The following is a 72089-nucleotide window of genomic DNA, read 5'->3' as shown; positions in this document are numbered from 1 at the left end:
GGAAAATTGTGGGACATGAAATTTAGTAGGGATTATTAGAACTTTGGGAGGCAACGTCGGTTTTGGCGCTGACTTATTTTGATTGAATTTTAGGGAAGGCTGTTGCTATGGCAACTGGATCCGAATAAGTTATTTTTTAACAGTTAGTTGTGTTTAACTAGCTGGATTAGAAAATTTTACACAGCTGATTCCTCACGTAAGGGGATGACAGGCTATGGAATTTGAGATTGTTTCCTATTACCGAACCTTAAGTGAAGCTACTATATTCCTAGGTACAGAAATTTCCCTTTTTTCCTGATTAATGATTAATAGCTTCTTTATTTTCCTGAAGGTTTGTCCAATAAAGGGCAATACCTGAATTAGTGATTTTAGGCCAGAAAGAGCTCAGAATGTTGGGGCTGTCTTTAGAGATTTCGAGGTTTATGATGGCTTGTACGAGAACGCATGTTCAGAACATCTTTTAGAGAAAATCTTTGTTATTCTTAGATGGAACTCTTCTGGACTGAAGCAAGCAGAATTTAAGGCATTAAGTAGGCGGTGACCGCTAGTTCTAAGAGATGAACCCATTTTTACAGGCAACTGAACAATTAAAGAACTCAATTTTATTAATTAATGAACCTTTAATTGAACTAGAGAAATTTCTATTTTTTTCTTGGTTTCCTGAATAAAATTTGGTCTAATTGGAAAAGCCTAATTTCTATAAAATTCCCTGAATCTTGGTTATTATCATTAAGTTAATTTTGTTGAGCTAATTACCCTAGACAATTAGCAAACATATTTTATTTATATTATGTAAGCGTCTCTTGAGATTAAGTCTCAGTTTTTAATATGTAGAGGAAGAAGAAGGGCCATTACAAAATTTTGGGTTCCGTCCGGAATATTAGGCTTTTCTTTTAAAACAGTATTTGCGTTTAAGAACAGGAAACATTCTATAGGAGCTCAGTTCTATAGAATTAGAGTCTTTGAAGGAAGCTCTGGGCACTGAAGGGGCCGAACATTTGAGCGCTAAATCTCTATTAGATTTCATTAGGAAATTGAGAGACTCTCAAAATGCACGGAGAAGTGAAGAAGTTAGTTGTTCGTGTAGACAGGATTTCGGCGAAGTAAAATTACAGCAATCTCAATTTTCTGGATTTCCGTAGCAATATCTGTTTGAGTTTTTATTGAGTTTAGTAGACTTTGTAGCGCATAAGCAAGTTTTGTTAGACACTATACTGGAAAGGGTCGTGCCAAAGGTCTTGGAGAAAGAAAGCAAGTAATAGTTCCAGTTCAAAAAAACATTCACAAATTTTGCGGAGTCAAAAGATAGCTTTGTAACGGAATATTTTATTTTTAATTATAAAGAGGAGATTGAATCACAATTAGTGAGCAGGATACAGAAGCCAAGTGAACTTCTAGCTCGTTACGTTAGGGAGACTCCTTTAGCCTAGCCGGCATAATCCTGGGACATAAAACTCAACTCAAAAACTCATTAGGGAGATGTCGCTACTGTATAAGAGATTGCATGATCCCCACGAGAAGCAGAACAGGTGAAAAAATCATGGGCAAGGTACACCCGAAGTACAAAGTCTATTGGCACGAGAAACAGTTTCCTGGATTGAAACAGATGGAAGCATATACTTTTAAAATTCAGTAATACTTACTAGAGGAACTTAATTACCTGAAATGTCATGAAGTAGAGCACAGAACGACAGACTTAGCCGTAGTTGCTAAAGAGGAGAAGGTTTTAGATAGAGCACGAGCAGGAGCTCTTAACCAAGCACTCTTTAGAAGACAAGATAAAAATGCAGACGGGAATAGCAAGGAAAAGCGGCCGATTAAATGCTATTTTTGTAAATCCGATGGCCATAAAAATCTTTCTGCGAAGAATATAAGAATTGGTAGAAAAACAAGGGAATAGAGAGCGTTGCAGCAACTACGTTTGTTAGAAAGTTAGCGAGAAGTTAGGTAAATGATTAATAAGTATTTACCATATTTTACCATGTTTTTACCAGCGACTAACTACTAATTATATATGTATTAATAAAACCAAAGAAAGTAATATGAATATTAAAATACTTTATAATATATGTAGATGTATACAAACACTAGCAATGAGCCTGAAAGTGCTCATTGCATATACCGCGGCCACCGGAAGTGGGTCTAAATGGGCTTCCAAGATGGGACGAAAATGATCAAGAGTTCCACCACTATCAAAATTCGAGGTCGTTAATTTTACATCGCGTAACCTTTTGTGCGTCTCTTTCGACGTTTTGTACGTCACTGGAAGACGGTCAAAATGGGCCTCGAAGGTGGGACGAAAATGACCCACTGCTCCGCCACTACCCAATTTCGAGGTCCTAACTTTTGCATCGACTAGTGAATTTCGTGCCGTTTCGTGTCCTTATTTCCAAGTTTTGTGCGTCACCGGAAGTGGGTCAAAATGGGCTTCCAAGATGGGACGAAAATGATCAAGAGTTTCGCCACTATCGAATTTCGAGGTCGTTAATTTCACATTGCGTACCCTTTTTTGCACCTATTTCGACGTTTTGTACGTCACTGGAAGACGGTCAAAATGGGCCTCGAAGGTGGGATAAAAATGACCCACTGCTCCGCCACTACCGAATTTCGTGGTCCTTCCTTTCACATCGACTAGTGAATGTTTCGTGCCGTTTTGTGCCCTTATTTCCACGTTTTGCGCGTCACCAGAAGTATCAAAATGGGCCTCCAAAGTGTGACAAAAATGACCCACTGTTCCGACACTATCGAATTTCTAGATCGTTACTTTCGCATCGTTTAGTGCCTTTTTTGAAAGCTTTCTGCGCCTATTTCTCGTCTTGTGCATCACCCGAGGTGAGTTAAACGGGCCTTTAAAGTGGGAGTTAAATGGCTCATTGTTCCGCCACTATCGAATTTCGGGGTTGGTTCTTTCGCATCTTTTAGTGCCTGTTTTGTACGTTTTGTGCGTCGCCGGAAGTAGGTCAAAATGGACCTATGAATATAATGAAATAAGTTAATGTTGTTCCGCTACAAACGAATTTGGAGAACGTTTCCTTCACATCGTTTAATGTGTATTTTGTGCCGTTCTGTTAGCCTACTTCCACGTTTTGAGCATCATCAGAAATGCGTCAAAATGGTCCATCAAGCTGTGAGGAAATACAGCCATTGTTCCGCCACTATCGAATTTGGAGGTCGTTTCTTTCGCATCGTATAGTGCCTGCTTTGTACCGTTTTGTGCTCCTGTTTCCACTTTAGTGCGACAACGAAAATGGGTCAAATGGTCTACAAGTATAGCGGAATAACTTAATGCTGTTCCGTCACCATCGAATGTCGAGGTCGTTTCCTTCACATTTTTATGCATGATTTGTGTCGCTTTGTGCATCAGTGCAAGTGGGTCAAAATGGACCTTGAAAGTGGAATGAATATGTCTTTTTCTGCCATATTTGCAGGTCGTCTTTGACCCACTTTCGTTGGCGCACAAAACGTGAAAATATTCGCAGAAATTGTAAATACATGCACTAAACAATGCGAAAAAAGCGACCTCGAAATTCGATCTTGGTGGGAGAGTGGGTCATTTTTCTTCCCACATTCAATGCCCATTTTGACACACTACCATTGATTTACAAAACGTGGACATAGGCTTACAAACGGGTAGAAAACACGCACAAGACGATGTGAAGGAAATGACCTCGAAATCGTTCCTGACGGAACAGCCTTAACTTGTTCCGCCATATTTGTAGGATAACATTGAGCCATTTCCGGTGACGCAGAAAACGAGGAAATAGGCGCACAAAGCGACACAAAAATGTAAATTTAGCTTAATTACATGGAAATTTTAAGTTTGTAAGCTTAATTATATGGAAAATGTTATACATTTTTCCTTCACGTTGGTCTACTTTACGTTGATTTGGGACTTCCAAATTTTATTCTTTTTTCCACTGAAAAGTATCTATAATTCAACAAGGAAATAATTATGTATTACAATTATATTAATTATCTATATAATTGAATTCATTGTAATTTCGTTCATAAAAATCACTTTACCATTTCGTACTAGCTGTTATGCCCGTTCTTCGCACGGATCAGATAAAATATCAATGTAAACAAACTGAACAACGGGAGAACAATTAAGAAACATTTCTAAAATTGGACATATTTTGTGTATCCAACAACGTACATGTGTTTTCATTGGGAAGACCGATGGGGGCTGAATTTGAACGTAAACACTATCGGCAGTGTCACTATACATCTGAGCAACCCCGATAAATATGGATTCGACACAAATATTGGTCATTTACTGCTACTTTTACATGTCCTGGTGAACGCTCCCTCAGACCCCCTTGGTTCGAGTTGTGAAAAAAAACCTCTGGCCCCCAACCAATACCGCGAAAACTATGAATGTGACACTAACAACTGCTATTTTCTACTACTTTTTACATATCCCGGTAAAAGCCCCTATGATCATCTGGTTCCAATTTTGAAAAAAACAACTCTGGTCCGCAGCCGATGGGGGCTTTATTTGGAAGTCAACGCCTGTGGAAGTATCACCATTCATCTCAGCGACAGCGAAAACTATGGATTTGGCACTAATATCGGTAATTTTCCATTATTTTTACATGTCTCACAATCCCCACCCCCGGTGACTCCCGGCCCGCATACAATGGTGGCTAAATTTGAAAAAAAAATCGCTAATGAAAGTATCACCATTGATCCCAGCGACCGCGAAAACTACGGATTTGACATCGGTCATTGTGGATTATTTTTACTTGTCTCGTGATCCCCTTTATAATGCTTCCGTTCCTTAGCTGATGGGGGCTAAATGTAAAAGTAAACGCGGTTTTAAGTTTCACCATTGAGCCCAGCGACCCCGAAAACTATGGATTTGACATTAATATTGGTCATTTTCGATTATTTTTACATGTCTCAGAATTCCCCCCTCTGGTGACCCAAGGCCCGCATACAACGGTGGATGATTTTGACTCATTGTTAATGGTAGTGTCACCATTGATATCAGCAACCGCGAAAACTATGGATTTGACACTAATATCGGTCATTTTGGATTACTTTTACGTTTCGGTATCCCCCCACCGTTGACTCACGGCCCGCAGCTGAATAGGGAGAATTTGGAAGTTAATGCTATCGGAGTTTCACCATTGATCTCAGCGACCGCGAAAACTATGAAATCGACACTGATATAGGTCATTTTCTAGTACTTTTACATGTCCCGGTAGACGTCCCCCTGAGACCCTCTGGTTCGAATTTTGTCAAAAACGCTTTGCCTTGGTGTGGGACCTGGACCAAGGTATCTTTGATCAAAATTTGGTAACTCTCGGCCGTCAACTTGTCTGGTCCCCAGGCCGGTCCCAGTAAACGACCCACTGAGATCCCCTACTTCGAAATTAGAATAAAAGCTCTTCGTCTTGATCTGGGGCCCTAGACCAAGCTACCCGTGACCAAATTTTGAAAAGTTTCGGTCCAGTCGTCTGGTCCCTTTTGACGGGGATACTTTTTCATTCGGACCTATTTCGGCACTTTCGACTCGAACCCTATTGACGCGGGGCCATTTTGACTCCGGCCCTTTTGACCAGGGCTTCTTTGACGTGGGCTTTCTTGGCACCGAGTACGGGTTCTTTTGACCAGGAACCATTTTAATTTGGACCCTTTTGACTCAGGTCCTTTGGTCGCCGAGCCCTTTTAACACGAGCCCTTTAGACGCGGGGCCGTTTTTGACTCGGGCAGTTTTGTGGTGGGGCACTTTTGACTCGGGCATTTCGGTCCTCGCCCTTTTGTCCGTGCTCTTCTGACATAGAATATTCAGCAGCTGAAATGCGTGGGGGCATGGGGAAGGTATGAGTAAATAGATGATCAACGATACAGAGCGCAGTAAAATTTGTTACGCAACTGGTCATATCTCTCTCCTTCTCGTGATTTGCACTCCTCCTGATCTCAGGCTTTTGAGCCGTGGAATTGTATTTACCGGGCCTTTTGTCGCTGGGCCTTTTTGACAGGGACCTTTTTGACGCAGGGCTTCTTTGATTCGGCCTCTTTTAACGCGGGGCCTTTCTGACTCGGGGCTTTTTGTCGCGGGGCCCTTTGAGTAGGGACATTTTGACACGGAACCGTCTTAAGCCGTGCCCTTTTGAGGTGTCATTTTTTACCCGGGCATTTTTGAGATAGGGCCTTTTTGTCGCGTCGAACTTCTGGCACTTTTGACATTGGGTCTCTTTTGACTCGAACCCTTTTGTCGCCGGTCCCTTTTTACTCAGGCATTTCTGTCTTCGCCCTTTTGTCCGTGCCCTTCAGACAGAGCTCTCTCTCTCTCTCTATATATATATATATATATATATTTACCAGCTAAAATGTGGGGGCAGGGATGAGTAAATAGATGATGAACGATCAGGCACGGAATTGTATTTACCGGGCCGTTATGACGCGGGGCTCTTTTGACTCGGCTCCTCTTAACGATGGGCCTTTTAACTTGGGTCTTTTTTACGCAGGGCCGTTTTGGTGCGGAGTTTTCTTTGACCTGGGCTTTTTTGACATAGGACCCTTTCGACTCTAGCACTTTTGTCGTGGGGCCTTTTTGACCGGGTCCGTCTTGACTCGGGCCTTTCCATTCTCGCCCTTTTGTCGGGTCATTCTGATATTTAACCACATAACACAGAAGCTGAAATGTGTGGGACAGGTGGCGGGTATGAGTAAATCGATTATTCAGGGGGCAGCAAAATTAGTTACGCCACTGGTCATATCTCTTTCTTTCTTTCTCCTGATTTCCACTCTTGATTTCAGGATTTTTAGCCGTGGAATTGTATTTACCGGACCCTTTTGACGCGGGACCGTTTTGACCAGTGCCCTTTCAAGGCGGGGTCCTTTTTGACCTAGGCTTTTTGACATAGGGCCCTTTTCACTCGTCCTCTTTACTGGTGAGGACCATTTGACCTGTGCTTTTTTGAGGCGGGGTCCTCTTTGACTCGGGTTTTTGACATATGTCCCTTTTGACTCGGGCTCTCTTCCCTCGACGATCTTTTGACCCGGCCCCTTTTGACGAGGGAAACCTTTTGACGAGTTTCGACTCGGCACTTTTGTTGCGGGCCACTTTTGAGCTTGCTCTTTTGACGCGGGATCTTTCTGACGGGTCATTTTGACTTTGGCCTTTCTATCCTCGCCCTCTTGTCGGGCCCTTTTGATATGGAATCATATATATATATATATATATATATATATATATATATATATATATATATATATATATATATATGCACAGGGTTTTCATAAAGTCTGGACGGATTTAATTTGCATAAAAATGCTCATAATGAAATCAAATAAAGTGCAAACGGTAGCGGAAGGATTAAATTTTTAGTTGGCAACACTGTTAGATAAGCGGCAACTCTGAACACGTTGAGAAAGGGAGAGGGAGGGCAAGGGTCAGTTTCTTATGTTCTGTGGTACGCAATGTGTTCTGTGGTACGCAGAGCTAAAATCACCAATTCTGGTGTGTCGAAAGTTCACCAAAGAGTTCAAAAAGCCGGCACCAACTGAGAGTGCAATCCGAAAGTGGCATGCTAAGTTCTTGGAGACAGGAAGCGTCCTGGACCGTCCTCGAAGTGGGAGGCCGCCAACATTTCAGCGCCACCTACGCGAATGTGTGGACATAAATGGCGCCCAGTTGGAGGTGTGGCGGTGAATGAACTGAGCTGGTGCAGATTACAGGTAAAAATTTAATAATTCCGATACCGTTTGCACTTTATTTGATTTCAATATGAGCATTTTTATGTAAATTATAAGCGAATTAAATCCGTACATACTTTATGAAAACCCTGTACATATATATATATATATATATATATATATATATATATATATATATATATATATATATATATATATAACGCAGCAGCTGAAATACGTGGGACAGGGGCGGGATGAGTAAATCGATGATCCAGGGCGCAGCAAAATTACTTACGCCACTTTTCATATCTCCTTCCTTCTCTCTACATTATATCTGGAGATGAATGTTCTGACTAATAGGCTACAGTGGCGATTTTAAAAAGTAAGAGGATATGCTATCAATGATAAATCTTATGACTTTTAATATATATAGGGCAATAAATCGAAAAACTCTATATCGGTCTTTTACCTCCCCCCTTCCCGTTGGAAAAAATCCTGCAGGCGTTAGTGATTATCATGTTGCTTAATTACTTTATTATATTGTACTATACATGGAATAGATACTTCTGTTTTTTTATTTAAAAATAAGAACCTTATTTACATTTATTGCGGCCCTTGCTTGACGACAGCGAAACATATTCACGTTCAACTTAATCAGTTTCCATTCTCAAATTAGAACAGTGAGGCGAATCAAGTAATTCACTAACTCATTTAGGACTTAGAAAAGTGTCCTGGGAAAATATCACAGTAAATTCCTGAAGAGTGAAAAGCGCTAGTAGCAGTTGTTAGCAGTTATTAACTTCACATATATAACAATAAATTGAAAAACTGAAAATACGAATCTTTTCAGAGATGACAGTTCGCTGATGCTTCAAATCTATGCCTTTACTCCCTATACTACGTTATTTCCCTAGTCAAAATAAAAACTCTTAAAAAATTAATCACAATTTCTTATGCAACCATCCCTTCCTCGGAGTACTGCGCTGTCACATACCCGTCACGGCGATGTAAAGGCACTTTTGGCGACGAGGATACACATTGTCTCAAAAAGGTTGAGCGCATTCTTTATTGGTGTTTTGAGGCCAAAATTTCTAAGTTCAGCTTCGGGTATCTTCGGAAAAAAGTAAACCAGGTTCGAACCTTCAAGCCAGCCTTTGCAATCGGGAAAAAGTTTGCAGATGTGTTTTTCTTCTGTTAAATGTAATAAGACTTGTTACTAAGTGTAGAAAAAAAAGCAACATTGATTGAAATACTTAATGATACAATATTTCGAAACCTTGTATTAATGTCAGCACATTCTTGTTTGCCATTTAGCTCTCCATACGTAATTAAACATTTAGATACGTTAAAGAATGCTCAAAGTTAATAAGCGTAACTTTGTTATGATATTATATATAGTTCCCCTTTTGTAAAAGAATGCTCAATGTTAAGACATAGAACGTAATTATCGCCTCAAAAACAGCGTTTGTAGTGGATACGAATGTCATAATTTTCTTGAGAACAGTTACACATGTTTCGCTAGAAGCATGTTTCTGTAAATCCTTGTGTTAGCTCACTGGTAAGCTGTCGGATATGAGTTCGATTCTCATCTCGGTCAACGGTTCTTTTTTAAATTATATTTTCCGCAATGCATGAAAAATTGTATAAAATAATTACATTAAAATACCTGTTATATATATATATATATATATATATATATATATATATATATATATATATATATATATATATATATATATATAACATAATCATTGCAGAACATAGTAATTATTATGTTTAAAATATAACATCTGAGATAGGTAGGTGTTCACAGCAGGTCGGTATTATATATGAGAATGTTATATACAAGTTAGGAAAATCGTTCAAAAGCAATAAATAAATTATGTAGTGTATTTATTTGCAGCTATTTGTCATATAGAGGATACTTCTCAATATTCATATTACAGCATATCATTTATGTTCTTGAAAAATTATTCGATGCATAAAGAGAGGGTATAAACAGAGAATCCAAAGTCGGAACGCTCGCAAGAAATTCATGAACCCCAAAGGTCACGTGAGCAGACTGGAATTGTCCTTATGAAGCATGCCACAGCAGAAAGTCTTTACATAGATTTTCAATTCAATTCCCATTGGCGTAACTAGGATATTTTCCTAAGGGGGGCATGGTCCATTAGTTCTGAAAAATTGGAAGAATCTTTTAGAAGACCTTGTTATGATGTTATATATAGTCTCCCTTACCCCTCACTCATTATCAACTCCAAGCTATTTAGTTCTAACACGACACTGTCATGTAACATTTCAGTGAAAATTTATTTTTTTGAAATTTACTTAAAATTGTATATTCTCTATATTCTGATGCTACTAAATAACTACCTAAAATCTACTCTAATTATGAAAACTCATAATGTTCTATTACTGTTTTACTCGACCAATTCTGAGCGAAAATACATTATTCGTAAACGTTAACTGTCATGCTCTCAGTTTACTCTTACACAAGGGTAAAAGTGGGTCTGAAAAGATAGGGGGACGGTTGACGTCACGCCGTCTTCCGTGCCTATCTTTGCCCATTGCATTTTTTAGGAATTGGAGGGGCACCGTAGATAGTTTTGGAAGTGGGAGAAGGGTGTCCTCCTGTATTCCCCTTTACTTTTACTCCTGCTCTTACATCTTTTAGAAACACAAATAAATATACAAGAAGTGACATAATTTAAAGTTATAACTTTCCAAAAATCAGTCATGGGCTATTCATTGTCGTTTACTAATGTTGCAGTTTAATTACATAAATCTCTGCAAACAAAGAAATGCAATAAATTTTTATACACAAAACATTTTTAACTAAAAAAACAGAAACAATGGTATACAAAACAGTGGTAGAAATATAGTTGGCTAACTCCCGAAAAACTTAAATATTTAAAAAAAAATACAATTAGAGTGAAGCAGATCAACAATACGAGAGGAGAAGACATGTAGACGGACTTGAGGGACCCGTTTTCCTATAAAAGATGTTTCCCATTATTTTTCAAATAAATATTAAATTACACACCTTACAATTTTCGGGAGGACGTATGATAAGTGGCTCTGATGGACAAGCAGATGTGATTGTAAAAATTAAAACAACAAACATTTAATGAAACAAAGATTCAACCAGCAGAATTGATTGATAATAATGTTGATCACAATATTTTAAGAGAGAGAGAAAATATATCAACACTTATAATATTCCTGAATTACATTATGAGCTTTTAAGCGTATTGTTGTAGTTACATCGTTAGCGTCAACCGTTGGGAAATATCATTACAGCCAGGGGACACCCACAAAGAGGTCCACCGGACGCGAACCCTCAAAAATATATATATATATATATTTAATGATTGTGTTTTGTCTGTACCAGGGAGCACTCATGGAAAGTCCATCCAATTTGGATCGCATGAAATCTTAGTGACTTGACATAGATGTGCACTTCCTTAATAAAACTATACTTGACTTAACAGTGAAATTATTAGTGGTTTATTTCCGACGAACAAAGAAAAACTTAAATATTTATATTGGCTAATCAGTAAGCGCAAGAATTTCTCTAGATTAGGGAAATTTCCCTCAAACTACGAACACTGCTTGTTATTGCTGCGATACCCATGTAACTTTTACAGCATGAAACTAAAATATCAGGTTATCAGGAACATATTTTTTCTTTAGCATAGCACAAATACACTCCCTTTTCGAAAGTGAAATATAAAAATTGTTCATGTGGTGCACAACTTACGCTACTTGGAAATTATTTATGGTTTGCTCGGACGCAGAATAACGTCATGTCTCTGTCTTGCAATATTGTACCCCTCCCAACTTTCGACACTCTGAACATAAATTTCTGGGTGCGCACCTGATTACAGTTTATACCTTAAGAATGTAACTACAAACTTCAGTTCATAAATAATACTAATACTAAGAAGAAGGAGGAAAAGCAACAAACGATATTGAATAGTGACTTTTGAATGGGTATTATATTCGTAATTGCTTCAGGTTAGCAGTTCAAGAGTTCGGCTTCTTTTTTTCTTTCCTTTCTGTTGTTTTAGTGTACCTTAATAATTTGCTCTGAGAATCGTAACTGTTCAAACATTACTACAGTATGCTATAAATAAAATAATAACAATAAGACTGATTTATTACACATATATAAACAAGAAAAAATTACTACGTCAATAAGTGAATTACTTGAAAGAATACAAAAATAATTTACATTAATGAAGCTATCAAATAAAAAAAGTCACATACAGTTCAAGTCGAGAGGTCACTATACTGCCCACTATCACATTAGTCCAGGTATTTTATTACATTCAGGCACAAGACCATAGACCCATATTAAAAAAAAAAAGTCGATAGGCGGACGAATATAGACACTATTAAACATGTCGAATGCAAGCATAATTAAAATTGTTATGCGTAAATTGAGGTAAATTAATAACATTATTTTCATCCAGTATAAAAATTCTGGGGAGGGCCAGCTTTGCTCCTAGGGGGCACCGGCACCCCCTGGACCCTTTCTAGTTCCTCCTATGTCAATTCCTGATATATGCTTTTGCAATGTGGAAGTGGTGATGCCTTGAGTCGCTCTCTCTCGCTCGCTCGCTCACTCTCTATTTATACAGAATATAAAAGTGGATGTATATGTGTGTTTCAATATAATTCTGATATATCTAGAGCAATTTTAACTATATTTCTTACAGTCTGGAAAAGAGTACTGTCGGTATACATATCAAAAATGCTAGAAACGGGTCGAAATTAGTATCGAATCCATAGTTTCATGGTCGCTTAGATGAATAGTTCTACTTTCAATTCAAGTCCAATTAAGGTCCCATTAGCACCCAAGATGGTTACGTAGCGACATAAAAATATCGACGTCAACCGATATTAGAATCGAATCGTAAGTTTTCAGCGCCGCTAACAGTGCCGCATTTCCCATTAGTCCACATTAGTCCACATTTCACATTAGTCCCATTCCCTAGAGGGCAACATATTTGCAGCGTGCGAAGTTTAAAACTTGAATAATATCTTAATTTTTTCCTTATGAAAAAAGTTAAAAATCAAGAGCAAATATACTATTTCATGAACAATCCTCTTTTACTATTGTAATATGTTTAATATTAGCGTTAGAAATCGAAAAATAATTCAGAACATGTCTCACATTTGTTATTTTTTGTTACGTAGTAGTAGCTGTAGCATCTAGTGAGTGGTATTTAATTGTAATAAATTCACTAATTAAGCATATTCGAATTAGGTTTTATTTTTAAGTTAGGGATGAAGGGGCGGAGAAATATGTAGTTATTGGGGACGACGAGAGCAAAAGTGCGTATGTTTAGCCGTGAATTAGAGATCATCTTTTGTTGTAGTTATGTAGACCTTGAATTCTTTTGCTGTTTTATTTCGGTAATCCCAGGGAGAATATTGGGATGAGACTGTGCTTTTGACAATTTGTTTTTGGCAATACACGGGAGAGTATTGGGTTATATTAGTTAGCCGGACATGGTGTTGATTTTGAATAATCGGACAAAGTGTTGGAAAATAGAAACAACAAATGAAGGATGTTACTATGTAGAAATAAATAAGGTGTAATCGTGTTGATGTAGAAATGGAGCCATATAAGTGGCTGAAGTCTTTTTTATGTTAAGGAAAGTTAGAGCCAGTGTGGCAATTGATATTTTAGGGTTTATGAGCCAAGCGTGGCTGTTATAATAAGGTCGAAGAGTCGAGAGTGGACACTGTTATAGTAGGTTGATGAGCCAAGAGTGGCTTTTGATATTTTAGTAGCTTATGGTAACGCCAAGTGGAATCATAGTTATTGTTATAGTTTTTGGGATTCAGAAAGGCTCCTGTTTAATTGAGTGTATTGGTGTAAGTCATTTAAAGGTTGACAGTGAAAAGAAAATCGTATAATTCATTTGTAAACTCTAGTAGATTTGAGAAGTTAATTAAGGTAATACTTTGCTTCACTGAAGGTACCAAAAATAAACAAACCTAAAAATTATAATAGATATCCTTAGGGGGGAGTAGAAGTCCGAATTTTTGCGAAAAATTTAGTATCTCACAAGTCGTTGAACTAAGAGCTGAAATTCAGCATAAAAACTCTTTATTAAAAATAAACAGCATATGTCCTGACAATTTTTTTATTTTTTTATGAGCGGGGGGAAGGGCATTTTCTATATATTGGAAATTGGTAGTGGGTTGATTTGTAAAAATAATCGAAATAGTTTGATATTAGTTGAGAAAGAAATTGAGTAATGAAAACTACAGTTCTTCGAATTTTATACCCACTGCTTTCTATTTATAATTGCAGAAGCTAGTGTTTAATATATAAAGCGTTCAGAACATAAGGCAATCATGCCATAAAGTTGAGAGAAAATGGCCATAAAATTGGTATTCTGAACTTAATTACATGGGCATTTTCAATTAGTACGGCATGCTTAATTATATAGAAAATTAGTTTTTCTTTCTTTTTTACGTTCGTCTACTTTTCCTTGATTTGAGACTTTTAAATGTCATCCTATTTTCTACTGAAATGTGTATGTAAGGCAACAAAGAAATAATTATATATGATAAATTTAAATTCATTTTAATTCGGAAGATGAGAAACACTTTACCATTGTATATCTTAAAGGTCAGATCCACCAATATTGTAATAGAGAGGTGCAATGAGCCATTGACGGTAGAAATTCAAACTCCGATAAGTGATAATTTCATAGTCTTGTTTTATTACAAGTGTAACCTCTTTAGTCAATGGAGAGAAGGACGTGGATCATGGGTCAGAGTTGATGACGATGGGTTTTGGTCGGTCGGTGTTGGTCGCAATGGTTCAGAGTAGTTCATAGTTGGTGGTAGGTCAGAGTGGATCACGATGGATGATGGGTCAGAGTGGGTCAATGGGTCATTTGGGTGTTGGGTGATAGTAGGTCATGGTGGGTCGTGGATCAAATTTTCATTGACCCACACCATCTCTGGTTAAAATTGTACTAAAGAGAGGAGGCACCGAAGATGTATGTTGGCTATTATGCTCAAATTTTGCACATAGATAGTACCCCACCAGAAAGCAATAAATCTGAAATGGTTCACGGTACCACCTCCTAGAACTCGAGATGTAGGGGTTTGTCTGATTGACTAAATTAAGACCTCAATGATTTATCCTTCAACAAGCAAGCTTTTTGTGATCGTTTCCGTGGGGAAGTCAGAAGAACACGTGCCTAGTAATCGTAATATTGATAGTTCGCGTCCACCCCGGGGTATTTGTTTAGTGTTTTTTTGACTCACTTAAGTATAAACAAATCACAGATATAGGCAATTTAACATATTTTGGGAGAGTAATTTTGTGGTTCGTTGGCATTTCATCGCGTCTCTGCCAATGGTAGTAAAGTTTTCAAAATGAAACTGGTGCCACAGCTGATCGTCACTGCGGGACCACCAATTTTTGGCTAGAGGTCAATAGTTGACCATCTGTAGTCCACCGACGCTTACAGCTTAGAGTAATGAACGATGTCTTTGCCTTGTAGACTTCATGACTACCGAGTTATTATTATTATTATTATTATTATTATTATTATTTGTAGTAATAGTAGTATAATTGATAATGGAATAATTATATTGTCTATGTATTGTCTCGGCAGGACTACACACAGGATTTGGCTCGTTTTGGTTCGACTCGACTCTAATCCGAGTCGAGTTGGAGGAAATTTTTCGCGCCGAGTCCTAGAGTAGACCTCAAAGATGTCTGTTTCGAGTCGAATCGAGTTTCAAAGAAAAGTCGCTCGTGCCCATTCCAACTAATGAGAGCTAATCGGAGTTAAGCGAAATCGAAAGTCACACTATTTCTCTAAGCGACCCCGAAAACTATGAATTCGACACTAATATCGATCATTTTCTATCATTCTTTTATATGCATCCCCCTCCCATTCACCATAGGTAACCCAACAGCACTCTTTTTCAGACTATAAGAAATGTGGTTAAAATTACTCTAGGCCAGTGGTTCTCAATCTAATTCCTATCACGATCCCCTTTTATCACATCCTCTTGCCAGCGACCATTTTATAATTTGTGTTTTATAATAAGCTTGTATGGGATTTTAACATACCTATTTCTATAATAGTAGAATCAATTTCTTGTTTATAGTTAACAGAGCCGTGGCATGGAAAATCAGCGCCCGGGGCGAGAGTATATGACGATGTCTCCGTACATATGAGTGAGATCGACAGACTAACTGCGAAGCGCCACCATGGCTGGCGCGAAACTCAATACAATTTTCAAAAGTAAACCCTGCATTTCCTTGATTTTGAGCACATTTTATTACTTTTTCCTTCTATTTTATACATGTGCACATGCACCTTCCCAACATGAGTAACACACTTCCTCCGAAATTTGTGCCCCCTTTTTTCGGCGCCCGGCACTGACAGTGGATTCAGTAACTGTAATATCTATATTCCCAACGACGAAGGTGTTGGTTTAAGATGGATGTTAAACTCCTTCATTGAAGAGGTCATTAACGTATCTGATCTAAGCCCACAACTTCTTGAACAAATAATCGAATGATCATGCGACAAGTCTTTGCAACTGGTTTTCTGTAACGAAGACTTGGACAAGTTCTGCCTGATGAGGAGAAAAGAATATCCTGGTCTGGTATCTGCTGCTTTAAAAGTAATAATTCCATTTGCTATTTCGTACCTGTGCGAAAGTGTGTGTGAGTGTTTTATTTCATGGTAAACATTAAAACAAAGACAAGAAATCGCTTATCAGTTGAAAATGACTTGATAATGTTCGTCACAAAGATTTAACCGGGCATTCCTGTACTAGTGAAATTACACCATGCTTAGGTATCTCATTAGGTTTCAATTTTAATTGTATTTCAATGTGCAGGTTTTGTTCCTTGTGTATTTCTCTAGCATTTCTATATACAATTCTCATTAGTTTCATATCATACCCCTTTCATTTAAATTCATTTTTAAACAACCCTGCACCCTTTGAAAATGCTCAGTAGACTTATTTTTTATTGTGCTTTACAGTAGGCCTATGTATAAAAATAAAAGTATGCCTATCAGAACAAAATTCAAAATAATATTTAAAAATAATTTCCGGTATTAGATTCTAACTATATTTATCTCTTCCGCTTATCTTCGCGACTCCCTAGGGGCCGCGACTCCCAGGTTGAGAAACCCTGCTCTAGGCATACATGAGTTATGTTGGAACATACATACATACACTTTTATATGTATAACAGATAAGAGAGGGTTGAGAGAGAGCGATTGAGGTATTACCGCTCTCAATCTCTTCACTTTACTTTTGCGATTCGTAAATTTCTTACGTGACAGTTTGGGGCTAGCTAGTTTTTTGTCTTGAACCACGAACCGATTTTCGATATGCTCTACCTAAATGCTGTAATGCGAATATTGAGAAGTTACCTGCGTATGAAAATAGCTGCAAATAAATACATTACATAACTTATTTATTGCTATTACACGATTTTCTTAATTTGTATTTAATATTCACATATAACATACCGACGTTCTGTCAATACCTCAGATGTTATATTTTAAAGATCAGTATTAATTATGTCGTGAAATGATATGAATATATATATATATATATATATATATATATATATATATATATATATATATATATATATATATATTCAACTGATATATAGATACAACTGATGAATTGTAATGTAACTATTTTACATAATTTTCATGCATTGAGAAAAGTAGAATATCATAAAAGGATCTCACCTGAACGGGTATCGAACTCACGATTTAAACGCTCGGGGTGTACCACTGAGCTAACATTACCGCTTTTCGGAATCTGCTTCTTGAAATATAACTGAGCTCATACGTAAATGCTCTTTTCCGTATGGAAATCACAATGACGAAACAAGAGTGTGAATACATACTTTCGAAATATTGTATCATTAAGTATTTCAATCAATGTTCTTTTTTTCTACACTTAATACCATTTCAACATGTCTTATTATATTTAACAGAAGAAAAAACATATCTCTACATTTTTTCTCGATTCCTAAGGTTGGCTTGGAGGTTCGAACGAGCAGCTTTAGTTTACTGTTTACCGAAGATACCCGAAGTTGGACTTCGAAAGTGTTCGTCTCAAAACAACTATCATCATATCGCTCAATCTGTTTGGTATATGGTATATGTTTTTATACGTATAAAGTCAGTATAACAATTTATTCTTTAAACAGCTTTTCGTATGTATTAATATTCCTTTATAAAACTGTTTTTAATATTATTATTACGGCGCACCATTTTCAGATTCCTTTTGCGAGTCGTTGACCAAGTCGTTCCCCACAATAGGCGTGTCGTGCAAGTAACCAATGACACGTCAGGTACTAGCTTTTACCTATTGCTTCCTGCTAATAGCTCAGAACATTGGTAACTATGGATAGACGTACAGCAGTAATTGCTTTATGGGAGTTGGAAGGCTATTCTGCAACTGCAGCTAGCAGGCGAGTAGGTGTCCCGGCCTCTACAGGAAGGCGATGGATTCCGAAATATGGTTCTACAGGTCAGACTGGTAATTTATGATCTCCTGGTCGTCCGCATGTGTCAACCGAAGCCGAAGATGCGAGATTAGTACGAAGCCCGGTTAGACCCACTAAGGACGTCTAGACAGCTAAGGGAAGTTTCTCTCTTTCCTCGTAGTATGCATACAGCTCTGCGAAGGCTTCGTCATGCTGGGTTACGTGGCTGTGTTGCTGCCGTGAAGGAAAAACTCTCAGACGACCACAAAATTTACTGTCTCGCGTTTGCACAGGCGAATGTGGGTCGCAATTGGGAAAATGTAGTTTTCTCAGATGAATCCATATTCACAACATCAAATGAGGGACGCCGTTTTGTGTATCGTCCGAGAGGCACTCGATATGACCCTGGATATGTGGCTGCTTGCAATCGCAGTGGCCATGTATCTATTTCATGTTGGGGATGGATTTCCAATCGCGGAGCAGGACAGCTTCACAGAATTGAAGGACATCTGGACAGTGCACAGTACTTAGACATTATGAGTAATATCATGGTGCCATCTGTACGAGTATTTCAGCCTGATGGTGTAATTCAGTTCCAGCAAGACCAGTCGCCAATACATACTTCCCGTGTGGTTCAGGAATGGTTCGCAGCAGCCTGAGATTGATCTAATTGACTGGCCGCCTCGTGGAGTGGACCTCAATCCCATAGAAAATATGTGGGCAGAAGTGAAGCGTATTCTAAGGGACAGTTGGCCTGAGGCAGATCCACCAAGAACTCAGGATGACCTGTGGCATCTTGTTTCCGGAGCATGGCTGGAGGTAGGGGAAGGAGATAGATTTGTCAACCATTTAATAGATTCCATGCCCAGAAGAATGGAGCGTGTAATAAATTCAGAAGGGTCTTGGACACAATATTAATGTCCCCGCCTTAACTCCCGAAAACAGCCCTTTTCAGGGCTACCTAAACGCTTCTGAAAATATTTCTAGAAGTAAACCACTCCTTGTATCCGATTTCAGTGCAATTCTACTAACAAAAAAACAATAAATCGCTGCAGGCTTTGAACTCAAGACCTCTTCATTACGAAGCCCGTACTCTACCAGTGAGCTAACATGAACACGCAACCCAAACACGATTTTCAATTTCTGGTATTGGATGACAATGGTGCTCATATACTTTGCAAATGGTGTATTCAACTTGGGATATTCCGCAACACACACACACACACACATAAACAAAGCGAGAAAGAGAGAGAGAGAGAGAGATATGAATATACAAAAGCATATTCAACGTATTCGAATGAGACTCTAAGTAACGACATTCCGTTCTAAAGAGAATTTGTGTTTCTTCCCGTGACGTTAAGGGGATCGGGAAAAATTATGTGTCTTCAAGCAGGATCCGACTTTGGATACTCTGTTTACACACTGTCTATATCCGTAGGAATATACTGTATTTCACGAATGTAAAAACATGCTGTAATGAGAATATTGAGAAGTTACATCTGTATGACAAATAGCTGCAAATAAATACACTACATAATTTATTTATTGCTATTGAACGATTTTCCTAACTTCTATTTAACATTCTCATATATAATACCGACCTACTGTGAACACCTACCTATCTCAGATGTTATATTTTAAACACAATAATTACTATGTTCTGCAATGATTATGTTATATATATACAACTGAGGTATTTTAATGTAATTATTTTATATAATTTTTCATGCATTGCGGAAAATACAATTTCATAAAAAAAATCACTGACACAGATGGGAATCCAATTCGTAACCTTAAGATTTGAAATCCGACACCTTACCAGTGGGCTAACACAAGGATTTACGGAAACATGCTTCTAGCGAAACATGTATAACGTTTCTCAAGATAATTATGACATTCATATCCAGTCCAAACGCTTTTTTTGTTCTATTTTGACTTTTATTTAGGACTCAGGCGATAATTATGTTCTATGTCTTAACTTTGAGCATTCTTTTACATATGGAAAGATTCTTTAACGTATCTAAATGTTCCATTACGTATGGAGAGGTAAATGACAAACAAGAATGTGCTGACATTAATACAAGGTTTCGAAATATTGTATCATTAAGTATTTCAATCAATGTTGCTTTTTTTCTACACTTGGTAACAAGTCTTATTATATTTAAAAGAAGAAAAACACATCTGCAAACTTTTTCCCGATTGCAAAGGCTGGCTTGGAGGTTCGAACCTGGTTTACTTTTTTCCAAAGATACCCGAAGCTGGACTTAGAAAATTTTTTCCTCAAAACACCAATAAAGAATGCGCTCAACCTTTTTGAGACAAGGTGTACGTACTAAATTTGTAATTTAAAACCTCAGTTTTAGCGTACTGATTATGTTACGTTGACCTTTAAATTTTACATGCAAAGCAATAACAGGATTTTTCCGTTATTCTTTTACATTTAGAGTAATGACGGGATTTTCCCGATGGTTAGGGCGGGAGTTTCCCAATGTAACAAATTTACTGATCGGACTTCTTTAAGCTTATGTGACCTCTTCCAGCATAACCCCGTTGTTGCATAATAACACCAAGACGAAACAAACTTATTTCTGTCAATATGTAATATAAATACATAAAGCAAAATATCTAAACCCAAAAAATTTGGTTTAAACCAAAAAAGCCTAGTTTAAACTTCTCCCAAAAACGGGTTTTTGGCATTTTCAAAAACAACCATGGTTCTTGCCAACCCTGCTTACTTTTGTATATAGGAGGTTAAAAAAATCTTATTATATACATTGGTTAATCCTTTGTAATTCATAATGTAAATACGTTGAGAAGTAAAATTGTGTGAAATATCTTTTCGAAATTCAAGGTTTATTTTCGATGTTTTTTATTACTATTGGCATCAAACACTAATTAAATGACTGTTTGTGTTATAGAGAAGCAAAACAAAATCTGCTTTATCAATTTAAAGCAGAATTTGAAAAAAGCCCAAAATTTCCCAAGCAAAAAAGTGAAGCAGAAAACCCGTTTTTTAGAAAAAAAAAGAAAGCCGGATTTTTTCCGAGCCCTTGCATCTCTACACACACACCATAATAAAGATATAGCATGAGAAAAAAGACGCGAAAAATTTTTTGTCACGTGTTTTACTGTCAATTGCTACAGTACACAATAGAACATTAGAGACTACGCACATTCTATGGCATCAGGAGACTCTCCAAGAGTCCACAAGATGACAAGCCATCATGACACGTGTTCCTGCTCTGTACTATGCGCTGCTGAAGTCGTCTGCTGTAAATTTTACTGGGCGCAGCCATGTTGGTTACAAACAATCTGTTGCTTAGGTGGTTGTTAAGGCAGTTTCAAGGGCGTTGTATGTGGCAGCTGCGAGTCTTGTGAAAGACGAACTTAAATTATGAAAATAGGCTACATGTTCACGAATAGCAGTGAATATATTTACTTTATACGTATAGGAAGGCTATAGTTATCATAATATGAAATAAAATTACTCTACATTTTAATTTCTTCAATCGCCAATAACTTGCTGGACAACAAGTGAGTGAGAATCCCAAGCATGTACATGAGCGTCCCTTAATAACAATTTTAAATTGAGTTAAATTAAGATTATTGAAAATTGTTATGCTATATACTTCTGTCATATTGTTTGTTTAACTTCAGTGAAAATGTTTAATATGGAAGAAACTTGTTTATAAAATTAGTGATCAGATATTCGGAACAAAGGAGTACAGCGCTAGAATAACCAATGCATTTTAAAGCATACAATTACGAATGCATAATCTCAGAGACTTAACATCTTCGTGGAAATAATTTCCTAATTTATTCTCCATTCTTTTGTTAGCGGGTGTCCATTCTTTGCTTGGCATTGGTAAAGTTGAAATGCGTCACCAGAAATAATTAAATAATTTAAAAGGTATAACTCTCAAACTATCCTATATAATGTCCTAATATTATCTGAATTATTTTCTTTGCGTCTACCACAAACGACGTAAAGATTTGTAACATGTCAGCATATACATGTAAGTAGTAGAAAATGGATCGATCTTGGCCATACTTGGCCAACTCAGGAGTCCCTGGGAAATCGAGCACCTTGAACCGTCAACCCACGGTCTTTTACGACCTCCATTTTAGGGGTGTATTTGTTCCCTTTAATGAGCACTTTTTAGGGGGTGTACTCCTTCTCTTTTACGACCTCCATTTTAGGGGTGAACTCGTTCCCTTTATGAGCAATTTTTCCAAACCCTATTTCAACATAGCAGAGAATACATAATATTCATTCCCTTTTACATCCCTTATTTTACCATAGCAGAGAATACATGGAGACTACGAACACATAGCAGAGCAGATAATACATAAGACTCGTTCTCTTTTACGAGCATATTATGAACACACAGCAGAGCAGAGAATACATAGCAGTGGTGTATTCATTCCAACCCTTATTTTAATATAGCAGAAATTACGAACACATAGCAGAGCAGATCACCCCTATGGCTCATTTTTCAACCCTTATTTTACCATTACGAAATATAGCGAAGATTAAACATAGTCCGTTTTAGGGGTGTACTCGTTCTCTTTTATGAGCATATTTTCCAACCAATATTACGAACACATAGCAAAGGTGTATTCGTTTCAACCCCAGACAATGAATACCTATGTAACATAGCAAACGGGGTGTGAACACACAACTGTATTCGTTTCCACCCTATTTAAACGTAACAGAAATAGCAAAGACTACGAACATAGCAGGAGTGTACTCGTTCCAACCCCTATAGCAAAGATTCTTTTAAGGAGTGAACTTGTTCTAACCTTTATTTGAACATGGCAGAGATTATTTTCTTTTGCAAGGAGACAATATTTAAAGATTGCAAAGGAATGCAAACTTCCGTGTTTTTATCATCAGTTACATAATAACTTCCGCCATATGTGGATAATTCTCATTACGTCATTCATCCGGATTTCAAAAGCATTGTGCTAGTTTGTTTTTCTTTAACAGACAATACTGATTTAATAGTATGTGTTGATCGCTCGCGGTATAACTTGTCATTCAACGATAGGATTTAAAAAAGGGGGAAACCCCGACCGTGACTCGATGATATCATCTCTATTGTGCAATATTACGCAATGCAATCACAAAGGTATATGTTGATCGCTCGCGAACTGTCTTGTCATTCAAACCTAACCGTGACTCGGTGACATCATCCCTATTGCGCAATATTGCGCAATGCAATTACAAAGGTATAAAAGACTGACCGAGAAGTTCTTTTTTAATTAGTTCCTTGTTGGTGTTTAAAGTGTAAAGTTCTTATCATTGAAGCTCTGATTTTTTTGTGTGTGTGTCTATATCAGTGTGGTTTTGTTTTTTAGTTGTCTATAGGTAAGACATTTTATAACAATAATATCATATTATAAAAACTCACTTCTGAACTATTATAGTAACGTTGCGTTATTTAAAAAAATGGCAACTAAAAAGGTTAAACCAAATACTATCAATTTACCAACTGATATTCTATTTAATAATAATTTAAAAAAAACATTTTAAAATGTAATAGTGTTTTAAATGAGGATAGTGGATGCTTTTTAAATAATAAAAGAAAAGACTGTTTAGATATATTAAAACAGGAACAACATAATACATCTTTTAAAGTAAATTTTTCTTTGGCTACAACTTTTGTAAAACCAGTAGATTTAGAAACATGTAGATTCTTTGTAAATAGTGGTAAGGAAATTATTTTACCGAGTACAGATGTGAATGTTATAATTGAAAAACTATTTAACAAAATTTTAGTTGAACAAGAAAACAGAGCAATTAAGAAATGAGGGTGATCTCTATGCTCTCAACCTAACCATCTCTTAGAAATTAAAATCAGTAAATATGATCCACTGTCAGTATCATCTTATATAAAATTGCCTCCATGGATTTTATCTAAAAATGTTTTAAATATTCAAAATTACGATAATAGATGTTTTATGTATTGCATTCTAGCTCCATTGCATCCTGTAAAAGATCATCCACATCGTGTAAATAATTACATACAATATATTAATACTTTATTACAATTATTTGAAAAAACGAATATAAAATTCCCCGTTGAAGTAACACACATAAGCAAATTTGAACATATGTATAATTCCGTATTTACTATGGAACAAATTTCTATTAATATATATGGTGTTAATTATGATAATGAAACAATTTTTCCGTTACGTATAAGCGAAAACACATGTTTAGGTAAAGATATTGATTTATTGTATTTAAACTCTCATTATTGTTTAATTACAAATTTAAGTGGTTTAGTTAGATATCAATTAGGTACTCATCAAGCATTTATTTGTAGACGATGTTTAGTATCTTTTTATAACAGATCAAAATTAGATCAACATGAGAAATTATGTAAAGAACACACTCCAACCAAAATTAACATGCCGAAACAAGGAGATGTTTTAAAATTTCGTAAACTAAAATTGTTATTACAAAATGATGTCATAATAGTTGCAAATTTCGGAAGTTTATTAAAACCTATAAATAAACAAATTATGTCCAATACAAAACAAATTCAGGAACATATACCATGCAGTTTTAGTTATATTGTGTGTTGCAGTAACAAATATATAAAATCAGATCTAGTTATTTATCGCGGTGAAAATGTATCGATTAATTTTATGTCTGCTATGGAGAAGGAATTAAAAAAATAAATATATTAGATCAACAAAAACCAATAATATCATTAAATAGTTCTCAGTTACAGGAGTATAATCTATCCGCTGAATGCTCTGTTTGTGATAGTAAATATATGAATAACAATAGAAAAGTTAAACACCATAACCATTTAACTGGGAAATATATTGCCACGGTGTGCAATAATTGTAATTTGCAAATTAAACGTCAGAGTAATTTTATCCCTGTATTTTCCCATAATTTATCTGCCTATGATGCACATTTATTCGTGAAAGAACTAGGTTGCACACCTGGCAATATATCTGTAATTGGTGAGAGCACTGAGAAGTACATTACATTCTCCAAACATTTTAATTTTAATGGTAGACCTATTGAGTTACGTTTTGTACTTATATAAATTTCTTCCGTACAGTCTCGAAAATTTGGTGTCAAAATTAAAACCTGAACAATTCGTATATACAAAGCAATATTTTTCCGATGATAAATTTTCTTTAATTCTCCGTAAGGGAATTTATTTTTATGAATACATAACAAATTTAGATACATTTAAAGAAACTGAATTACCTGGAAGAGAGGCGTTTAATAGCAAATTGAATGGAACACAAATTTCCGAGACCGACTATCAATTTGTAAAACTGATTTGCCGTGTGTTTAAGTGTCAAAATTTAGGGGACTCCCAAGATCTATATTTAAAATGTGATGTACTTCTCACAGCAGATGTATTGGAAAATTTTCGAAAGACGTGTTTCAATGCGTTTAGTATTGACCCAATTAATTGTTTTACTGCACCTGGTTTGGCATGGCAAGCCATGTTATATAAAACAAAAGTTGAACTTGAACTTTTATCAGATATCAATATGTATATGTTTGTAGAAAAATCGATTCGTGGAGGCATCACACAAGCTGTATTAAAGTATGCCAAAGCTAATAATCCCTACGTACATGATTTTGATGCGGAAAAAGAAAAATCTTATTTACTTTATATTGACATGAACAATCTGTACGGACTATCAATGATTGATTATTTACCATATGGTGGTTTTCGGTGGGAGGACAAAATTGACAATTGGCAAGACAAGAATAAAATTATCAATTGGCCCACGGATAGTGAATTTTTTTTTCTAGAAGTGGACTTAGAGTATCCAAATTATTTACACAAATACCATTCTGATTTTCCGTGTGCTCCCACTAATGAAGTTCCACCGAATGGTAAATACTCAAAATTACTATTAACACTTAAGTCGAAATCGAATTATATCTTGCATTATAGAGTATTACAATTTTATCTAAAACAAGATTTAATATTGGTAAAAGTACATAAAATATTATGGTTTCGTCAATCTAAATGGCTTGCATCTTGTATAGAAGAAAACACTCAGCGTCGTGCAAATGCTACAATTCAATTTGAAAAAGATTTCTGTAAGTTATTAAATAATTCTGTATACGGAAAGACAATGGAGAATGTACGAAAACGCATTGATATAAAATTAATTAATAATGAAAAAGTGTAAAAAATTAGTAGCGCAAGATCAGTTTCAAAACTGGGTAAAATTAGGAGACAATCTTGCATTATTCCATATGCAAAAAAATCTGTAACTCTAAATAAACCGATCTATGTAGGAGCTACAGTTTTAGAATTATCATAATTAGCAATGTATGAATTCCATTATAATATAATGAAACCTCGATATGGAGATAAGATTAGTATTACTTACATGGATACTGACTCTTTCATTTACTATATTAAAACCGACGATATAAAAGACATGAACGAGTATTTTGATACTTCTAATTAGCGGAAAATCATGCTTTATATAACCAAAAATAAACACGTTTTGGGTAAAATGAAAGATGAATTAAGTGGAGTTCCTATCATTGAATATGTTGGTTTACGAGCAAAAAATTATGCAATAACAACTGATGAAAATAAAGAATTGAAAAAATGTAAAGGGATCAAGAAAAATGTAGTTAAAGAACAAATTACGTTTGACGATTATAAATCATGTCTATTTCAAAACGAAACGATTCATAAAACACAATTTGAAATTAAAAGTAAATATCACAATTTAACAAGAAATCAGGTAACAAAATTAGCGTTAGATCCGTATGGTGACAAAAGAAAAATTTTAAATTGTAATATACATACAATTATCCTTGGGGGTATCATAATAAAGATTTAACATGTGAGATTTGTGTATTGTAAATATATTTTAGTTTTTGTATATATATTAGTGTAATAGTATTGATAAACAAAAATATGTCAATCAGTTCGAGAACAAATAGTTGCAGAACTACATAAAGGTGCAAGACGAAACTATCCTCGAATACCCGTTATAACGAAAGGAATTCATGATTTATGGCAAGCTGATTTAGTTGTAATGAATACTGGAAAATTGAAAGGTCTAGCAAACATTATTTGAAATTTCAAATATTTATTAACTGTGATAGACACATTCTCTAAATATGCTTGGGCTATTCCTGTGAAAAATAAAACTGGGAAAGAAATTACACAAGCATTTATAACAGTACTGAGAAAAGCAAACAAAAGCTCCAAATTTTTACAAACTGACAGGGGTCGAGAATTTTATAAATCAGAGTTTTAGAAGGCGATGAACCAAAATAACATTAAACATTATTCCACGTACAGTGATGTGAAAGAAAGTATTATTGAAAGATTTAATAGAACATTACGTAATTTAATGTGGAGACAATTTACACTGTAGCGAAATTATAAATGGGTTGGCATTCTGCCGGAATTACTAAATAAATATAATAATACTATTCATTCCACTATTAAAATGAAACCTACCGACGCTATTAAAAAAGAAAATGAAAAACATCTATCGACAAATATCTATTGCAAAAAGTTGTCTGTGATAAAAAGAAAAAGTAAATTTAAGGTAGGTGAATATGTAAGAATTAGAAAACTTAAGCGTCCTGGTTTTGATAGAGATTTTACACGCAATTGGAGTACAGAAATTATTCGAATTGCTAAAGTTTTCTTCACTAATCCTCCAACATATCACTTAGTAGAGTCAAATAATAAGCCTATTGAAGGTAGATTTTACGGACATGAATTACAATTAACGAAATTTCCAAAAACATTTAATTGAAAAAGTTTTGCGAAAAAAAATAATAAAGCCTATATGAAATGGTTAGGTCTGCCAAAAAGTAAAAATTCTTGGATTGATTTAAAGCATACTATATTGTAAAAAAAAAAAAGAAAAGTCAAGAATTTATAGGTGAAGCATATCGTCACAAGTATTTCTTATAGATTTTATAATTTCAAAAGGTGAATTTTATATTTTAAATTCTAGCAACACTGAAAATTTTCGTTGCTTAGTTAAATTGTCATCATCATCATCATCATCACGAGGTCTATCAGTATCACTAGTAGAAAGTATATTAAATCAAATTTGTTCTTCAACAAACGCTGTGTTTTTATGTAAAGGAGAAAATAAAGCAAAATATTTAAAAACGTTATTTAAAATAAATGTGACATATCTGTAATATGGAGTGGAAAATTCCGTTTACATGTATGGTAGCAGGTCCTACAGGCTGTGGAAAATCATATTTTGTTAAAACATTTCTTGACCATTATAGTAAGTTATTTAAAAATATTGTACGGTGTTATGGTGAATGGCAGCCGTTGTATGATACTGTTTCAGACTGCACATTTAAAGAAGGTTTACCTCAAAATAATGAATTTCAAGCACACGAAGGTCCATATCTTGTAATTATTGATGATTTAATGCGTGAGTGTGACTATCGGATTGTAGATATTTTTACTAAGAAATATAAGTGTATCATCATAGAAATATAAGGCCATCATAGAAATATAAGTGTAATATTTATAACACAGAATATTTTTCATCAAAAAAAGGAATGCGGGATATTTCGTTAAATTGTCATTATATTGTTTGTTTTAAAAATCCTAGAGACCAAGCTCAAATTAATTATCTGGCACGACAATTGTATCCAGGTAATACAAAATTTATTCAAGAAGCATATCAAGATGCAACTCGAATTGCACATGGTTATTTACTTTTTGATTTAAAACAAAATACTCCTGATGAGCATCGAGTTCGAACAAATATCTTTCCAACAGATTCTTTTAATTATGTTTATGTGCCTGTAAAAATAATTGCAATATGGTTTATATTCTAACAACTATTTGTGCTTTAATAGCCGTAAAAATGATTAGCAAGGAAAATGCACATTTGTTAAAACTTTTAGCAAAGTCAAAACCGAAAGCACGTGAGGCAATTTTACAAAATGCAGATCCTGATTTACTTCGCTCTATTTGCGAATGTTCCTATAACGTATTACAGGGAAATGTTCCATTAAATAAAACAGAGATAAATAAATTTAAAAAATATAAAAAGGAACTGAGATATTTGGTGAAAAAAATCCGTCATTAAAACAACAGAAAACGAATAATTATACAAAAAGGTGGTTTTCTTGCTGCATTGCTTGCACCTATTTTACGAGGTATACTATCTAGTTTAATTAAATAATTATGCAAGACGCACAAAAACTTATTTTAAACTCACCAGAAAATTACATCATTATCAAACGATATCTAATATTGATGATGAAATGAAAGAAATTTTAAATAATAAAAGTTTAAATGCAGAAGAAAAATGGATAAGATATAGAGAAGTCTTACAAAAATATTTAAATATAATTCAAAAACCGGCAGCAGTTACAACAGCAACTACTACTACTACTATTGATAAAGAGGAGGAGGAAGAAGAAGAGGAGGAGGAGGATGAAATAATATCTACTCTCCCTGAAATTTGTAAACGTAAAGCAAGACCTTTAATACATAAATTGAAACAAAATCCTAATATTCAATGGGACAATAATGGAAATGTGAATATTAATAATAAATTAATTCCAGGTGCAAATATAGTGGATTTGGTATCCGATTTTGGTAGATGTCGTAAGAAAAATATTTCAGTTTCCGGTTGGAAACCTTTTGCTACATTATTAGCAAAAGCCAATATACCCTTAGAGTACATTGGTAATCCTCAACGAATAGATTATATTAGAAAACTAACAGAGGACTATGATGATGATGAGAACGAAGAGGATGGCCCTCCACCCCGTAAACGCAAATGGTGTACTTATAAGCAATAATACTAATATTCTATTGTAATCTATTGATATTTTTGAGTATATAGAAAGAAAGATGAATAACCCGTACTTTAATTATTACACTAATCAAGCAGGAGGTGTTTATAACGTGTATAAAGGTACAGCATATCAAGAAGGTTATGGCATTGGTAGTTTTCTAGGAGGTTTATTCCGTACTGTATTTCCTTTATTAAAACAAGGTGCAAAAACTGTTGGTAAAGAGTTGATACTTACAGGAATTAATGTAGCAGATGTACTAGATAATAATAGACCTATTGAAGAGTCTTTACAAGATCGATGGCAAGAAGCTAAAACAAATTTAAAAAACAAAGCTCAAAATAAATTAAATCAGGTGCTGGTAGGATCTGGAAGAAAAAGAAAGAAAGTTCATTTTAGTGGTGTGAAGCGGATAAAAAGATCCAAAGATATTTTTGATTGATTATGGAGCAAAGTGATAGTTTCTATCTCACACTTCCTAGCAATAGTTCTATGGAATATTTTCCTCAAAATACTCTTGCTTCTTATACTGCTAAATTATATCATCCTATTGTACTGGAGAAGGGAGTGTGGGAAACAGCTGTTATTGAAGTACATTATACAAGTTCATTTCAGAATGTTTCTAAATATACAAATAATATTTATTACCGTGTCATGAATACAAAAAACTGGAACATAACTCAAATCTTACCAGGCCACTATTATCATGTGGATGATATTCTATCTCAAATTAATCATAAAAGTGATATATTAAATTTACAATTAAAAGTCAAAGCATCTGTAAAACGAATTGAGGTTAATAGAGTAATAAAAGATCAAGAGAAGCATATAGAAGTACGCCTATCTCCTGAACTAGCCAGAATACTAGGTTTTGATCATATTCAACAGGAAGATATTGCAGTTGTGCATCATGCTCGTTATCCACCTGATTTACAAAAAGCGCTACCTACACTTATGTATATTTACAGTGATATTGTAGAACCACAAATGGTAGGTGACACCATAGCTCTATCATTTGAGGATTATGAGAACTGTGTTTTAGAAAGGAAAGAGATATATAAAATACAAAATCATATTCGTAGTAAAAAGCACAATGTATACTCAGTAGAAGAAAACAAGTTAGTTTTAAGTGCTTATGAAAATAAGAGATATATATTGAATGATGGTATACATACTCTAGCTTGGGGTCATTATAAGATAGAATTAAAGAAAGAAGATTTGATTCCCAAGTTAAAAGAGTTATATGATCAATGTACTAAGAGTAGACGAGAAAGAGAAACACAGCGAATAGAAGAGCTAAATTAGATTTAAGTTCTTTATAGTTAAGTGCTATAAAGTTCTATACGCAAAAACTCTTTGGCCAATTTTCATATGCCAAAAGTCTAGTCTCAAAAATATAGTCAAAATTGTGCTAGTCAATTAATGTTAAAAAAGCAAAAATTATTCAAAGAAAATGTTTAGTAATTACGTTAGTCATCTAGTGGCGATTTGTATTTGGTCTAGGAATTAATTCGTGCGGTTTTACAAAAGATGGCGTAATTAGCTTATTGTCCCATAGTTTCGTTGATCCAAACATGCGTTGAAAACTACTGTCATTGAGCATCTTGTTTAGTATATGTCAGTTGCTTGAAGCGGAAACAACATTTTTTCTTCAACTGAAAATGGCGCATTTTGTGCCTGATAAAGTGTTTTTGCGGGCAGTTATTCTTCATTGCTTTAACATGAAGAAAAGTGCTACCGCAAGTCATCATATTTTAGTGGAAGTGTTTGGTGACCATGCTCTAGCTGAGCGAACGTGTCAGAAGTGGTTTGCACGGTTTAAAGGTGGTGATTTCAGCTTGGAAGACCAAAAGCAATTTGGACAGCCAAAAGAATTTGAAGATGAAGAATTGAGAGCATTGCTTGATCAGGATTCGTGTGAAACGCAGGACGAACTTGCAGAAGCATTTGGAGTTGAGCAAACAACAGTTTCCAAACGTCTCAAAGCCATAGGAATGATTCAAAAGATGTCTTATTGGGTTTCACATGAATTGAAAAGAAAGACGTTGAAAGAAGAAAAACCGTTTGCGAATTGCTGCTTCAAAGACAGAAAAGGAAGGGATTTTTGCATCGAATTGTAACTGGTGATGAGAAGTGGATTCATTACGAGAATCCTAAACGAAAAAAGGCCTGGGTGAAGCAAGGTGAACCAGGTCCTTCACAACCGAAACGAGATATTCATTGTGCAAAGGTTATGCTGTATATATGGTGGGATTTGAAACGTGTGGTGTACTATGAACTTCTGAAACTTGGTGAAACTATTAATGGACACCGCTATCGACAACAATTAATGCGTTTGAAGCAAGCTCTGGCCTGAAAACGACCAGAATGGAATAACAGGCATAATAAACTTATTTATCAAGATGATAACGCTCGACCACATGTCGCAAAACCGGTCAAAACCTATTTGGAAAATGTCGGATGGAAAGTGTTACTCCACCCGCGATATTCACCAGACACTGCTCCGTCTGACTACTACTTGATCGATTGCATGAATAACGATTTGATTGGACAGCGGTTCACTTCTTCAGAAAATATCGAAAAATGGATCTTTGATTAGATTGCGTCAAAAGATGAGGAATTCTTTCGACACGGAATCCGTAAATTGCCTGAAAGATGGGAGAAAGTAGTGGCTAGCGATGGACAATATTTTTGTTAACGTATTCATTTACTTTGTTTTTGAAATAAAGCTTCAATTTTTATTAAAAACCGCACGAATTAATTCCTAGACCAAATAGTTAGTGATATTATACCCATTTTCTTTAAATTCTGACATTTTACTTTGTATCCAATCATGAAGTTCTATATGGGATATGGAACAAGAGGTTTCATTATAAAATGCAGGAATTCCACATACAACACATTTATTATTAATATTTCTTTCATTAGTTAAGTCATAACAAGATGTAGTTTCGTTCCTTCTAGTAAAATATGGTGGGAAACCAACACGTATTATATCTTTAAATAAAATAACTTCTGGTGCTGGTAATGTAAAACCTACAGGGCTATATGTTGAATCTACAAACTTACATTCTGTTAATGTAACTGGTCGTAAAATCATAAATCGTGTGTCTATATCCTTAAAGAAAAATACATTATTTTTATAAAGTCATGCTCTAATATTTTATTATGTATTTCAACCACTCGTTCTATTGATGAGAGTGAATAATCTATCAACGGTCCAGAATATTTTAAACCATGTTCAATTTCTTTATTCATATTCTCTACTCTAAATATGTACAGCTTGTTGTTCAGAACAGTTGGGAGGTGATTCTAGACATGATAACTAGGAAAAGTGTCTATGTAACACAAAGTCGAATACTGCATCTATCCGGAGTTACGGGAATCAGAAAGTGTGAAGAATTGAACGTCCACTTGAAATTATGGCAAAAGGACGAGTCATAGAACTGCGGCAACAGGCGACTCACAAAGAAACAGTACGCAGAGAATCCAACGATACAGTAATCGGGTGTGCATACTGAAGGTTCAAGAGATTTCTCAAAGAGAGAGAGGAATTCCCACCAATTTTAAGAATGCATAAACCAAAATAGGCGAAATGTAACACCTTGCTGCAGTGCATATGACACGCTTTGAAGGATGTTGTTAGCGTGAGCAGGTTCAAGATGGTGGACGAAACATGTTTTGCGAGTTTGCATACAAACACGCAAGAAGTACATGCGCACAGCAAAACAGCGAGTGACAACACTACATACAATTGAGGACAGTATTAACGTACAGAGGCGAATCAATGTGCATAATGATCTCAGGAAGTGGACACACGTATTTCAAATACTGCTACCCAGTAAAACAAAAACTTTATTGTAGATGGTGTTGAAACTGTCTATCATTCATCTCAATGCTCAAATGATACCGACGAAGCAGATTTGTATCGTGCGATCAGATACGCCTGGCATGTCGGAAATAAGCGCTGCAGATACGACAACTCGGGTAATGAGATCCTGGGATGATAATACAGGGGTTTCGTACGCAAGTTGTTTCATCTCTCTCCACAGAAAGAAATCAAACGGTGCGATGTCAGGCGAGCGAGATGGCTATAATACAGGTCCACCCACTGCCAATCTACAGCTCGGGTTACCTTTCTATTGAGGAAGGCCGTTACATGGCGGTCAAATTACGCAGGAGGTCAAATTGCGTCATGTTTGAACCACACTCCTCCCCTAAGTGCCAACGCCACTTGTTCTAGTAGGTCCGGTAAGACCTTACGTATAAATGTGAGGTACATGTCACCACAAACACGGTTAGCAATACATAAGGCCCAATTAGACGGTCGTTTAAAATGCCGCACCACATATTGACTGCAAATCTGTGCTAATGGTTATGCATCAAAGTGACATGTGGATTTTCCACATCCCACACATGGCTGTTGTGACTCACCCGTCTTGATAAATATTGCTTCGACGGTATACAAAGTCACAGTTGGAAAGCGCGGAATAACGGTAGTTTGATATAAGTGCCATTGGCAAATGTCCAAAAGCACGGCGGGGAAAGTCTTCCGACAATAGCTCATGTACTTTCTTCAACTTGAATGGGTGCATAGTTTCGTCACGGAGGACGCGCCACAAATTCATATGACTACAGTGGTCCAGAGACCCTCAAAACCTGGCCAAAATTACGTGACGCAAATCTCGGAACTAGTAGTAGTGCTGGATAGGCATTGACCTTGGGCAGTCATATCGACATGGGTGTTTCAAATAATAGCCTCCCGCAGTCTGTGACTGGCGTTCAATGTAAGAGGTTGCCTGTGCACAAAACAGCAGCTGTGTATCAGCTAGAGACAACAAAGTTGCCAGTGTTGTGTTATGTATGTCCTTCGTCAACTGAACAAGGGGGTCAGGATATATTATATATGCAAAGCTTATACTTGCTGTTGGTGTGCGTAGATGTGTGATGTGATTGCAGTGTCCCGTTGGAATGAGCGTTAAAGGTAAGCGTAGCAAAGGAAACAAAAGTATACGTGTATTTTTGTGTTTCTAGATTTTTCTTTTGAGTGAAGCCAAGTGAAGCTCAGATGTTTCTCGTACATATGAGCACAATATCCTCGGAGTTAGTCACTACAAACAAACCTTGCTTCATTTTGCTCGGTTGTGTAAAATTGAGGGATGTTTGTGGGAAGCTGATAGTAAACAAAAATGTACGAAGTGACTGAACAACAAGGGTAAACTGTCGTATATATGGAAATATGTTGTTCTGAAGCACTTTGTCATGAGAAGTGTAAATCCGAAACCAGAAACATGCTAACAGGGTCAGTTTGTAGTTGAAGTAATGAAAATAAATGAAAGTAAGGGGCGGTCGGACCCTCTGGAAGGCAAAGCTTTGACATTCATTCGTTTGCTATTGTCTCATAAACGAATAGAGATAATGAACAGTAACGTACCATGACCATAGATGATGTTATTCGACACAAAGAAGATGGAAAAAGCACCTTCAGTATTGCCATCTGTAGATATTCAGTGTTGCTAGACTAAAGGTTTGCAAAGAAAGCTGGAGTAAGGTATTGAGTAGACAAACGAATCCAACGGCATTTCATAACATAGTAAATTATACGTCGAATGTGTGTTCGACTTTGCAAATAATGCTCTCATTGTGTTTGTAATAAAATAGTTGTGACATAAAAGCTATTCAAACTAACTAAAAGCATGTACAATTGAAACGATTGGAAATTGAAACCCTAATAACGAGAAATTGTGCATGAAGGAGTAAATAGAAGACTATATGCGATGTCAGCACATACATTGCCATACAAATCACAATGACGGACCTCAGCAATACTACAACAGTGTGTTGTGTGTATAACAGAGTTATGACTTACAGTATCAGTAATTATGATAATCGTAATGTGACGAACAGTATAGGTCATTAATGCTGAATGGGCATTTTCTTTTCGTTTCTGACATGGCGTATCACATATCAAGACGAAAACTTGTCCACGTTTTACGAGCCACTGCAGGACGCAGGACCACACAGCTGCACGAATTGTACAAACACAGGAGCCTGTGCCAGAAAGAATTCCAGCGAAATATAGTATGTCACTTCAGCTCATCACCAAATGGGGATACGATGGTACTACTGGACACGCTGAATACAAACAAGTTGCACAAGAGGAGGGCTTTGCAGACACTGACATTATGTTCACGTCAATTGTACCAATTCAACTGTTCTATGAAAGGAAGTGATTCCGAGTCGTAGTGTTGCAGAATCTGCGGTCATCATCCCCGAGATTCTGCCGGCCCATAAGGTTGCAGTTTAAGAAGGAAACAACTGAACTGATACGACAAGAATTTTAATGTATGCAGGGACAAATACAAGAACTGACGCCTAGCCAAATCACCATCGCAGGAAAGGTATTTGAGGTCACGCACAGCCTGCATTTCACAATGGTTGACGGCAAAGTCTGTAACGCGATTACGCACACAAAATCAGCATAGACCTGCTATGTGTGTGGCGCAACGCCAAAGAAGATGAACACATTGACAAAAGGCCCTAAGCCAGTAGAACCTGACAATCTTGGCTTCGGACTGTCTTCTCTTCATACATGGATCCGTTTTATGGAGTGGCTGCTTCATGTTGCATACCGCTTGGATCTTCGAAGATGGCAAATTCGTAAAGAACACAAACTGATCATGAAGAAGAAGCAAGCCGACATGCAAAAGGCCATGAAGGCCCAGTTAGGGCTGAAAATCGATGAACCAAGGCAAGGCGGAAGCGGTACTTCAAATGACGGAAACATTGCCCGTCGTTTCTTTCCATATTCCGATAAGGTTGCAATCATCGAACCGGGATCTTATCGAGAAGTGTGCTGTGTTGCTACACGCCTTATCTTGTGGGCTGGAGATAGATCCACGTAAATTTGAAGCTTGGTCAAATGATATACTGGAACTGTACCTTCAACACTATTCGTGGTTCTACATGCCCGCTTCAGTGCATAAAGTTCTTGTTCATAGATCCGCAATTATCAGTCATTGCATATTACCGATTGAGAAGATGTCCGAAGAGGCTCAGGAGGCCCAAAACAAGCATATCAAACAGTACAGGGAACATCATTCTCGTAAGTGCACACGAGGGGACACGTTACGAGATGTATTTCTGCGACTCCTGGTCACAAGTGATCCCAAAATCTCGACGCTTCGTGAACCCATGGCACAGAAGCATAGGAAAAAGCAACTGTCTCCAGCTGTACTCATGCTTTTGAAAGATACTGTATAGAGGCTCCGCACGCACAGCCTTCTGATGATCAGTCCGAATAACTGTGTTAAAGACTATTAACTGCCTATCTGCCACGTTGGTTATTGTTCTGAACAAAATACTTGTTTTGTATGTACTGTACAATGCAACACGGACTGAGGAGTGTGCACATTTTGCAACCAACGCAACGTCGTACATATTTCAGTTAGAAAATATATATTTGTTTACTTTATATATATATATATATATATATATATATATATATATATATATATATATATATATATATATTGCATTCTATTATACACATTTGGTGACTACATGTCTTATTTGTTTCCAAAATCCGCCATATTGCATCCGCCATATTGGACCCGCGATTTTTCATTTTTTCATTTGGATATCAGATTCGTATTCAGCGACCCCAAAAACCTTTATTTACCCAATTTCAGCTCCATGGCTTGATTTTTTCTTTTTTTGTCCGCCATATTGGATCCGCCATTTTGAAGTTTTTAATTTGGATATCAGAATCGTCCTCAGCGACCTCACAAACCTTTATCTGTCAAGTTTCATGGACATGGAACCACATTTTCCTATTTTGGCCACATTTTCAGGGTTTCTGTACCACTGTGGACTGGCGCGAAGTGTCTGGTCTATATCGCGTGTGCTGGATTGAGAACGGACCTGCATTAAGGCAATAACTTCCTCTTCAAACTTAACAACTCGCACATCTCGAATTCGTCCAATATCTGTTTGGGGATCTCAGAGATCCTGTTTCTCGAAGACTAAGATCGAGCCGTTGGAAAAAGACGTGCGATCGTACTTAGATAATAAGCCAGACAACATCTGGTACCATTCAGGGGGAACAAAATCACCCAATACTTCTTGAACAGGTACGTGGTCCAGAATGTCAAAACTACTTGGTGGACTTTCGTTCGGCACAGCTTTATGCCAAATACAATGTCATCGATATGGCCGCCTACTAATTTCACCATAGCAATTTTAAACGATTTAATTTTAAATTGCACTATCGTTAAAAATAGAAACTAAAATCATGCTTTATTTCGAGAATATACTCCAACCTCATATTTTAACAACAAAACTTCGCTAATCGTTGCCGCCAATTTGAAATATAGTTCCTGAAAGTGGAGAAATATCAGGGTCACACATTCAATCGCAACATTTAATGGCGAATAACTGTGAAATATCTATATTTACACAAAAACACTTTTAAATAAAAATGAAATGAAATGAAATCTTTGAGTTTTACGTCCCATGGTTATGCCGGTGAGGCTAAAGGAGACGGTGATGATGAGTAATGAATGAAATGGTGGAATGAAGAAAGTGGGAGGAAACGGGAGAACCCCGAGGAAACCCACGCACACGGTGTTTGTCCACCACAAAGTTCACTTGGCGGGGGCTGGGATTGAACCCGGAACCCCAAGCACCAGAGGTGAACGCTCTACCACTGAGCCACCGCGGCAGTCACTTTTAAATAAAGTTGTGCATTTCAACAGCTTTCGAACGACACCTGAATCATAACTGTTTCTTTATAAATAGTTGAAAAAATTCATTTCATAACTGTTAGAGGGTGATTTGATGATATATTTATTATTACTTCGTTGAATTTAAATACATTGTTTGTATGTAAATTATTTAAACAATATAAATAGTATACCTTTCTAATCTTTTCAGGGATAATATTTTCGTAACAAGGAGATTGAGAATGGAATCTGTAGAAAAGGCACCACGAAAATGGCATAAACAAGAAGATAAAACTAGGTCTTCACCACTTGTAGTTTCTTATGTTATTTGTAATATATCATCATCTATAGAGAGCTTAACGTCACCAAGAGATTGGGATTCATGGAAGCCTTTTATCAGCTGCTCAAATCCAATGTTGCGATGAACTGCTAAATTATAAGGATGCCACTGTTTTATCAAACGTGTTTATCACTTGAATGCAGAAATACGTTTATCTAGAAGAAGACTTCAACGATTGTTAAATGAAAGACTTCCAAGTGTATCAGAAGAAACTGCACAAGCGGAATTAAGCAGACGTGAATCCAAATCGGCTTCCAGAGTTTTTTGATAGAGTGTCTTATTTTGTGACAAATGCTCTAAATATATGAGTCTCAAATACTAGAGAACGTCCATGCCAATCTGTTGACTTTCGTTCAGATGTCAGTAGCATTGCAGAAGATGGATACTAAAATCATCAGCCTAACTTCGAGGGAATTAGTAGAAGCTGAGGCACATTATCATCGTTCCTGCTACAAATTGTGCACAAGCAAGAAGAAAGAGAACAAGTCAGATCAAACAGAAGACGAACTCTTATATTCCTTTCAGGAAGACAGAGCTTACAAAATGCTGTTTGATTTTATTCGCAATGATTTACTTAGTACACCTCGAATCCTACCAACGATAGAACTCAGCAAATAATTCATTGCCAATATGCACACACTAGGAATTGACGAAATAAAAGAACACAAGAAGACATATAGGAGAAAATTGGAGTCCAAATTTACAGATTCAATTCAAATAATATCAGATGAAAAAGGAAAATTCCTGATCATTTCCAGCAATATTACTAAAGCAATGCTCGTGGGAGGGAAATGCCAAGATAGCCTTTTAGTTGAAGCAGCACAAACCTTGTGACTTCGATAAATTAATGGTGGAATGTGCGATGAAAATCAGAGCTGAGGTATAAGAATCAATAGTCAAGCAAAATTGGCCTCCTAACCCAGAAATCCTTAACAAAGATTACATAAAAAGTACCAAGTTTACTCACACATTTTCTCTCTGTACTCTTTACAGGAAATGCTAGGGACATTGAGCCATCAACAAATACATCAAGAAAAATGTTCTCCATTGCTCAAGACTGTGTATATATCATTAGCAGTTAAACACATACTTCTATCATGGGCAGTGAAAATACTAACAGGAAAAGTAGATTTCAAAGAAGTGCTAAATAGATTAGGACATGGAATTTCTTATACATAATTAGAAAAAATAGGAGTCCTCTGTCTTCAGAAATTGACAAACGCCGAAGAATATAATTTTGTAACGCCCTCAAACATTTTCCTTGTATTCCAATACATCTAGCGTTTGATAACATAGAAAGGCTTGAGGAGACTCTGACAGGTTATGGAATATCAGACAGAGTTAATGGTATAATACTTCAAGCTCGTGAACCAACTGTTGACCTAAAAAGAAATTACCAACATTCGAGAAAATAGTGTCGAAATATAACGCCTACTGCACTTTAAATATCCTTTTATAATGCTGGAAGGGGGTGGGTCCTCTAGTAAAAGAACACGTCGATCTGGATTTCGACGAATCTACTAAACTAGCACAGCGGATTTTGGTTAGGCAGGTAGATGTGGAAAACCAACGAGTGAGTTTTTAGACTGATTCTAACATTCAGACAATGAATAATATTCATGTTATAGAAGACAGAGTTTAATTCTTTCTACAATAAATGCTCTAGCGACTCAATTAAATAGGTCTTCTTAGAACTTAGAAATATTTTTTGTAATTCTTCAGCATAAAATATTCTTTAAATTCATCACCATTCCAATCTTACACCAACTTACACCAACTTACACCCACTTATCACCGAGAAATACTTCTTTGGACCAATTAGGCAAACAACCTTCTTCAAGTTTATGTTTATATTTAGAAATGCGAACATAATCTTCTGCTTTAAATTTACACGTTAATTTATTTTTATTTACAGTCTTTCCGTACAGCCTATTCCACACTACATTGAATTTTAATCATTTGCTTCTGGAGGTGTCATTTTAACAGTTGAATAATAACTATTATTATAATTGTGTACAATTTGATCTAACATACCAATGTAGCCATACGTATTTTCTGCAGTAAATTAACGATATATTTTACTTTTAATGGTAAGATCACTCTTTCTACTAACACACATTTCATTTACGAATGTACACTATAATGATTAATTCCAAAATCTTTAAACATTTTCTTTACGTGGCGATTATAAAATTCTGACCCTAAATGAGTTCAAACGTGAACCAGTGATGGCAATTGCTTTAAGGTAGTGGACCTAATGAAATATTAGAATGTGATTTAAAGGACAGGCAAAATATTGCAACGTATAGATTAGGACATGGATATCGTTATATTTTTGTGCAATTGACATTTTCGGCGTACTTGTATTGCATTCCTGTTAGAACAAAGAAAGGGCCTGAAAGCTATTGCAATAACTTTATTTTTAACCCTTTGGGGATCTTATAGTACATTTTGTACGATACGCATTTTTCATGGTACATTGCGTTATTTCTCTTCTATTTGAGCTTTTTCGTCCGGGTTTTTTGTTTTTCAAGTCCAGATACATTGTAGAAGACATTACGTATGGTTTCAGACCGTCCTGCGTCCAGACATAGGAGATGATGACGTCATAATTTTGAAATAGAAATTTTCCCTTATGAAGCCTATGTTCATTATTTTTTGGCGTGCTTATTTTTTCACGTAGAAGATTTAAATTTTGCACAAACATTCAGTCGACTGAGTAGTATTTACCAGATTTTTTGTTCCGATGTCAGTGCTAAAACAGTGGGGAACCAGAGGGGCAAAGGGGTGAAAAAAGGGATATTTTTACCCCCAAAATCCGGTTTCTCGTCATTTTCCCGCCTTACATACATGATGGGGACACGTGAGTCATACCGTCTGAAAGGCAGTTCCATTCTGAAGAGAATGACGGTCGAATCATTATCCTAGGGTAATTAGGGACGTCTCAGGGATTTTTTGAAAAATATACTTCTATATAGGGAAAAATGAGACATGGTGGGTATTTTTTTTTGGGCGCGCTTACTTTTGCAACTAGAAGATTGAAATTGTGCACAAACATTCAGCCCACCTAGTAGTATTTCTCAGATTTTTTTTCAGATCTCTGCATTAAAACAGGGGGGGTCCAGAAGGGGAAAAAATGAAAAAAGGGATTTTTAGACAAAAAATCCCATTTTTCATGATTTTCTCGCCTCACATACATGATGGAGACACGTGAGTCATAGCGTCTGAAAGGAAGTTCCATTCTGAAGAGAATGACGGTCGAATTATTATTCCAGGGTAATTAGGGACGTCTCAGTGAATGTTTTTCAAAATATACTTCTGTATAGGGTAACATGGGAAATTTTCTGATTTTTTTGGGCGGGCTTATTTTTGCACCTAGAAGATTGAAATTGTGCACAAACATTCAGTCCACCGAGTAGCATTTAACAGATTTTTTCAGATTTCTGCGTTAAAACAGGGGGGTCCAGAGGGGCTAAAAGTTGAAAAAAGGGAAATTTAGACGAAAAAATTCCTTTTTTCTGGAATTTCCCGCCTTAGATACATGATGGAGACATGTGAATGGTACCGCCTGAAAGTCAGTTCTATTCAGAAGAGAATATGGGCGACACATGTCCCTAGGGTAATTAGGGATGTCTCAGGAATTTTTTTCCCTGAGATCATAGTGTTTTTGGTAATTTGGGGCAATGTGTGAATTTTTGATAAAATTTCTCCCGCCCTTATTATTCAAGATAGAAACTTGAAATTTGGCACACACATTCAGTATACCAAGTACTATTTATCAGATGTTTTTTAGATGGCTACGTTCACACAGGGGGGTCCAGGGGGGCCAAAGTTCGAGGAAAAATTTTTTTCCTCCGAAATTTTCACTTTGACATTTTTTCCCGCTTCTGGTATATGGTATGAGCATGCAGGTGGTACCATTTGAAAGCCAGCTCTATTCTGAAGAGAATGAGGTATGAACCATGATTCTAGGATAAATAGTGACGATGCAGTAGCTGCTTGACTGAAAGTCTAAAAAATAGCCCAAAAAGCCAACATCCCGAAAGGGATAATATTGTTTCCGTGGAAGTGTTTTTCGTAGTGGTGCGTGCAGTGTATATGCATGTTGTGATGCTAACCATTCTTGAATTTTCTTTCGGGATAATTTTGTTTTACATTCTAATGTACTAACGTTGGATAAGCATGCAGGGAACGAATATTTCTAATAGATTTTTTTAAATATAATTTTGTCATTTTAATCAAATTTTATATTTTTTCCAATACTGGAATACGTTAGCTGCAATTGCGGAAGATATTGCAGAGGAAGGAGAATGCCGTTTTCGAATTTTACTGCCAGTCACTTTCGGGGTTGCAAAAGCAGGTGAAGGTGGTCCTCGTGGACATGAACTAGTAAATTCCCGAGGAACATTAATATCATCCAATGATGTTTTAAACGACTGTGATCCTACTGGCTGTGTTGAATATTTCCGTGTATGAATAACATCATTCACTAAATCGACAATATTGAAACCGGAAATATTTCCATCGATAGCCACTGTACCTGTTTGATCCCATGAGATTTTCTGTGAATTGATAAGTTCTTTAAGTAATAAATCCGTTTTCCTTCGAAGCATTTTCGGTACTGATATCGAGTACAAGAGTTAAAATACCGCTATATGTACTTCTACTTGCATTTTCTGGGTAAACGATTGATAAAGCAATAGGATTTTCCGGTGTGGAACCCGATTTATAATGTAAATATTGATGTAATACTTGCTAAAACAATTTCCAATTTTGTTCCCTACTCAAATATGTACGTTATATGATATCGCGCATATCTTTATCCAGTCTTGATTGATGTACTTCATACATCTTTAAATTAGATTGTATTCTATGAACTACATTTTCAGTAACTAATAGCATTTAACGTAATTCCGACATGTTATCTTCCAAAAATGGTTGAGGCTAAAGCACCAACAAGTGGCCCGAGAATTAGAGGAAGTAATGCATCACCTTTTTGTAGTAACAATTTATTTTTTTTTTAAGAGGAAGTTTTCACGAGATAGCACGTAAAATCTTCTTATGTCTACGGAGCCATTAATTCTGAATTAAAGATATGGATATATTTTCTTTTATAGCATTTTTCGCTACTTGTGATATGGTACGAATCAAATCACCAAGTGCGTTTTGAAGAATAATTTTACGATCAGACGGTTTGTATTTCGCAAGCGTACAGAGCGTATTATAATGATGTTTTACCTTCAACATCTTGATGCCAACTAAACATAAAATGGTGTGACTGCGTTTTTAATACTACTGTACACATGCATTATTTCTCCGGGAAATACATTCGTTTTCAGTCATACAGCATTAAGTATTTGTTGTGTAAGATCAAACAATAAATACGTGTACGGTTTCCGTGTAACTTCTTCGAAGACCCTAACGTTTTGTTTACTTTTACGTTGCATAATTTGTCTCGCTGAATATTCAATTTGTAATTTATCGCGTAATTTTTAAGAATCACTATATAATATGCATTCAAACTAATATCTTGAGCATGCCGGCTTTCTGGAAATAAGTTTTGAACAATAAATATCACCGTTAATTTCTTATGGTTAGCGTTCTTTGTAAATATTTTGGTCACTTCGTCATTTATTTCTGACATTAAATCGTCTAATATGAGTAACGAATTTTCACATATATCAAAAGAATTTATCTCGGAGATTTCTTGCAGAAAAGTATTTTGTATCAACGTCCACGTTTGGTGTAACAGCACCATAACACCAAACAATTTATTTAAAGGAAATATTAAACATATAATTTCTTTCTTAGATTAATCGATTTTCGAAGTACGTTTTACCAGCGCATAAAGAAACTGCGATGAGAATAATGCAGGAATGTTGGATACGTGACATCTTCCTTGCAAATGAGTTAATGTCACAGAAACTCTGCTTGTTCTTCCCGGAAAACGAGTATGTGTAGAATCAGTTATGAGTTTTATAGCTATACGGAACAGTAACACTTTTCGGTACATCTGTCACTATGTCAGCTTCTATTGGTTTGCGTTTCCTGTTCATCATTGGATGTGTCTTTACTTCTCTTCGAGAAAAAATGTGAAAATGTGGTTTCCGAACAATTTTGAATGGCATTTCTGTTACAATTTTCTCCTGATTGCTCGTCACTAAAAAATAAAAACGATCAAATTTAATTTTGTCACTCGTTCTGTGATTTAATCCCTGACTTTTATACACATGCTTCACTTTCCCACTAGTATTGCGTCAAGTGTAGGCGTAATTCTTTGCACCTAATGTTATTACTTATTTCCCAATCGTCGGGAACTTCATTTGTTAACCCACCTAAATAAGAACTTAATTTTAATGGAAGTTACACATGTTTTCTTTGTATAAATATGATACTGTCTTTATCACAATAGATTACAATCTCCTGCTCAACGCTTGTCAGTAGGTTATACAACCATAGTTGTGCCCATGACGTTATGAATGCTGCTAAAGCAATTTTTGAAAATGCCGCTTTTATATTTTCACTCTCACAGTCTTTACGTTGGATGATGAGATTGACGAATTCGTTTTACACCTTGAATTTTATATTTGGGATCTGTTATTTAAAAAAAAAAAAAAAATCCTCTGCTTTATCAACAATTGTGCACTGAGACACGTCTGTTAGTTGCCTCTACTTTCCGTACAAAAAATTCAAATTCCCATATTTCGTGAATTTCAATTAGCTCATACCCATTGTATAACGTTTTGTGCAATTCACTGGTACCGAACGTACCGGTAATGATATGTTCAATATTTATGTGCGTACATCCGTCATCATTTTGTTCGTCCATGCAGGATTTACATAATTCAAAGATTAATCTGCCTCCCGTAACATAAGAGAGGATTGGAAAATATAGATCACAGGGTGGAAGAACACTGCAATTTACAAGGCCATGAATGTTCCATACATCGGGGAAGTTGGGCCAATGTGTATTTTAGATACATTCAGAGGCATGCCTCGTTTAAACATTGCGGCAGTGCACTGCTTGTTCGTATCTCTTCTCGAAAGTGTTGTATGCACCAATATCATTGCATAAAATGCTATTTCTATTATGTTTATAGCACGATTTATAGGCATGCCAGTAACATTCCATAAACCGATAGATGGTGTTGGCTTTTGCATGAAAACAATCGAATATATGTCTTCCAAACCGTTCCTCCAACGCATTATTCGATGTGACAATAGATCTTTTTATTACGCGTTCTATATACTTCAACCATTTTAATACTCTGCTTTAATACTCTGTTGTTGTGTAACTTGAAACCCGTTTGGAGGAGTAACCGGAATTGTGTTTTCGATCAAATGTTGACACCGATATGTCAACATTGCTAAACTGGCAATCGTTGTGCTGGAAATAAAACGTTGAATGCCATTCGCTTTCTCTTCAATCATGGAGGTAAATTTAATTACTGAATACGCCAAAATACGCACATCATTCGGCAGTACTTTAACAATTCTTTCTGAAAATCAAAAACATCACTATTCTGTACTCGCTCTTCATGCCACTACATAAGTTCTATACGCTTTGATGTACTACGCCAGTCAGGGTCATACTAATGCAATGCCGGCCATTCTCCGACATAATTTTGATGTTCCACTATACCATAGAGGTATGGAAAATCACCCTTTTTGAATTCAACATTCAATCCTAGAGTTTTCGGTAATTTTGATCATTTTACACGGAGATAAATAAAAGCGTCGTGAAAACAAAATCGATTACTAATACTAATTTGAAATATCTTTTGCTTGTGCATGAGAACAAAATAGACCGTCATATCGCGAATTAGTATGTACAAGTGCCACAATCATCAGATTCTCTGGCCCTTCCATAAGTACATGTTCAATAAACGCCTCCATGGTTGTAAAGGAAAACGTACGGTTCCAGGTTATATTATCTCCTCACTTAAAACACGGACTATCTACTAAAGTCTTTACACATTGGATACACAAATGTAACACTCCTGCACGGGCCAGCATCAGATTTCCTCAATCCGTATGTTGTCTCTGGATCCATTACCTTTGTAGACTACTCACAACTTAAAACAACTTCAGCTTCCGATATTGCAGGGTTTGTGCAACGATGTCTAGACTGAAGATAACATGTAGTTCTTCGGGTTCGATGTCCATCCACGAAGAACTGTGTATCTGTGGCTCAGTGGATACGCCACCCCATTTCCTAAAATGGGGAAAATTCTAGGTTCGCGGTAATGATGGGAGTTGTAAAAGAAACAATCGATCATAACGCAAATTGAATATACATTAAAACCTTACGTAACATAAAACAATTTGCATCAATAAATACTTGAAATATTCCTAAAATAAAATGGTTGTCAAGAAATACATTAAACTATTCTAATCCAGAACATTAATCGTTACAATCATGTCTCCGCGAGATAATGGACATATACAAAATACGGAAGACAATACCAAGTAGGTAATAAAACATAGTTCACTTATTTAAATTTTACATTAGGTCTTTAGATTGTAATAGAGTAGTTTAGCTTTTTTAACTTAATCTCGATATAATATATGTGTTTTATAGTTATGATTAACTTGCATTATTTTCTTTACAGGATGTTCCGCTGCAACTGTGGTGTTATTCCTACACAGGTAAATATTACGGCTTATCTTTTATCTTCATAACTTAATCAATTATATTAAGCATTATTCTATATTATTTATATTTTCTTTTAGTTTACTCTTCCTTGTTTTATGTAATATTGACACCCATCTTTTATCTACGAAGCAGTATTTTGTTTATTCTATCTTCTTACATCCTTTCATTATATTCAATAAAGTATTTTCTTTTTTCTTTTTCTGTCAGGGTTCGATCGTAGCAGCAATGCCAACAGCAGAGGAAACTCCTTCATTATATCCTAAATTCCATCCTGGCAAAGACGACCGTTTATATCTCATTGTTACTTGTAGCAAAACACATATACACATATATTTTACTTCCCTAGTACCTCCCTTACTCCTTTGGGTTTACTTTTTCCTGACCTGCGCATATCAAATTTAAATTTGGAAATAACTGTAACCTAGATGCATTTGTCACATATTAAAACTTGTAATTTAGAAGAAGTATATTTTGTTATTTAACGTTAATTTGGTTGATTCATGATTAATAATGTTGGTGGCTGAAGAACATGGGAGAGATAGATCTCTCCCAACCTAAAATTTCTAAATACTACATGATTTTTATAATTATCTTCTTCGCCACAAACTATATTTATAAATATATAATATTCTATGAAGTAAATCACTTATTCCTTTTTTTAAAAATAATTCCTTCTGTTTCGCAAGCTTTCTCGCTTATTCTCGAAAAAGGTAATTCTTTACAACGCTGGTGTGGCCATTCTAACATATGTGGAGATCCCATATCGTTGTAGTATGTGTATTATCGGTACCTTATTATGAAAAAGTGGTAACATGACATATTGGTAATCAACAATGTACCAAGTTAACCCTCCCACGAAATAAAGAACCAAGAATACAAATAGCACAACGATATGAGATCTCCATACACACATAATCATAAGGCATTTATTCCGAAGCTGAGCGTCCGTTTTCGCCACGTTTTTTCACTGTCATCTCCTTTCCACATTTTCTGCAATCTGTCATTAATCATAATCATAATCATACTACTACACTACTACTGCTACTACTTCTACAACAACAACTACTTCTACTACTACTACTATTACTGTTACTGCTACTACTACTGTTACTACTACTACTACTACTACTACTACTACTGCCACTGCTACTACTATTACTGCTGCTACTACTACTACTACTGCTACTACTTATACTTATGTCGAGAACAGAACCCAACCAACCCCTGCGGGGCTTCTAACCCGTTCCCACCAATATTACTTCTACTACTGCTGCTGCTACCACTACTATTACTACTACTGCTACTACTACTACTACTACTACTACTACTACTACTACTACTACTACTTATGTCGAGAACAGAATCCAACCAACCTCTGCGGGGCTTCTAATCCGTTCCTACTACTACTACTGCTACTAATACTGCTACTACTACTACTACTACTACTACTACCACTAGTACTACTACTACTTCTACTTCTGTTGAGAACAGAACCCAACCAACTCCTGCGGGCTTCTAACCCGTCCCTACTACTACTACTTATACCAAAGCAACCTTACCCTACACTCAGTATTGCAATGCTTAACTTACTTCACATTGTATGTGGGTATAGTCTACCGACCTCCACAATGCTATAGCACTCACTGATTTCGCACCCGTCACAAACTGGAATACACATAACAATCAAGCGTGCAATTTTCGATCTCAATTTACCACGCCTACTCGTCGCATTAAATAGTTCTTGAATGTTCTTTCCTACTTAACACACTTCGGCCACAGATAAGATCGGTCAGTGGCCACATATACATACGACAAGGCCACTCCAAGCACTGAATGAAATTACACTTTAAAAATCATTTTAACGAAATAAGGATCTCATACTTCACAACACGCACTACCATTTAATATTTAAACATTCAACGAAAAGTAATCAATGCATTATAATTTTCTGCATGAAGCAACGAACTACTTACTACAGTTTAAGTGTTCCGCAGCACTCCAGAAATACAACTTCCGCTACATGCGCGCGCAAACACTCACTACAATGTAAACAATCAACATGGCTTCCAGCCGTCAAATTTTATTACGCAACATCTTTTGTATTTCTTAAAATTAAATTTAAAGCTACTTATAGATAATCTGCAATCTTCGTTACCACCCATATTAAATCGACAACATATCTACATAAGAATAAAGTAGAAAGTGCACTTCTACCTACTCGGGAAGTACCACACCAGCGTTGTAATATATTAATTCGAAAAATTTCAAAACTCACATACAAACTCGCTTGCTAAATTCTGAGAAGAACATCATGGAAGTACATCTATCAATTCAAATTTTCTTCGTTTTCTGCTGAAAATGTCAAGATATGGATTAATGAACTTATTACCTACATTATTTAACTTTAAATATAGTCTCAAATAAAAAAAAGTTCTAATTTCAACTGATAACATTGAACAAATAAATAAGTGTAAGAACAGATTCATATGTAATGCGTTTCGTACAGATAAAGAATAGTGGCGCATTACACAAATTTACAGCACGATCGCGTTCACCTTTCTAATTTAGTACTAAAAGAATTGTTTCCACATCAAATATGATATACTAAAACCGTTCAGTGCGTTTTATCTTATACGTTTGAACAAGACATCGATGTCAACAGTCACGTGAATTTTACAAAGACTGCAATAGTACTCGCCGCATAAATGAGCTGTTTTTTCTTTTTCTCCGATGATACATTACACCACATGAGTTACATATTTTCACGTAATCAGATGTGGATTTCTTCACTTTATTGAGTACTAAATAGTTATTGAAACAAGTGCCTTCAGCAACGTTCCTATTACATTGTGTGCAATGTACCAGTTTTCCTTTATTTTCTTTAATATGAAAATGTTCGCAGTACGAACATCTCATCTGACATTGATTAGCACTCTTTTCAGACCTGGATGCTTCCAAGCACGAAAAGCAGATATTTCTCTTACCCATAAATGAATTGATATTCTTAATGGTTTGGAAATGGCACACAGTATCCCGTCTTTGATACAAACTAAATATCTTTTTCTCCGCCTTTATATCCGTTCAACGTGCAATTTCGCGTTCTTACATTCTTTTTTTTTTTTTTTTTTTTTTTGCTTTATTCCGCCACGTTTTCTTCGTAGGGAAGGTCATATGATATAAGGCCTGCTTACATTGTTCGTGTTGTAACATGCTGTTACAGTATTTGTAGCAGAAATTTTTGTTGGGAAGAGACTAAATTTTTACTAATATTGTACTATGCGAATTTTTAGAAAAAAATGTTTCGGACCTTATATTCTAATTACTTGATTATTATCATACTCAAAATTAATATTTAAAATCTTGCGTATGGGGACGCCACTGGCGTACATTGGCAATTAAAATCGCCAGTACAAAATTAGATTTATTTTTAATTTATTTTTTTTTTTTATTTTGGCAAATCCCTAGTTAGGATTTTCTATTCTTATCGTTGTTTACTCTAGCTTTTTCATTCTGTTCTTAAAACCTCTTAGTTTTCTCAGAGGTCGGATATTTTTTTTTTTTTATTTTAGAAATTCTAAATTAGAGACTACGCCACAGTTCCGATATAATTCGGGGACCTCAAGGGCTCGCCCAACGGGAATTGCATCGTGGCTTTGAGGTTATATATTTTAGAAACTACATATTTGGTTAGCTGCCTATTTCGGTCTATGAGAGAATATTTGACTATAGGATGTTATATACGTAAATTCGATCACTTACCTTTGTAGTATTAGTGTCCTAGTTTTTTCTTTGGCACGCCGCTTTCTTCTTCTGCTCTTCTCTTCCCTATTCTTATCTTCTACTTCTTTCTCCGACTTTTTTTATTTTAACCTTCCCTTCCTGCCCCCCAAGTTATTGAATTTCATAATTTTTCATTTATGTAACATGTGTCTCCAACTAAAGTTAGCAACTGAGATATCGTGAGAAGTGATTCGTGGAGGTAATTCATTATTACACCATAGTAAGGGACTGGTTTTCACCGTAAATTGACCCACTGTAAAAGCGACTATGGTTCATTCCTACTTTTATTTTTTTTAACCTGCGTTTTCTTGGTCTTGTTTCGTTTCTCAATTTCATCTTGAATGATGAGTCATTTCTCTATCTGTTTTCAGTTGACCAATATAGATATTCATGTGGTAATAGTCTGGGCCCGGGAAGATTAGTGTATCAATTTAGGTTTGTGAACATACATATATATATATATATATATATATATATATATATATATATATATATATATATATATATATACAGACTGTTCCATAATTCGTGTTATTTTCTACAGTGCTGGGAGAAGATGAAGTTTATACACTATTAATGTAAAATTTGGCAATCTTATTGAGAAATATCTGAATTTTTCGAATTGCTAAAGAAACTAAGAGAAAATTGCTGTTTAGCCCCCATTTTAGGGGTGTAAACACGAAAGTTCATTTTCCTTATGGGAGATTCAATGTTAAATTTTAGAAGCAATTTTCTCCAATAATTATTCGTGAAGATTTTGGAGCAAATGAGTTGTATTTGTTACAAAATGCAAAAACACTAATTCACAAAGCTAGTAAAGCCGTCTCAAACATTATTTAGCGAAGGTCCCCTTTTTGGGGGGTAAGGGGCTTAAAAAGGTGGTGGGTGATATGTTACCAAAATCCCAAAATTTAATTTCGGAATGCCAGTAAGCGTGAGATTAATCACAAATGTCACATAATTAATGCTCCAATGTCCTTACATGTAAGAGTGACTGATAATGGGGCTACAGCCCCTTTCAAAAATAAAAAAAGAATCACCATAAATATCCTTAGTAGGGACATACGAGAAGAAGGTATTTTTGTTAATTAATGTAAAATTTGACGTCATTGTATCAAATGAGTATGCGTTTTTCAAATCTGGAATGTTATTTTTATAACGCACCGCCTTAGGGGGGCACAGGGGGCGAAACATAAAATGATGGATCTTTATAAAAATTGAAAATTTTGTTCCGGAAATGCCAGTGAGCGTCAGATTTTTCACCACTGTCACAGAATTAATATTCTAATGCTCCTTGCATGTGCCAGTGACTTATATGGGCTATAGCCCCCTCTCAAAAAAATCACGATAAATATCCTTAATAGTGACATACGAAAAGAAGGTACTTTTTGTCAATTAGTGTGTAATTTGGCGTCGTTGTAGCACAAAGGTATGAGTTTTTCACATCTGAAATGTTATTTTAGTAACCACTGCCTTAGGAGGGTACAGGGGGGCGAAGCATCAGATGATAGACCTTTATAAAAATTCCAAATTTTGTTCCGGAAATGCCAGTGAGGGCCAGATTAATCACAAATGTCACAGAATTAATATTCCGATGCTCCTTGCATGTGTCAGTGACTGATATGGGGCTACAGCCTCCGTTCCAAAAATCATATTAAAAATTCACAATAAATATCCTTAGCAGGAACATATCGGAAGAAACTATTTTTTTTTTTAAATCAATTAAGTTAAATTTGGTGTTATTGTGCTAAAAAGGTATGTGTCTTTTAACATGGGATGTTATTTTGGTATCGCACCGCCTTAGGGGGCACAGGGGGCGAAACATAAAATGATGGATGTTTATAAAAATTCCAAATTTTACTCTGGAAATGCCAGTGAGCATCAGATTAATCATAAATTTCGCAGAATTAATATTCCGATGTTTTTTGCATGTGCCAGTGATTGATATGGGGCTACAGCCCCCTTCCAAAAAATCACATAAAAAATTAGCCATAAATATTTTTGCAGGGATATCCGAGAAACCATTATTTGTTGTCAAATTAATGTAAAATAATTTGTTATCTTAGTAAAAAGGTACGCGTTTTTGAAATATAGAATGTTATTTTGGTGACACCGGATTAGGGGGGCACAGGGCGCGCAGCATAAGCATTTGAATCTTTATAAAAAAATCCAAATTTTATTCTGGAAGTGTGAATGAGTATCAGATTAATCACAAATGACACAGAATTAAGATTCCGATGTTCCTTTCATGTGCCAGTGATTGATGTGGGGCTACAGCCCCCTTCAACATATCACGATAAATATCCTTAACAGGAACACACCGGAAGAAGCTATTTTTTTTTTAAATCAAGTAATGTGAAATTTGGTGCTGGCGTTTTTTTTTTTTTAATTCGGTATAATTTTGATAACGCACCACCTTTAGCGGCAAAGGGGGCGAAACATAAGTTTGTGGATCTTTATGAAAATTTCAAATTTTATTTTGAAAATGCTAATGAGCGTGAGATTAGTCACAAATGTCACAGAGTTCATATTCCGATGCTCTTTGCATGAACTTCTGATCTCACGTTTGGCTGTATCGATGACCAATATCTTGCATGTGATGAGTACAAAGAACCATTTAAGAAGAATTTTGCTTCATCGGAAAACATCACTTGCAATAAAAACATAGGGTTTTCATTTAACTTCTCGATAAACCAGTTACAGAAATAAACACGATCACTATAATCACTTACACACAATTCAGAAACCATTCGGACCTTGTATGGTATTACCTTCAAGTTTCTTAAAATTCTTTGTAGCGTAGTTTTCTTAATATTTTAGCCTAAGCTTCGACGAGCAAGGGATTTCCGCGGCGAACTAGTAACAGATAACAACACCTGTCTTTTTGTTTCTTCTGTAGATACACTTGGACACTTTTTCTAGATGCAAGATGGACAGTGTGAAAACAATTGCTGCGGAACTGTTTGTACAAACGATGAATTTGCATATCGCGTACTTTTAATCCGAGTGCTTTAACTATACGGGATCTTGTTGCTCTTGCAGATTTTTTTGATAAAATGTACCATTCAATCACATTAGCACGCTGATCCTGAGTTAAAGACTGCATGATCGAAGGACACTACAGTATGAATGCACTCTTAAAGTATACTGGAAACGACAAGTAATTATCAAATGATTAAGCCAGTCTATCCCTGAGATTCACCTACTATGTGATGTCCATTTCCGAAGAAGTCAACCTAACCCAAGTGTTGATTACAGACACGAAATCCTATTGAACTGTCAACACGTTAACTCGTAAATCGTTGGTGTATTGCGATAAGAAAAGGTCTGAAACTGTTGTCAGCACACATGAACAAGAAGTTGAGTCAGGAATTAGAGGGTGTTTTATAAACAAAAGTTTGTTGACATTGCTTAAAATCAGCTTACAGTGGGACGCCAACAAATGATTCGGACGTGTTCCAGTGCTTCTTAAACACATATCTCTTAGCATGCATTCTGAATAGGCCAGAGAGAAGCATGGAAGATAATAAAACAAAGTGGTGTGGTTCTTTAAATAATTTTGGGACCTGGAAGGGGGAATTGAATCACTAAAGTGGTCGCTGGCACATGGAGGTAGCTTCTAAGCATTAATTTTGGTATATTTCCAAATATTTTGACGCTCACGGGAAATAACGAAAAGTTTGAATTTTTCTTACTGCCTATCTTCCCCAATTTGGAGGTTTGGCGTAATAAAACTAGAAACGCATGTACCATCTTAGATGAAAGGAGAGGAAGAAGAGGAATGGTATTGTATTTTCAACCTAAAACTGTTAATTTACAGCAAAATTCGTATAAATATAGATCAAACTGCTTTCCGCATTTTACATTGAAACTCCAGTTAGGCCAATCAAATTTTGAGTTGACGCCACTAAAGGAGATCAACACATGACCATTATCATATTGTCACTTTAGCTCTTTTTCTAAACAAACATTTTTCGACAATAATGCCAAATTTCACTTTAATAAAGAAAAATATTTACCTTCTGCCAGTAGGTCCGTGCGTATAAGGACATTCATCATGAATTTCTATTGTTTTATGAAAGGGGATTGTAGCCTAATATCAGTCACTGGTACAGTACATGAAAATAGCATAGGAGCATTAATTATGTGCACCTTGCAATTAATTTCATGCTCATTGGCAATACCAAAATAAAATTTGAAATTTTAATACTTCGGCCCCTATGCCCTCCAAAGCCAAAAATTACCAACCGCGCCCTTTGTCCCCTGTTACCAAAATAACATTTCAGATTTGGAAAATACATAACTTTTTATTAAAATAACGCCAAATTTCACATTAATCGACCAATAGAAAAAAAGCTTCTTCTGGTATGTCCATGTTAAGGATATTTATCGTGATTTTTGGTGATTTGTGGAAGGTGGCTGTAGCACCACTTCAATCACTGGCACATGCAAGGAGCATCGGAATATTAATTCTGTGTCATTTGTGATTAATCTAATACTCATTCACACTTTCAGAATAAAATTTGGAATTTTTATAAACATCCATCATTTTATGTTTCGCCCCCTGTGCCCCCCTAAGGCGGTGCGTTATCAAAATAACATTTCAGATTTGAAAACCGCATACTCTTTTGATACAATAACGCCTAATTTTACATTAATTTAAAAAAAAATACCTTCTTCTCTTATGTCCCTACTAAGGATATTTATGGTGATTTTTTTTATTTTTGAAAGGGGGCTGTAGCCCCATTATCAGTCACTCTTACATGTAAGGACATTGGAGCATTAATTCTGTGACATTTGTGATTAATCTCACGCTTACTGGCATTCCGAAATTAAATTTTGGGATTTTGGTAACATATCACCCACCACCTTTTTAAGCCCCTTACCCCCCAAAAAGGGGACCTTCGCAAAATAATGTTTGAGACGGCTTTACTAGCTTTGTGAATTAGTGTTTTTGCATTTTGTAACAAATACAACTCATTTGCTCCAAAATCTTCACGAATAATTATTGGAGAAAATTGCTTCTAAAATTTAACATTGAATCTCCCATAAGGAAAATGAACTTTCGTGTTTACACCCCTAAAAGGCGGGCTAAACAGCAATTTTCTCTTAGTTTCTTTAGAAATTCGAAAAATTCAGATATTTCTCAATAAGATTGCCAAATTTTACATTAATAGTTTATAAACTTCATTTTTGCCCAGCGCTGTAGAAAATAACACGAATTATGGAACAGTCTGTATATAATATATATATCGTACTCACGTGCCTGCCGGAGGTAGTTATTATTTATTCTAAATTGTATATTCGAAAAGAAATATCAACCTATTCCTAATATTAGTTATACGCGGATGTACCATTAAGAGTTGTACAGTGTCGGACTATTTTTCTTGCTTTGTTATTTCAAGTGTTGCAGCCTGAGGGAAAAGTTACTAGTCGGGGAATGAATGTTAAAAGAAAAAACGAATATTTGTTGAATATATGAATATGTAGAGATATATCGAAATATGTGTAATGATTTATAAGGACGAACGACGTGTAAATATAGTAGTAAAGTAATACAATGTGTGATAATAAATTGAGTAAATATGTATATAATGTCGTACCTAGTTCCTGAAATGTTTATTGGTTGCCACAGTGGAAACGTCCGACAGATAGTAAATGTGTGAAAATTCCACCGCATACTCTGTATAATTGTACTTTAAGTGTGTAACTCCCAGTAGATAATATGGTTATTACTTTTGTGACTGGCATGTTAGATTAACTATAGGCAGGCTGCTTCGTGACTTCAACACCAAAGAAACATATTGTAAACCAAATATCCTTTTGTGTACCCACGTCTAAAGTCCTTTACCAGTTCCACGAATCTCCAAGCTAAATCAGTGAAGTTCTTTTTCTTCTCTCCCTTTTCTTCGAATTTGTGACATAAAAAAGTGAATTCTTCCTTGGACTCGAAAATGTGTTATGTGTGTCTACGAATATGATATTAATTAAATTGAGATAACAACAGTTTTGATTATCAAATGAGACTACAGTAGGTTCATAAGAATAACTACAAATAATATTTCTAAATGGGAAGATAGAACATGGTAACCATTAAATATGTTTCTCGTGAATAACGCAGCAGTAAGGGTTTTTAGTCTGACACCCGTGGACTAAAACTGCGTCGTGTGATTAGTTAGTATTGATGCAATTATAAATATTGATTTTAGAATGAAATAAATGAAATGAAATGAAATTTTTGAGTTTTTCATCCCACGTTTATGCCGGTTAGGCTAAAGGAGACGGTGATGATGAGTAATGAATGAAATGGTGGAATGAAGAATGTGGGAGGAAACGGGAGAACCCCAATAAAACCCACGCACACGGCGTTTGTCCACCACAAAGTTCACTTTAGGGAGCAGGGTTTGAACCCGAGACCCCTAGCACCAGAGGTGAACGCTCTACCACTGAGCCACCGCGGAAATGAAATAATTGGACACTATAAAGGTGCCGTAGTTGTCATGTGACCTGTGGTTCTACCCGGAAAAATAATATGCATGTTGATCAAATGAGATTGGACTCATTAAAATTCAAAGTAAAATTCCTTAGAGTTCGTAAGTGTGAAAGGACTCACCTCTTTATAAAACCAAAGTTTTCTCTTTCTTTGATTTTTTTTCTAATTCCCAAATTATATTTGTTGTCTAGTAACATGAACATATAGACGGATATATGTAAATTTGTTGAATATGTATCTGTATGGTGATAACATCTAAATCTTATATAAATAAACAAATTTGAATTTTTTTATTATTTCGGTATATATATATATATATATATATATATATATATATATATATATATATATATATATATATATATATATATATATATATCCATTTAAATGCGTCATCAAGACGCTATTGCTGCTGTCTATGTGTATGCTTATTCTTATATGTAAATTGCAATATTAAAATATAGTGTAATTACTGCATATTGCATGATTTTCTTGAGTAAGTGTAAATAAATGTCCAATCAATTGTAGTTGTTTAGTATCTTTTGATTGTATATAACCACTGTCCTGTATGAGTGCGAGTGTGATTGAGAAATGGATCTAGTGTTAAGGTTCGACCTTAATATTAATTTGTGGTATTTATCCTAATTGTAGTTGTATGATATATCTTCTATGTGTTAATTTATTGTGCAGATCCTAAAAGCAAATTCCCAGTTACGGTAAATAGGTTCTAGGAAACAGCCAAGTTAATAAGATAAGCCAAACAGCTAAATTGATAGGATATACCAAAATGAAGGATAATCTCTTTAAGGGTTTAAAATTTTCGTCTATAAGAGAAAGATATTTATTATGCTAAATAATAATAATTATTTTTTTTCCTGACTAGCTCAAATGTGCGAACGATCTCAACGTCGATCCTTGAATACCAAATACTGACTAGTTATCGTTAAAAAAAGAGAAAAAAATAACAGACCAGCAATTCAACTAACCTGTCTCATCACCCGAGCTGGGTCTGGGCAACTCCCTTTTGTGTAGTTGTCTGGGTCCAGGTCTGGGTTGTACGAGGGAAAATGTGTCTTCCTGAGATCACTTCCCAATTGATTCTCTATTAATAGACTATTGAATTAATTCACTCCTTAACAACTAATAAAATACTTTTATTATACTTCCCATAATTACCCAGTATTTCTTTCTCTTTTACTTTCCTTCACATTTTCTTCTTTCCTTCTTCTTCTCGTCTTTTACCTTCTTTCTCTCCCTCTTCCTTCCTCATTTCTAATAAAAACTGGAAACGAAATCTTTTGATGATTATTCTTCGGAAGTCCGATAGGGAAAAGAAAAATACAAAACAATATCAAGTTCAAAAGTTAAGTTACCAAATTATTACCATAATACTATTTTTATTTTATATTAGTTTTTTCTTTTTTCCCTTTTTTAGTTTCGTTTTCAGAAATGGTGACTGTGAACAGGAGTGGTTACTATGGCAACCGTGTTTTCTGTGGTAACGGATCTGAAAATGTTTGTTGAACAACACGAGTTGAGGTCGAGCGTGTGTTTGGGTTCGTCAGAGAAATTTAAAGGATGGAAAGAAATTATAATTATGTAAAATTAAGTAGTTGTTGGCTATCTGGTTATCTTGCCGTTTTCTGTAAGGAAAAGGGGGGTAAACGAAATATTTAATTACAATATAGCCAAAATTAAAAACAGTGGAAGCGGCTCACGAAGTAATGTAACCGAGAGTCCGGTCCAATATATATTGACCTTGTTAGTTAGTAATTACTTGATTGTTTGTGTGTTTATTAATGTCTTGTTTCGCTATGGCAACCAATGAAAAGATCGTTGTCACTCAAGGAGATTCGGTAGTGTGTATGTACTGTACCCTTAGTGACAGCGAGAGAAGGTCTCGAGTATCGCGCCGACTCGTACGGTGTAACGTTTCCGGGGTGAAATGGCTTCACTTCACTTGTACTAATTTAGTAGACGATTTAGAAAATGAAGAAAAGGTTCGGACTGGGGAAATAATAAAGTACTGCGAAGAGTGTGCTGAAAAGCTTCGCCAATCCCACAGTCAAATAGATGTTTCAGTCCTTAAAGAAATTGAACGTCCCGACTCAGACGGGGATCGCGGGTATAGTACCCCGGAAAAACGAGGCCAGATATCTCCTGCGGACATATCTGACCTCGAAGGAATAAGTGGGAATCACACCGGTGATCTGAACACTGAATCGAATTGCGACCAGACCACGAACCCAAAGGAAGGAATGCCATCTGGCGGGCATGACTTACCTGTCTGGGTGCAATTAATAATGCAGAAAATTGATAAGAATAGTGAAGAAACAAGGGGTGAATTCAATGACAAAATAAATCAAAAGTTTAGTAGTACGGAACAAAAGTTTGACACCTCAAAGCGAGAGACGGAAGCTCGATTTGAGGTGTTAAACGAGAAAATCGACAATATATGTTTAGACTTTGCTTCCTCAATTAATAAATTGAGGGAGGAAACGTCAGCAGATTTGGACCGGGTCAGGTACGACGCCCAACAATCTGTCGACCAATTAAAAAGAGAGACAGACGACAAATTTGTAATTGTGGAAGGAAAATTAGAAAAAGTACACAATAAATTCAAAGAAGTAGATAAACAAATTGACCGGCAGCAAGTTGAAATAGACAAACTAAATCAGAATATGTCCAATTTGACGGTAAAGCCAGATATAGAAATGGTCAGTCAGACAGTGGACAAAATCCAGGAGGAAATGAGTAATTTAAGGGACAAGATTGAGAATCGGGATTCAAAAAATGTAGATTTGTCCTGCCCTTTTCCTGCCAAGGATATTCCTGAGAGTACGACAGAAACTAAATCCCCAACTAGTCTTGAAATAGGAAATCGTGTGTTGGAAGGTGCACGGGATATTACTATGTCTTATCCCCTGCACCATTCACGTGTGAAGTCATGGTCCGGTTGTAATCCGGTTATGGAATCTAGTGTTGTGACTACCACAGTCACAAGCGTAAATGCGCCCTCCTTATTTGGAGGTATCCAATCCTATGGTGCGTTGCCAGGAAAACGGGGAGGATGTTATAGGGAACCGTTGCTCGTAAATGCAGTCGATTCGAAGATGGAATCCAATAATACTGACTCCAACTACAGGGTCCTCTTCAATTATGTTAACACCTTCGATACTGCGACAACTTCGGCGGCGGCAAATCCGGTGACAACACCTGTGGTACGGGACAACTCTCTGATTCCTTTGAGCTCTTTTCCTGCGCCATTGAGTGTGAGCTCTAAAATATCTCTTCGAGATATTGAACGATTCCCGACCTTCGACGGGAATATTAATAATGGGTTACCTCGTGTCTTTCTGCGAAGACTGCAGCAATATTTAGACATGTATCAATTGACTGACAGTGAAAGATTACAAATAGTAGAAAAATGCCTAATTGCTGCGTCTGGCACGTGGTTTACTTCGATTAAATACCGAATCCAGAATTTTAATGACTTTCTGATGCTCTTTAAGGAGGAATACTGTAATGAGCACATTGAGAGGCCTCAGAAGCGCAACCTACAGTCTGTCAGATATGATCGTTCCAAGTATGGGTCCCTTCTGGACTATGCTTGGAAGATCATTGAGTTGTACTATCAAATAGCTGAAAATCCCTCTCAGGCCGAACTTGTGGATATAATAGTGAATGCTCTTCCACCTGATGAATCGCGGGTAATAGCTTCCCATTTGTGCCAAACCGTCCGGGAAATCACCTCACGTTTAGCTGCGCTGTGTGGAAAGGAAGTCAGCGGCCCTCCAAGGAAATATTTTGCACGGCAAGCGAAAATTATTAAACCTGCTTAAAATAAAGTAACGACAAGTTGTCAAACTGACTTTCTGAGTTATAATCAAGCTGGATCATGGTATCCTAGTGGATACAGCTTAGAAACTAACATCAATAATGGTCGGCGTCTATATCGGAATCGGCCCATGTTTAATAATCGCCGGGGTTATCATCCCTATGATTGCACTAATGGGGAATCTAACATGAATAGGAACGATAACAATCGGAGGAGCTTTAACAGGGCGTATAGACGAGAGAACGGTAACAATCAAGGCGGTAACAGTAACAATGTTGTAAATAGACCCCAAGATTCAGTCCCTTCTCAGATACGAAATAATGGTGAAAATAGAATCCTAGTAAATGGAGGAAATGATAGTCGCGAGACCTCTGTAAAGTCGACAAACTATTACCGCAGTTACCTGGTGAAATGGGGGAGGATAACTGCCGGAATATATACCCCATTACTTCTAAAATCCAAGATTTAAATAACAACAGGTCTAATTGGCTAACACAAGATTTTTCATCTTCAAATTCATTGGAATTCGTAATCAAGTTTGTGATAGACGAAGAGCCGCTTGCGTTTGGCGAAGAGCGCTATTTTTCTGCATCTCCTAGCCTAAAGGGAAGTATCGGTGGTGATGAACTTGTCGCTACTATAGACAGTGGCTCTGAGCTCTGCCTAATGGACTGGGAGGTGTGGAAAAAACTAAAGCAGCGGTTTCCGTCGGCTAAGTTACAACCCTACACTGGTCTCACGTTTGGTGCTTTTGCTGGGAAGGAAAGATTTTCAGTTCAGGGGGTTCAAAATTTCAATTTAAACATCCAAAGTCATATTTTCGAAATAGCCATTTTTGTAATTAAGTATCTGCGAACGGATTTAATATTGGCCTGTCCGTTCTTAGATAAATTTCACTGCATATTTGACCGAGAAAGAAAGGAAATTCGGATGAAAGACAGCTTGGGAAATACGGTCACTGTCTCTACTGATCAACCAAATGTAATGTTGGTGAGGGTACCTAAAGAAGAGATTGCAATCGGTGAATCAGGGTGGCCAGTGGTGAATCAACCCACGCTTGACCCCACATTAAATTGTCAAGCTGCTTGCGCAGTGACAGCTCTCCATAGGGGAGAGGTTAATAGGGCTGATCAGCTGGATCACTCCTGGGCGCCGAGTGCAATGTCTCTCAACAGGACATAGACGAGTATATTGCTACCCGAGATGATTTACCACCACATATATGAAATCCGGATACGAAACTTATCACTTGGTTACCGATCGCTCTTCTCTGTGTACCCACGCCGTGTTAACGCACCTCCTTACAGAATACAGCTAAAGGACACAGAACCAGTTTTTGGACCGTGCTATTCCGTTCCTCAGGCGATGCAACCTGAGTTTGAAGCTGAACTTAACAAATGGCTCCGCTTAGGAATTGCGATAGAGAAAATGTCTCCTCCCAGGAATCCGATCCGTGTGGTGAGGAAGGCATCAGGGGGCATACGTCCAGTTTTGGACCTGAGAGCTACAAACGCCAAAATTATCTCCCCACAAGTGCAGGTAGAACCAATAAATGACCTACTACATCGTGTATCACAGGCAATGTGCTTTTCATCCTTTGACGCATGAAGTGCGTACTATGAGATCAGTTTGCATGAAGATTCATATCAGTGTACTAGTTTCGTCTATAAAGGAAGATAATATTACCTTACTGTTTTGCCACAAGGATTGAAAAGCAGTCCTGCTGTTTTTCAATCTGTAATGACTAATTTCTTTAATGAATCAACCCGTTCTTTTGTTATTTTGTATTTGGATGACGTTTCAGTCAAGTCAACAACTGAAGACGAGCATTTATTTCATCTGGAAAGAACGTTTGAAATCTTTAATCAAGCAAATTTTTCGTTGAATTTTCGGAAGTGTAAGTTCTTCGCACGGGAAATCAAATTTTTAAGGCATATAGTTAGTGGCAAAACAATAAGTGTCGATCCAAAATTAAATGAACCTATTTGTTGTCTTCCGGTACCGAAATCCAAAAAAGCTTTGCAAAAATTCTTAGGCCTTATTGGATGGAGGAGGAAATTTATTCCGAACTTTTCTGGACTTACAGCTAGGTTATATCAACTTCTCAAAAAGGATCAGAAATTCATCCTGGATAGTGAAGCCTTGGAAACATTTCATAAATTAAAAGATATGCTTAGTGATCCCCCTGCGTTAAATCATCCCGATTTTTCATTGCCGTTTCACATTCACAGTGACGCGTGCATGGAGAATTTGGCTGGCTTACTGGCACAATATCTCCACGGTAAGGAAGATCCGAATGTCATCGGGTGTGCCAGTCGACTACTTAAACCCTACGAATTATCTCTTTCAATATCTCAGTTGGAGCTACTATCCGTTTTTTTTTCTCTGTGAACATTTTGAGCAATATATAATGGGTCGTACAACATATATCCATATCGACAATGCAGCAGTTACCCATGCATTTACGCAGAAAAATCTTGAACCGCGAACTACGAGAATTCCCCTTAAACTGCAAAAAATTGATTTAATCTTTCAACATTGTCCGGGAAAGGAGAACTTTGTAGCAGATGCCCTCAGTAGATATCCACCCGAGGTATTGCTCGAACCAGAAACTCATTATGTTCATTTTTTGACTAAAAGACAATATTCTGAGATTGATTTAGAATATATCTGGGAAAATCAAGACAGATGAATTATGTCAAACGTTACTAAAACAATATCAGAATCATTGGAATCCGAATAAAATCACAATGCATAACGGGTTAATTTATATAAAACCGTTGCGAGTCCCTAAATGGCTTCTAGTAACACCTCAGAAAAAAAGTTATACAGCAAATAATCAATATCATTCATTCTACAGGTCATTTTGGAGTACAGAAATGCTATCGATTTTGTCGAGCAATATTTTATTGGAAAAACCAAAAGAATACTATTAAAATCTTTATTAGGAACTGTATAGAATGTGCTGAGACAAAGTTCGCCAACCAGACAATAGTTAAACAAATATTACATAAGAGCATCTGTGCCCCATGAAACTCTGGGGGTGGATCTCATTGGTAAATTACCACCGAGTCAGGGCTATTATTATATTTTATCATTAGTAGATATATACTCCCGTTTTGTTACTTTCCTACCGCTTAGAAAAGTTCATACGAAAGAAATAATAACCGTGTTAGAGCGAAGATACTTTCACCTACTATCGTATCCGCAAGAATTTCTGTCTGAAAGGGGGCCACAGTTCCAATCTAAACTGTGGCAGGCTTTTTTGCACTAAATACAAAATAAAACATAAGAAAACCTCCAGTTATTCGCCTCAGGTCAACGGGATAACAGAACGTAGTCATAAAGAATAGATTAATCCAATTATGATGCCAAAAAGATCAAACCACCTGGTATAAATATTTAGTTAAAATACAGGATCTATTAAACAATTCATATTGTTCAAGCATTGGTTGTACGCCGGCGAAACGCTTTCTGAGCTACTCTGCTGTAGGCAGTTATCGGAAAGTGTTCCCATGGCCCAAACAGTTAGACTCTGTGGAAGATCGTTTTAGGTTTACCGAAGTAGATGTAAATTCACTACTAAACGGTCATCAAACTCCACCACTTTGCAAGAAGGTCAATTAGTCATGCTAAAAATGCATAATCTATCATCAATTATCAAACGGGAATCCGCAAAGTGGATGAAAGTTTATACTGGCCCATTTTTAGCAGTAAAATTACTTAAATACTGTGCTGTATTACATACATTAAAGGGGGAAAGTATCGGAACTCACAACTTCCAAAATCTTAAACTTGTCGACTGCACCCCTGAAAAGAAACAGGAACTACTCAGTCAATATCCAAAATAAACGTATTACACTGTTCGCATATGAACGTGTGAGTGTATGAGTGTGTAGATGAGTGAATGTTTAGTTATAACTACTAATACATATTCAATTTAGTAGTAACTCCCTTCGTTTGACATACCTTGATCCTCTTAAAATCCAGTTATATTCAGACTTTTTCAAATTCTTATTCGGTTTATATTCTCACCGCCAATTTCCTCTGATTTGATTGGTACTACTTACTGATGCTGGGAAAAAGACCGCGTTCTTGGTTTTTTCTTTACGCGAAATCCGATGAAGAAGACACATTATTTTTGGCTCCTGTAAATTAGCGTTTCGAACTGCTAAACCAGAACGAATTTAAGGTAAAATTAGTTTTAAGTAAAGAAATAAATAGGCGGGAGTAGTAGGGAGCTATAAATTATAAATTTTAAACAATAATGAACTGAAAATAGTTGAAATTAGTGGGATACTGTAAGCAGCCTAGTCAACGTCATGTTTACCTTTATCAAAGAGTGATGGACAGGATTTTTTTGTGAACTGTGATTTTACTATTTTAAGACTGTGCCAAGATAGTGTTTTCCTTTAAAGATTTCGTCATACCCTCCCTAAATTTCATTCTAAAGGCACGGGGGGCTATCCAAATATAGTCTTGTTTATTTATATGTATACGTAGGTACATACATATTTATATGTATACGTAAGAATGGTTTAATTAACATATTTAAGGGGTTCTTTTCCCTTCAGGAAAGGGACCACAAACCATTTTCTGTTCTTTAGTTTTGTGAACATGTCAGTTACATTTACCAGATGAGTAACAGCATCATGAAGTAATTAATAACAGGGCCATTCAGGTTCTAGATTGGTTTACACCCTCCATTTCCAACTATCAGAGCCGATTTAAAATATGAAAACGTCTGGATTTATAGTTATTTATTTATTTCGTGTGCAATTAGTTTGAGTTGAAGTAGTGATTAACATGTATTCGATAATATGTATTAGTATGTCTGGTATTGTAGTAACGGGAATTGTAGGGTAAGAGTAGTATGTAGATGAGCCTGTGAATTTGTGTATGAGCGGACAGTGTATTGTTCATTACCAAATTTTCATAATGGTCCGTCAAAATAAGTATTTTAATATTTCAAGAGTAAATTAGTGTATCTAGTGCAAGGAGAATTCACAGAGTAGTAAAACATGCTTACAACGCCATAGTGTCGAAAGTTCGTACCAACCATTGTTTTCTTCTCCGGTTACTCAATTAGTGAATTAGGTTTAGCCAAATTCGGGTTTATTTTGTGATTATTTTAAAGACCATATTATTTCCGGCCGAGATAAACAACCTGGTAGCTAGTTTGATCATTACTATAACATTTCTGAAAATCTCAACATTCTACGTAATCAAATAGCTATAATATCGACTGAAATAAACTTATTTTCTTAAACAGTAGTTCAGCCATATAAATTCTTATTTCTGTGTCAGATTGGAATATTATTCTATTTTTGATTCGTAACTGCAGAATGAAAAATTCCATTGTTGTCGTTCAGACAAATCGTACTTAACCAAGAAATAATATTGATAATTTTGCTTTTCTATCTGTGTAAACATATAATCTTTCAAGCTGTGAAGTAAAATGTATCAGGTTTCGATATAAGAGGATCCGGATTTCCTAGAGGTTTTCGTGTATTAATCAACACTACGATGATATTTGCTTTATTTGCGTATATGTTAATTATATGAGTATTGACTGCTTTGAACAGTAGTGATACTAAGTAAAGGGCGCCTAGTAGTGAATCTACTATGTAGTATTTATGAATATATATAAATGATAAATATATATGAGTACCGGTATACTGAAATGAATATTGACGAATGAGAAGGCACTCCTAAATGTACATGTAATGTATTTATTAATGTGAAAAAATGCTAAATGTTGTGTAGGATGAGTAATATTATTATTTCGAGTGTTGGTTTTCACACCAAAGCCCTGTACGAAGAGGTTAGTGTAAATAGCGGGCTACATTTCTGCTTTATAGTTTGGGGGAGATTTGTTTACACTGGTACCTGAACTGCAATAACGTGGTCTGACAAGGTGGGTAGTGTTATATGGTTGACATTTAAAACATTTATAGAATATTTATGGAATATAGTAACCATCTGAAAACATGGTTTGGTGAAATATCTGCATTCAGCTTAGTATAATCCTGCGACTTAAATTTTTTTCGCGTCACTCAACAAGCCTACTTTACTATTGCTCATAGCAGAAACAAATTGAATAGTAATGAGAAATTCAGTAAACAAATACAGTAAAGTTTCTTACGTTATCGTACCCAGATGTCGACCCCCTCTCCCTTCACTTATTTTCAATTTCTTCTTAGTTTTAAAGGCGGTAGTTGTGGAAATCGATCGACATCTCAAGACTTAGCGGCTCTTGCGTATGGGGACACCACTGGCGTACATTGGCAATTAAAATCGCCAGTACAAAATTAGATTTATTTTTAATTTTTTTTATTTTGGCAAATCCCTAGTTAGGATTTTTTATTCTTATCGTTGTTTACTCTAGCTTTTCCATTCTGTTCATAAAACCTCTTAGTTTTCTCAGAGGTCGGATATTTTTTATTTTATTTTAGAAATTCTAAATTAGAGACTACGCCACAGTTCCGATATAATTCGGCGACCTCAAGGGCTCGGCCAACGGGAATTGCATCGTGGCTTTGAGGTTATATATTTTAGAAGCTACATATTTGGTTAGCTGCCTATTTCGGTCTATGAGAGAATATTTGCTATAGGATGTTATATACGTAAATTCGACCACTTAACTTTGTAGTAGTAGTGTCCTAGTTTTTCCTTTGGCGTGCCGCTTTCTTCTTCTGCTCTTCTCTTCCCTATTCTTATCTTCTACTTCTTTCTCCGACTTTTTTTTGTTTTAACCTTCCCTTCCTGCCCCCGAAGTTTTTGAATTTCATAATTTTTCATTTATGTAACATGTGTCTCCAACTAAAGTTGGCAACTGAGATATCGTGAGACGTGATTCGCGGAGATAATTCATTATTACACCATAGTAAGGGACTGGTTTTCATTGTAAATTGACCCACTGCAAAAGCGACTATGGTTCATTCCTACTTTTAATTTTTTTTTTAACCTGCGATTTCTTTGTTTTTGTTTCGTTTCTCAATTTCATCTTGAATGATGAGTCATTTTTATATCTGTTTTCAGTTGTCCAATATATTCATGTGGTAATAGTCTGGGCCCGGGAAGATTAGTGTATCAATTTAGGTTTGTAAACATCAGGGTGCGAATTCGCGGGGGGATGCCAGGGATTTCCCCCCCTGACAAAAATCTTTCCCCCTCTGGAGAAGAAAATTTTATCCCTGGCAGGGATAACTTTTCCCCGTCTGGAGTATTTTAAAATGGACATGAAGATCTTGTCTTGTCTTACTTTGCGTAGCTAACCTAAATGTTGCTTGAGTGAAAATTTATGAAACAGCTCCCATCTCAACTGTTTTGTACTTGTTAGTAAATATATATATATATATATATATATATATATATATATATATATGTGTGTGTGTGTGTGTGTGTGTGTGTGTGTGTGTGTGTGTGTAAGGACGGTGCGCATATGGGTGAAATTCATCCCCCCCTGGGAAAATTTTTCAATTCGCACACTGGTGAACATATATATATATATATATATATTACTCACGTGCCTGCCGGAGGTAGTTATTATTTATTCTAAATTGTATATTCGAAAAGAAATATCAACCTATTCCTAATATTAGTTATACGCGGATGTACCATTAAGAGTTGTATAGTGTCGGACTATTTTTCTTGCTTTGTTATTTCAAGTGTTGCAACCTGAGGGAAAAGTTACTAGTCGGGGAATGAATGTTAAAAGAGAAAAAAAGGAATATTTGTTGAATATATGAATATGTAGAGATATATCGAAATATGTGTAATGATTTATTAAGACGAACGACGTGTAAATATAGTAGTAAAGTAATACAATGTGTGATAGTAAATTGAGTAAATATATATATAATGTCGTCGTACCTAGTTCCCGAAAAGTTTATTGGTTGCCACAGTGGAAACGTCCGACATAGATAGTAAATGTGTGAAAATTCCACCGCATACTCTGTATAATTGTAATTTAATTGTGTAACTCCCAGTAGATAATATGGTTATTACTTTTGTGAATGGCATGTTAGATTAAATATAGGCAGGCTGCTTCGTGACTTCAACACCAAAGAAATATATTGTAAACCAAATATCCTTTTGTGTACCCACGTCTAAAGTCCTTTACCAGTTCCACGAATCTCCAAGCTAAATCAGTGAAGTTCTTTTTCTTCTCTCCCTTTTCTTCGAATTTGTGACATAAAAAAGTGAATTCTTCCTTGGACTCGAAAATGTGTTATGTGTGTCTACGAATGTGATATTAATTAAATTGAGATAACAACAGTTTTGATTATCAAATGAGACTACAGTAGGTTCATAAGAATACCTACAAATAATATTTCTAAATGGGAAGATAGAACATGGTAACCATTAAATATGTTTCTCGTGAATAACGCAGCAGTAAGGGTGTTTAGTCTGACACCCGTGGACTAAAACTGCGTCGTGTGATAAGTTAGTACTGATGCAATTATAAATATTGATTTTAGAATGAAATAAATCAAATGAAATGAAATTTTTGAGTTTTTCATCCCACGTTTATGCCGGTTAGGCTAAAGGAGACGGTGATGATGAGTAATGAATGAAATGGTGGAATGAAGAATGTGGGAGGAAACGGGAGAACCCCAATAAAACCCACGCACACGGTGTTTGTCCACCACAAAGTTCACTTTCGGGAGCAGGGTTTGAACCCGAGACCCCTAGCACCAGAGGTGAACGCTCTACCACTGAGCCACCGCGGAAATGAAATAATTGGACACTATAAAGGTGCCGTAGTTGTCATGTGACCTGTGGTTCTACCCGGAAAAATAATATGCATGTTGATCAAATGAGATTGGACTCATTAAAATTCAAAGTAAAATTCCTTAGAGTTCGTAAGTGTGAAAGGACTCACCTCTTTATAAAAGCGAAGTTTTCTCTTTCTTTGATTTTCTTTCTAATTCCCAAATTATATTGTTTGTCTAGTAACATGGACATATAGACGGATATATGTAAATTTGTTGAATATATATCTGTATGTCGATAACATCTAAATCTTATATAAATAAACAAATTTGATTTTTTTTATTATTTCGGTAAATATACATATATGTCCATTTAAATGCGTCATCAAGACGCTATTGTTTCTGTCTATGTGTATGCTTATTCTTATACGTAAATTGCAATAATAAAATATAAATATATGTGTAATTCTGCATATTGCATGATTTTCTTGAGTAAGTGTAAATAAATGTCCAATCAATTGTAGTTGCTTAGTATCTTTTGATTGTATATAATCACTGTCCGGTATGAGTGTGAGTGTGATTGAGAGATGGATCTAGTGTTAACTTTCGGTCTTAATATTAATTTGTGGTATTTACACTAATTGTAGTTGTACGATATATCTTCTATGTGTTAATTTATTGTGCAGATCCTAAAAGCAAATTCCCAGTTAAGGTAAATAGGCTCTAGGAAACAGCCAATTTACTAAGATAAGCCAAACAGCTAAATTGATAGGATATACCAAAATGAAGGATAATCTCTTTAAGGGTTTAAAATTTTCGTCTATAAGAAAAAGATATTTATTATGCTAAATAATAATTATTATTATTAGATTTTTTTCCTGAATAGCTCAAATGTGCGAACGATCTCAACGTCGATCCTTGAATACCAAATACTGGCTAATTATCGTTAAAAAAAGAGAGAAAAATAACAGACCAGCAATTCAACTAAACTGTCTCATCGCCCGAGCTGGATCTGGGCAACTCCCTTTTGTGTAGTTGTCTGGATCCAGGTCTGGGTTGTATGAGGGAAATGTGTTTTCCTGAGATCACTTCCCAATTGATTCTCTATTAATAGACTATTGAATTAATTCACTCCTTAACAACTAATAAAATACTTTTATCATACTTCCCATAATTATCCAGTATTTCTTTCTCTTTCACCTTCCTTCACCCTTCTCCTTCTTTCCTTCTTCTTCTCCTCTTTTACCTTCTTTCTCCCTCTTCCTTCCTCATTTCTAATAAAAACTGAAAACGAAATCTTTTGATGATTATTCTTCGCAAGTCCGATAAGAAAAAGAAAAATACAAAACAATATCAAGTTCAAAAATTAAGTTACCAAATTATTACCATAAAACTATTTTTTATTTTATATTAATTTTTTCTTCTTTCTCTCTTTTCATTTTCGTTTTTAATGTTTTGTAATCCAATATACTATGGATTTTGGAAGGCAAAGAAAATCGCAAACATTTGTGGCCACCACATGATTGTTCAAAACACTAGATATATTTATATATTTTCTTACATCTGCGCGCTTAGG

This window comes from Thermobia domestica, chromosome 1 (assembly GCF_964235325.1).
Source record: "Thermobia domestica chromosome 1, izTheDome1.hap1.1, whole genome shotgun sequence".
Lineage (NCBI taxonomy): Eukaryota > Metazoa > Arthropoda > Insecta > Zygentoma > Lepismatidae > Thermobia > Thermobia domestica.
The sequence above is the reverse complement of the archived record's forward strand: the minus strand, read 5'-3'. Positions refer to the sequence as shown.